Genomic DNA, 59,574 nt, shown 5'->3' on the forward strand with positions numbered 1-59,574 from the left:
GTGCCACCCGCCTCCTCCAATGGCCTGCAAGGGGAGGGTGGGTCCCGCCGGCGTTCTCAGCAAATCAGAGCTAGAGGGCGGGGCCTCCCGCGCCCAATGGGAAACTGAGGCCGGGAATTCAAACTGACAGGTGGGAGCGTGGCCGTTGCTGCCGGACGGGACCGGACCGGGATCTGGCCCGGCCCCGCGGGCTGCCGCCCGCCATGTCGGTCAGCAGCTGCACCTTCGAGGACCGCTGCGTGGCCGTGCTGTGCTGCCGCTTCTGCCAGCAGGTGCTGAGCACGCGGGGGATGCAGGCCGTGCTGCTGGCGGACACCGACATCGACCTCTACTCCACCGACATCCCGCCCTCGGGGTAAGCGCCGGGCCGCGGGGGCAGCGCCGGGGGCAGCCGATCCCCGCGGGGTCCCTCTGGCGGGCGGGGCACGGCCCTGAGGCCCCGCAGGGCCGGCCCGGGCGCCGCAGCCCCTCAGCCTTGCGGTGACCCGGCCGGCGCTGACACAGCCCCCCCCCCCCCCCCCCCCGGGAAGAGCCCCCTCAAAATCAGCCCCCCCCCCCCCCCCCCGGAACGCGGCCCCGGAGAGCGCCAGCCAGCCCCGTGCCTCCGGTGCCAGATCCCGCCGGCTGTCCCTCGGCCCGGGGCAAGCCAGGCCGGCAGCCGGGCTGCCCCTCGGGTTTTAAATCCCAGCCCTGCTCCGGTCCCTCGGCGGGGGAGCCGCGGGGAGCTCCTCCAGCTCCTTCCTTCAGCAGAGATTAGAGCTCGAAATTAAGATCAGAACCTGGAATAAACACCCGTAAACAGCCCGAACCTGATCTTGGCGGCTCCCGGCGCGGCTCCCCCGCGAGCCGGCTGCTTTCCCATACCCGCATTTGACTACCCAGGGGATCGGGTTGCAAAACAAGATGTTAATGAGAAAGCAGGGCTTGGAAAGGAGATAAGGAATCAAAGGTTTGGTTTGAAATGCCCCGGCCTCTAAGCTGTTGTTCCACGGGCTCAGCTGAGGTTTGCCGGGAACCAGGGCAGCGTCTCCATGCTTCTGGCTGATGGTGCCACAGCCGGCAGTGGGGTCCGACATGAAAGTGTTGGATGGCAGCAGTGCTGACCCCCCCGGCTAATTTCAGGGGACTCATCAGACGCCCTCACAACGTCTCATGGGCCTCTTCTTGTTTCTATATGAGTGGGGCCGGTGGCTGATTGGAAAAAGTCGTTGCATGCTCTTGGGAAAGTTAAAAAAGCCCCACGTGAGACCATAATGGTGATATGGCTTTTCTGTGACATTAAGCCTGTGTTATAAAAACATTATAGTTGTGGCTATGATTGCATGTAAACTTCTCTATCTTTGCTTTCTCCCCATCTAGTACCGTTGACTTCATCGGAAGCTGCTATTTCACTGAAATCTGCAAGTGCAAGCTGAAGAACATCGCCTGTTTAAAGTGGTAAGAACACTGTTCAGCGACAACAGCCCCTCCCCAAGCACACCCGCCCTGCCACCACACCCTTCAACCTTCCCCCCCCTTAGACCACCGCCGTCAGCTCAAGAGTTAAGGCATGAATGAACAGATTGCCTGCTCGGTATCAGCTTTAACGCTGCTCGGCAGAAACTCAGCCCACTACTTCTGGGCACGGCTGCCAGTCTATTTCTGTGCAAGTCCCCAGTGGAAGTGTGACAACCTTGTCAGTAGTCAGAGGATATGGGGAAGCTTGCGTGCCACCTGCCTGATTAAATGTCTGCTTCAACACCGAGATAACTGTGTGAATAAGGCCGAGGCAAGAAGTAGTTACTCATATTCTAATTAATAGAACATCCTCTTGGCAGATCGAGTTGTTGCTAGCAGATGGAACATGCTGTCACTAAAGTTCTTGGAGTTCTTTTATCCTCTTTATTAATGCCTGGTATTTAAGAGTAAAAACAACAGCTCTCAAATAGCTCAGTTACTTGAGACGAGCCTTCCAGCTTCGTCATCAAGCCTTTTACCTCCTTCAGATTGAAACGGTGGGTGTTGGGAGAGGATCACGTCGCTTTACTGCTTAGACAGAAGTGGAGAAACAGAACTCTCAGCAGAACCTGCGGCCTGGAAAGTAGAAAATGCTTGTTCTAGGTTTCATCCTAGGGCAGCAGATGCCGCTTCTCAGTGCTCAGTCTCATTGCTCCTGCTGCTGATACCCTCCTGTGCTTCCGTACAGATGGATTTTGTGTGCTTGATGAACTTCCACATTGATTCCAAGGGAATCATTGGCCTAGCAAGAAAAAACCCCTCCACCAAGGGGAAAAAAAAACCACCAAGGGGAAAAAAAACCCACCCCATCTTTTGCTGGTATGTAAACTGCTCTGGATTACACAACTGGGGTTACTAAATAGTTCCCTATGCCAAAGATCTAAAAATTAGATCTGTAACTCCTGACAGATGTTCCCTAAATATTTAAGATGCTTGTTTCAGTACGTTCCCGTTATCAAAGTAGGAGCTTTATGTAAATGCTCTGTGACTGGGGCTCTTGAATGTCAGTTCAAGCTGGAAGAACCAACAGCATCTATCTTCTCATCAGGCATTTTGTGTTGCTCATCACTTTGCTTGTCTTCCCAGTGGTAACATCGTTGGCTATCATGTGATTTCTCCCTGCAAACCGTGCCTGCTGTCCTGCAATAACGGCCACTTCTGGATGTTCCACAGCCAAGCAGTCTTTGGCATCAACAGGCTCGACCCCTCCGGTAAGGAACACGTACATTTCCTTCTCTTCCCTGAAATCCTGAGTTCTGAGTCCCCCCTTTCTAAGTGGGCATCTCAGTGGAGATGGAGGTCCCACAGTGGATGGAGGCATAAGGGATATTGCTAAACGTGCAAACTGCTTCAGGGGAGGTGGTTGTAACTATGTTGGAAATGAAAAATTAAGTGGAAATTTACCTTCATCAGAAAACTTAACCGATCCCTTTTGTGGGGAGAAGTCAGAATATTGCTTCAGTAAATCCTGAGTAGTGTAAACAGAGCCACCAGCTGCTGTCTATAGAGGTATGTATGGCTTTACTGCGCTATCAGGCAGCTGTCCAACGGGCACTCTTGTTGGGTGAGTCATGTTGTCACTCTGACCCTATATAACTGAGTCCTCATTAGCTCAAGCTGAAGTTACAGCTCGTGCTGGCTCACTTCTTCAGCTGGGTGGTGTTTGGATGCCAAGTGTCTCACATAATTTGCCTTGAGTCCTCAGGAGCGCAGAGAATTCTGACAAATCATTTCTCCTCCTTGCACATGGGAGTAACTTACTGTCCAACCCTTTCAGCATCACCTGTCTTTCAGATCAATGCATTTAAAAATAAATCAGCCATGAGGGCGTTCTCAATAGCTCTGGGAATTAGCTATGCAAATACACATGTTAAGCAGGGACCTAGTCTTTGAACTGCACCGTAAACAACAAGTTGACTTTGGAAGAAAACCAGGAAATAGTCGAGATGTATTTAACATGAATGTGACTTACCAGGTTTTGCAACAATTAGACAGTTGTACAACTTAAAAATAAGGTCACAATCCAAAAATAAGTTGTTCCCCCTCCCATCTTCTTGCCTCCTTCCCACCAGGTGTGAACGTATTGCTCTGGGGCAACTTGCCAGATCTGGAGGAAAGCACAGATGAAGATACGTCCTGCATCTCTGAGGAGGAGTATATCAGATAGCCATTATCTACAGCACTGCAGTATCTTCCCCAGATTCATTACATTCCTATTTGGTTTGGATTTGTTGTATTTTTCCTGCTGCCCCATCGGAGCTTAAACAACACAGGAAGCCTGGAGAAACCGATCCTGGAAAAGGAAGGTATCACCTCCCTCTTTCACTGCAGCCTTCCTTAGACTCCTGGACCTGCCTGATGTGTATCTTCTGAGGAGAGCCACGCCTTGGTTAGAGCTGTCTCTCATATCTGGAAATGCAGATGGAAGATGCATTTACTGAAGTCTTCTTGGTCTGGTTTGGTTTTACATTTAAGTCTCAGAAGTTGATAATCCTTAAGAGGATTTTTTTCTTCTTTCCTGAAACATGTTTCACAGAGCAAAGTCATTCAGTTGCTGTCAGTGTGGCTTAAAAACATCTTAAAAAATAGCCACTCTGGTTGACAAAGCTCTTTGAGAGCTCTGCTTTTGTGGGCACACAGACCATCGCTCACAGCTCCTATTCTGACTACACAGAGTTTCAGGACAAGTGGCCTAAGCTACTGGAGCTTTGTCTCTCTGGTCTGGCTCTCCTGCTTTTAGCAGGTTGTTCTCTGGGCACCTGTGGCACTCTATGATGCTCCTGAAGGCATCCTGGGGAGCTGACTTAGAGCATTTTCCCACCTTCACCTCTCAGTACTTCTAGAATCGTGTTTCTGTAGATATCAAGTCTTCTTTTTTTCCCCCAATAAAACCTATATTCTGAAGTTAATTAATGGCTAATATAATACAACATATTCTAAAACTACACAATCAATTCCACCCATCCTATGTGTTATTTTTTCCCCTGATAGGATGGGCATCCCTCCAAACCAGAACTCAGGCATCTGCCCAGGTCTTTTTAGAGAATAAAAAGATAAGAGATCAGGTTGAATATTTGGTGTTTTTACCTAACCTGAAATCCTGAAAAGCACAGACATTCCAAGTCCTGTAAGAAATAATGGATTCAAAGTTCATTATCAGAGTTGTTAAGCCATAGCTTTTAACTTACAAATGAAATACTGTCCCCTTCAGCTCGTTACCTGGAGGATTACCTTTAAAAAACTCAAGGTACAATCACATAAGAGAACAGGGTACACTTTTATGCTGTATAAATCATTCTAGAGCTTTTCCTGCTATCTGGAAGGCAGATCTGAATTGTCTTCATATTTTTACTGCATATTATATATTCCTTAATTAATGGTACTACCTCTTGTGCACTGTTTAAATGTATATTGGATTGTGTGTATATACATGTGTGTGTGTGTCTTGTTTTGACCTCCTGTGTTGTCTCTGCTCATTAAATACATTTTGGACTACCTGGTCTTCTGGGCTGTAATAATTATGGATGTGTAATGGCATCAGATAAAGCAACGAAAGAGCATCCTGTGTTAAACTGGTTGAAGGATTAGGCTCTTACTACTAGGAGTTTGGTTTAGAGACAAAAAATACCACATCCCTTCCAGGGTGGTGTTTAGCCAGTTAACTCTCTCATAACACAACGTGATCATGGTGCAACTACAGCATTAAGCTCATAAGGTGCCACCTTGCACAAAGGTTTTTCCAAGAGAATGACACCCGATTGGTTTTGTCTAAGTAGCTCAGCAGTTCAAATAAAATTCCCAGAATATAATTCTGCTTTGCTACAAGCTCAAGGCTTGCTATTTATAACCTTCCCCATTCCAAGTCGCCTCTGAACTGGTGAGCTATTCTCCCACAGGAGGAGAGGACTGTAATTTCTTCACCTCAAGTCAGTAACTCTGGTTTTGCTCCCTATCTGTGTGCACACATAGAACTGGAAGGTCTACTATGAACTCCTTTAATTACACAGACCTGTTTGAGCTGGTTCATCCCAACCAGGCATCAGCTTGAAATAAAGAATGAGCCAAGTTTTAAGTAAGTTCTGTCTGTTTGGGTGGGTTTTTCCCTGAGATGTTGTAGGTATTCTATACAAAGTAAACAAACACCAGCTATTGCTCCAGCTGTCAGGAACATTACCAAACTAACCATGTTCTCTGTTCTTTCCATCTGAAACAGAGCAAGTTCCGAAGCAGATGGTGGTAAAGCCACTGTTCATGGGGGCCTGATGTTTTGGGATAAGTTTCCAAGGATCAGCCTGGGTAGGGAAGCACCTTCCTGGCTGATAGATCTGCCTAAGCAGCTGGCACAAACCCAGATTGTTATTTCTAGAAGCCTTCCCAAGTACTTCACCCTACCCAAAGCTTCATTTGAAATGAAACAAACACAGGTTTCTACTTTATGAGTTTTTTTCCTCTGTACCTTTCAAGATGAGAGTGTTGTAGCACACTGAGATGTGTTGTGAAGGGGTTGGAAGGCTGATGGTTGCAAGGCTGATGTGCAGTAACACTGAGCACTGAGACAGCTTCCAGAATGAACACATCAGTGGGTTCAGCTTCCCCACAGAGACATGGTCAGTCTGACAGTGCTTTCAGCACCTTTGGTGAGGATCTGGCAGTGAAACTTTCTGTGATCTTCACTGTGCAGCCACGGCAGCCAAAAGCAAAGCTGAAAAACAAGAACTGAGTCCTGAGGCCTCTCTCTTCTGCTCATTCAGGTACACAAGGCGAGTGGTTAAAGAACTTTGGTGTCTCTCATCAGATCTGGTAGTACTCAGCAGGGATCAAACACCAAAGGGGCTTACATTTTAAGCTCCAAGTCAGTGCTTCCACAGGGCTCCCAAAGGCTCCTGGTGCTAAGAGCACAGCTGAGAGGGATGCAGCCAGCCATCATCACATCAGCCACAGCAGGCTCCTCGGCTACACAGTGTGCCCAGCTCCTTCCCAGGCAGCTCTGCAGCTCTAGGATATTGTGAAACACAGACTTGTAGGTTCAGGGTCATGGACTTGTTTGAAACCAGGATTCCAAAAGCCACTGAGGATAAATCTTTGGTTGATTTTTTAAATCACAGGGACCTGCATAACCACGGCATCATCTTTCCTGCAATGCACAATACCAGCTGGAGGGGTGGGAGAAAGTCAGAGCAAGACAGTGATGAGTTGATTCCCCTTCATATTAAGTAAGACTTACTAGAAAAGACACATTTAAATATTCTTCATTACTCCAGTACAGATTGATGCCTAATCATAACCTCCCATTCACGTAGCACCATTCATCCCAGGCTGCTTCACCATGACAAACACTTAGAAATTCTTTTGCCATTGAGCTGCAGCCAACTGCAGGATGCAAAGCAGCTGCCAAGCAGACAGCGTGCTGCAAGGACCATGGCAAGCATCATTCTGTACTGATATTCAGCGTGCAATCTCTATCAGTACAAACCAGTATGTTGATTATTGAGGGAAGTTCAACTTGAAAGACTCTCTTCTTCCACAGGCCGGAATGCAGCTCATCCACCTCAAAGCCAGATGGGCCACCTCTCCTAGGACAGGACCTGGAATCTGAGGGAGAGCCCTATGATAAGAGACAGAAATTACTGAGCCATCTTTTATTTTTTACTCCTCTCTGGCATGCAAGAGCTGGCATGCTTTCTGAAGTCAAGTAAAACAGTCATTTATTATAAATCACCCAATTACTTTGTCGTGAGAGATCACTGCTACATATTTTATTGTGTTTGCAGTCCGTGTGGTTTCTGAAAGCATACCCCAAGGAGCAGCCCATAGCCTTTGTGCACTGTTTGGATTAAGGGAGTGTCTACAGGCTGGTGTAGCACAACAGCCACGGGTGCCTCTTGCGCAAGAGGTGGTGCGAGTGGAGCTGTGTGTAGACATGGAGAACTCGCCCTGCAAACAAAGCGCCCAGGGGATGGTGAGGGATCGGCACCACTGGCTCAGTCAGAGATCAGAGTACAGCCCAAGCTGTGTACACCTGCTGAGGAGACTCCAAGACTAGGGCAGAGAACCGAGCTGTGCCTGTTCCTGCAGCTGGGCATCACTTCTTCCCACTCCAACAGGTATTTGCATGTCTGTGAGCATATTCTGCTCTTCCTGTGCACATCCTCAGTCATCTCATAGTGCTTTGGGCTGGAAGGGACCTCAAAGATCACCTAGTTCTAACCCCCAGCCGTGGGGGGGACACACACACTCACTAGGTCAAGCTGCCCAAAGCCCCATCCAACCCAGACTTGAACCCTGCCAGGGATGGGGCTTCCACAGCCTCTTTGGGCACCCTGTGCCAGCACCTCCCCACCCTCAGAGCAAAGAATTCCTTCCTAACCCTGCCCTCTTTGGGTTTGAAGCCATCACCCCTTGGCCTGTCCCTGCACTCCCTGGTGTTCCCTCTCCCCCTTTCCTGTACGCTGTAACTAGGCCACCCTGGAGCCTTCTCCAGGCTGAACAAGCCCAACTCCCCCAGCCTGTCTTCACCGGAGAGGTGCTCCAGCCCCTTGATCACCTTCATGACCTCCACTGGAGTTGCTCCAACAGCTCCACACCTTTCCTGTCCCAGAGACCCCAAAGCTAGACTCAGTGCTCCAGGTGGGGGTCTCACACTTGCAGGAAGGACTCTTCTTGATGCCAGCATTTCTGGATTTCTACAGCATTATTAGGATTTTCTCTTCCTCTGGCATACAAAGTGGATATAGCCTCTGGCCAAGTACCCATAAAAAGCCTACAAAGAAAACAGGTTATTCCAAAGCTCTCCGGATGCAGCACTCAGACACCCACGAGATCAATTTATGCAGCACACAGGAACGATGAGACACACGAGCAGGATCTGCCGTGGACACCCCCTGTGAAAACTGACTCCAAGTTGTTGATGCGCCACCCAAAACTCCCTCTTCTCATCAGGAAAGCTCCACTCTGCTACGCTCTGGAAAAGCATCAGCATTTCCAAGCAGCTATTAGCTGGAGGGAGGAATTTTAGCTGCTTTGCTGTCTGCGGTGGCTCTTGTCTTGCAGGCGTGACACGGGCTCAACACAGTCACTCTGCACCCTATTGATTTCTCATTAGAAACCCTCGTGTTTTGGACAGCCACGAGGGGAGAAAAAAACCACCCAACACACCAAACCAACAACGGGGATGAAATCTGGTCAGATAGAAGCCAAAGCTTCACTTCTTGTGTCATCTGAATCCTGACAGCTTGATGTCTCCGGGTAATGCCACACAAGGGAAATTAGCACCATAGCACTCTTAGGCACTGCCATCTGCATGTCAACGTATGTAGGGAGTCGTGCAGGCAGTTATACAGCACGACTGATGAAAAAGGCTCCATCTCTTTGCATTTCTCTGACTACACTTATTTCCTGGAGGAAAGTGCTAATTAAAAATAACCCAGTACCGCTCCAACGTAACTGCAGCCGTGCGAGGCTCCTTCCCTGCTGTGCTATGGCAGAAGCTTATTAGTTCATCCCACTCCAGCATATGGCCTGTTTTGGAAAAGGAAATTTCCACTAACAGAGGAGACAATGCTGGAAATGCAGGTGCCTGGGGATGCTCACCCTAATTTAGGTGGGAACACCAAGCAGAGGAGAAACCGGTCCCACATCTACCGAGCGCACCAGAGCTCCGTACACAAAAGCAAGTTAAGAAGAATTACACCTTTTTCAAAAAATATTCAGCAGATTTTGCCTTTTCCTGTCATCTGCCTGCCTCTCCGAGCCAATGCCACACTCCAGCAACAGACTACCCAGATAAGCAAAGCCATTTGGGGACCAAAGGGCACAGGGAAAGCCAGGAACACAAAGCTCACACCCCCTTGGCCTACATCTTTGGGAGGTTTTGCCAGTAGCTGTTCTTTTATTGCAAATTTATTTGTTTTCACTTTAAAAAGTATAAGTGTAAGTGTATATATATTTAGTTCTGAGCCTAGCAAAGCTCCACTGGGAATGAATCGGGTCTGTTATTCCCGCTATGCCTGCGGAACACAACCAGAGAGCTTTTCCAGCAGATACTGGCAATGGAAGAGCTAGAAGGCAGCGTGCAGCAAGCTGCTCTGGGTGAAGAGTGCCAGCCTTCGCTGGCGCCTTGCGACCAGACTTTGGCCCAAGTCAAAAGCAGCGTGTGAAACTAGAGACCCAAACCCATTCGAAGGCAGCACAGGTAGGATCTGTGCCCAGGACAGGGCTGAGAATGCACCTACAAAAAACACACAGTCAAGCAAAACTGTGGTTTGCGTCAGGTTACTGTGCTGGATGCTCAATCAAAGCCCTTTTAATTACAGAATCATAGAATCACAGGCTGGTCTGGGTTGGAAGGGACCCCAAGGATCACAGAGCTCCAACCCCCTGCCACAGGCAGGGACACCAACCTCCAACCTGGATCTACACAAAGTTGCCCAGGGCCCCATCCAAATTGGCCTTGAACACCCCCAGGGATGGGGCACCCACCCCCTCTCTGGGCAGCCTGTTCCAGCCCCTCACAGAAGTTTTTAAATGCTTTAGAGCAACTTATCAATTCACTTATGCTCCTGGTTCATCACTGTGTGAGTGGACAGCAAGAGGAAAGTAGGTGGTTTTACCCCATGAGAACACCAAAGCTGCTGTGGTCTCCTCACAGGGTGGTTAGTGAGGCTGGAATGATTTGGTTAAATAAGGGAATAGGGCAGGGTCCCATTTCAGGGAAGATTGTGAAAGCTCCTGCCCCAGCATCCACTCCAATGGTAACAAGAGCCTAAAAGGTTTGGAAAAAATTAAGCAATCTGCTCTTGTGCAAAAGCCCAGCACAAGACTTTCCTCAATGCCACTCAGCTTTTTAATCAGACCCCACGCTGGAAGTGGATTTTGCTCTGCTTCAAATTTTACCCCAAGTCCAAATTACTTTCTTTGTAGTTCAGGATTTAAAATTCAGAGAAATACATATTTTTTCCCCCATCTCACCTGCTACCAGAAGGCAGCACTCCTCAGTGTCAGGAAGTACATATTCAGCAGAATATGTCAATTTATTTCTTTTCATTCCAGTCCTTATGGTACATCCAAATTTAAAAACTGCTTAAAAGCACCTGGCACCAGGCACTGCTCAGAAACCTTTTATCTCATTAGCTGGATCCCAGCTCTGACTCGACACAAGCATGCCACTGATGCATGAACTCGAATTGCTCCCTTACCTGCGTGTCACTCTGATGGCACAAAGTGATTCTCAGCAAATGGAGCAGCACTTGCTGTAAGTCAACCACAAAAATCATAGGAGTTATTAACAAGCAGCTTTGGGGCGGCAGCAGCCGCTTTGATAACAACCTGCCACTCTTTCTGCATCGCTTGAGCCTCTTCTTGCTCCTGCCAAGGGCTTCAAAACGTGGGCACTGATGGCTCTGGCATTAATTGTGGTGTGTGTTGCCTGACCTGACAATGAAGCAGCATTACTTGCCCCTCCCAAAGCCTTCCTAGGTTATTTAAAGCAGCCAGACCTCATCGCATAGGATGATGGCTAGCAAGAGATGCCAGGCAGATCCCAGCCTGCCATTGCCTAACACCCAGGGGAACGCAGCACAGTTATCCCCACGCTCTGTCCCTAACGACACTGGATTTCAGAGGCTCCATGCTCTCCCCAGCCTCCCAGCAGGGATCAAAGGCAGCAGTGCCTGGGTGTGTGCGTGCACATACACGCATGGAGAACATACATTAATTACGGTCTGAAAATTTCTCTGCTAGAGAAAGAACAGGTTCCCTCTTTGTCACTTACCTCTCCCCCACAAAAAAACTCGCCCTGGCCCAATTCACTCTTTCAAAACAAGTTTGGACTGCAAATGACCTAGGGAGAAGAGACATCACAGAATCACAGAGCTGTAGGGGTTGGGAGGGACCTTCAGAGACCATCCAGTCCAAGCCCCTGCCAAAGCAGCTCCCTAGGACAGGTCACACAGATGGGTCTGGAATCTCTCCAGAGAAGGAGACTCCACACCCCCTGGGCAGCCTGTCCCAGGGCTCCCTCACCCTCATCGGGAAGAAGTTCTTCCCCAGATTGGTGTGGAACCCCCTGTGCTCCAACTTGAGGCCATCACCCCTCGTCCTGTCCCCACAGACACTGAGAAGAGGCTGAGCCATTTCCCATCATCAGCCCGCATGTGAGGCGCTCCAGAATCTCACGTTAAGAGCGATAACAGAAAATCCATTGAATTTCTAACTCCAGCCAATTGTAGAGACAGAAAGGTTCCTCAACACAACACCACGTGTTTAATTCTCTGATAGCAGAGTGAAATAAAGATAGCAGGGGAAAAGCAAGAGCTCGTTATCAATGGAAGGAGAGAAAGGGACACTGATATTTTAAGGCATTCACCTTTAGGTTATAAGCTGCTTATCTCAGACCACTACATATGTGGTCTCCTTGGGAACCGAGTCAGACAATAAATCAGCTGTGCCAACGTTTATCAGAAGCTCCAACTAGCCAAAAACATCAGCTCTCCTCAGAATGCCAAATCAGGTCTGCAAGATGCGGGACCAAGCCTGGAGTCACTCTGGAGGCATGAGGCAGGGGTTAAGAAATGCCACTGTTACACGCAGAAGAAAGGGAGTTTATATTCCTGTTCCTCATCACTGAGTCCTCCTGGAGCCACAGGCTGTGTCAGAAGCTTTGGGGAAAGGCAAAGAGAGAGAAATCAGGTTGACATAGTGTGGGCATGGCTAATGCACACAAGGACAGTGGCTGCATCTCACATCCCCAGCCAGCCACGGAAATAACCATACCCATTCTCCTCACGGTCCAAAGCACCTAAGAGATGATCCTTGTCCACAATAGATGGCTAAGAACAAAACCAGCTTGAGGAAAGCCAGCAAGATCAGCGTAGGAATATTCCCTGACTGCAACTCTCCTGCCAGACACAAGGAAAAAAGAAACAATCCAGACATTTCACATGTGTGAAAGCAAACAAAGCAACCTCAACCAAATCACCCTGTTAAACTGGTGAAAATTTCCCAACCGGCTCCAAAATGTTTAACTGCTGATGTGTAACCAAAGGAATGTCATGGCAGGCGGTCTCAGGGCAAAGCCCTGGGTCTCATTTACAAGGGCTTTGGCCAAGGAATTACCTAGTGGGAAAGCAATGGCAGCAACACTGCCTGACGAGTCTTAATTACCCAGAAATCCTGACCCAGCGGCATCAGACATACTTTGTCTGTGGTAACGGACCCACGGACTGGGAGCAAACAGCAGCAGCAGCATCGGGGGAGCTGGGTGCACACAACGTCATCTGTGCCCGGAGCAGCTTTCATGGCTGAAGTCACCCGTCCCTTGGATGTTGTGAAGGGACTCAAGCAGTAGGAGGCCTTTAGAAAAATAATGGGCACAAATAAATGATAATAGGCTTTAAAAAATAAAAAAAATAGGCTGGCAACTGTGTGTGTCAGGGGCAACAGTCCTGCCCTCTGCCCAAGCACAGGCATGGCACCGACCCCATGTGCCAGCACGGTTTGGAGGACACCTGGGTGCAGCCCCAGCCAGAGAGATGGGACAGGACGGGACAGGACAGCGGGGTCAGCTGAACCGCAGCCCCTGCATGCTCCGAACGCTGCGCTGCCCGGCAGGGAGAAGGACACCCCGCAGCCCCCTCCCGCTGCCCAGCGCCCTCCCACCGCCAAACACCATTTCCCAGCACCCGCCTGCAGCCACGTCTGGAAGGGGAGCAGCAGACCGAGGGGTAATTCCCTGTCACTCGTGGGGAAGGCAGAGAAGCCCCGGGGGCTGCAGAGCAGCCGGACGGACTTTCCCCGGCCCGGGAGCAGCGGCTGCAGCCTGGGCTAACATCGCACCCAGCATCGCGGCCAAGCCCTCCAGCAGAACCGGCCTTTCCGACCCCCCCCTCCCCATCCCTTCCTCTTCCCCCCGTCCCCTCCACCCACTCCCCGTATCCCCCAACTGCCCGTGTGTCCTCTCCCCGCCTCCCCCGAACCCCTGTCCCCCCCAATTCCCCTGTCACCCCCCACTGCCCAGCACTCCCCGTGCCCCCCGACTCTCCTGTCCCACCCCAATCCCCGTATGCCCCTCCCCGGTCCGTGTCCCCCCCCCCACTCTCCCGCTCCCCGACACCCCCCTGCCCGCCCCCCCCCGCCGCGCCGCACTCAGCTCCACGGCGCCACCTGCCGGAGCGCGGGGGGAGCGCGCCCGCCGGGCAGCAAGATGCCTTAATGACCTTGCTTTAATTAACCGCTTTCAAACCCACCAGAACACGATCGCGGGGTAGAGCTGCGGCCGGGCCGGGCCGGGGCAGCTCGGCGGCACCGGGCTCTGCTCTCCGGGCCGGTGCCGGGCAGGCGACTCACCACTGCCATCATCTCCTCTCTGCACCGGCCGCAGCTGATCCCCTCCCAGGTCCTTCCTGGGAGCGTGGAGAAAAACAGAGGCTCTGGGGGCTCAGAGACGCTTCGGTTAGAGCCTTTGCCGGAGATTTCTCCTGGTTAGTCTCTTAATGTGACTTTGCAAACCCTTCTGCAGCTGTGTTTTGACTTTGTGGCTGTGGAAAGTCTGCCCTTCACCGAAATAGCTTCAAAATACTGGAACTGCCATTACCCCCCCTTCCCTGGCCAAGCCAGAGTAATCCCTGGAGAATATGATGACTGGGACTTGGCTTCCCGTTGCAAACATCTTCACTTGGAACAAGCACTGGAGTTCAGCACATACTTACTGGCCTGTTTTCTCTCAGAAAGAGCCATCAACTGAATAATAGGTAGGGGAGAGCCATTTACACCCAATTAAGGAACTCCTCACCCATTCCCGACTATCAAAAAGAAAACGGTTATTGAGAGGTCACCCAGAGAAGGCCTTTATAGCAGGATAATCATGCACAGCAGGATTTCAGAACATCCAAAAACTCACTGACAGTTTCACAAGCTTTGATTTAAGTTTGCATCCAGCCTGAACTGCCCAGCTCTCCGGGAAACAAACCATCCTCAGGCACCGTGTGGGAGCAACTGCAATTAAAAGTCTTTCCCCATCACTATTTCACCCCTTCACTGTCCCTTTCTCCCCCCTCAATCCTACTGCGAGATTGGAAGGAGAAAAAGGCAATTACCTCGGATGTCCGAGAGTTTGTGCTGTTTCACCACGTGTCAGGGCGGGTGCTTGAGCTTATCCTGCGTTTCCCAGACTGGAGCGGCCACTGGTGCTGCTCGGCAGTGAGGTTACAAACAGCTCCCCTGGCCTGGCACACGCTCAGTGACTGTTCAGGACCTGCTGTCCCCTTGCTCTTCAGAAGAGCTCGTTAGTGCCTCAGCCCTTCACCAGCACGGAGCATCCAGAGACCCCGACTGTTCAGGTTGGGAAGAACCGCGTGTGATGAAATCAGGGACCACCCACGCCTCTGCCCTTGGAAGGACCGGGGCAGGACCAGCCCAGACCTCTCAATGCACCCCTGGCCACCAGCACCCTCAGCCAAAACTGGCTCAGGTCAAACCATCTCACCCTTCACCCCAGCCAACCCCACAGAAGCACGACTGTTGAGCTGATTAGCTTTGATTTCCTCCATTAACAACCAGCCTGCCTGAAGTGAAGCAAAACCAAGCAAATGAGGTGAAGGATGAGGTTTTCAGGGGATGCAGAGCCAGGTCCTGGTCGTTAGTTGCTTATGTAGTTCTGAAACGTTTCCCAGTGCTGTCATTGCATTTCTCTTTGGTGACAGACTCTGCTCCTTCCCTTGTCTCTAAGCTGAGGTTCAAGACAAAACAACAATAAAACTCTACATTTAATCTACCACGACCTCCCAGCAGCACACACATCGCCGGAACTTATTAACCAGCTCCCAGCTTGTTCCCTGCATAATCAGTTTGTACTTCAAAGTCCCCACCAGCAGACAGAGCTAAATGATGGTGTTAAATTCACTCATGTATAAAATTAATTAGTTTTGGGGCAGGACAGTGGATATTGGCTGTCAGAAGTTGGGATATTAGTTGAATGGGGTTGCCCAGGGCTCTGGGGACCTTTGTAACTTCCCAAGCAATACCTCCTGCTCCTCTACCCTGAGCGTGGTCTTTCAAGCAGGGCGGATGAGAAGAGCACTGCTGGCCCCCCACAGTGAAACACTGGGGAAGTGGAGAATTATCCCTGAGCAGAGCAAAAGGCTGCACTTGCTCCTGCTAAAGGCAGAGCGACTGTTCCCACGCTCAGCACAAACCCACGCTCGCAAGGTCAAGGCACGTGAAGCCAGATACCAACTGCTGCTGCAGGAGTCACCCAGCCTTCTAATTCCCCTCAAAAACTCCTGCACTGCCAGAGCTGCTCTGCTCCCCCCCTGGCATCCAACGAGACACCTCACGAGATGCCAGGTTTCCCAAGAGGTTGTAAGTCGAGTTTAGGGGTTGTTGAGACCCCAGCCTGGCTGCTGGGACTTGCAGGAGATTCTGTTACAAGCAGATCACCAGGAGGGAAAACAGCATCTGGTTCATCACCCGCTGAAGCACAGAGCACAGGTCACCTCAGGGAGCTGTCCCTTCCCTCCTCATCTCTGGTTTCCTCCTGGGATAATCCCTTCCCAATTAGCTTGTGAGGGCTTTGACATTAATTTAATTATTTTCACGTCTCACCCTTGAAGCTGACGATCAGCGCTGGACCTGGGGCACCAGGCACAGGTTCAAGTCTCCTTGCTTGGCCTAAACCCCAGGGGTTTAGCAGCGATTTTCACATCTCATCTTAACCCCCACAGTTAGCTGTAAATCCCCCCGTGCTGGGGCTGTGCCTGCTCTCACCTCGGTGTGACAGGCACGATGCTCCGCTAAGCCTCAGCGTGGGATTCGATGCCCTGAATTGATAGGAATGATCTGCAAGGAGAACAAACCAGGTCTCCTCAGTCTGGGGCATGGTCCCAGACTCCATGGAGATGTCCCTTAGGGGCTCCATAGGAAGGGAGAAGCCCCTTGGATACAGCCAGGCACAGCTTAGCTGCTACACACAAGAAATCCAGGGCTGGGAAAGGCCCAAGGCAGAACCACACACATGAATCCTCATCTAATTTGGGAGCAACAGGATGAGCATCAGCACACGGTCTCTCTTAGGTTTTTGGGCTGGGTTTTGGTTTTGGTTTTTTTTTTTCCCTTTGCCAAGCAGAACCCTGTAATACCTCAGCCAACCAACACATGAAACAACAAACATCTGTCCCTTCTACCCTTAAACACAGCCTGTGATTCCCCACGCTCACCCACTTCTGCAGCTCCACGGCGTGCGAGCCCCCCTGAAGACAGGATGCTCAGCAGCTGGAATCCTTGTGCTGCTGTTAGAGCAATACCTGCATTCCCCTCCTGCCCATGCAGGAACCCTAGAGAAAAATCTCCCATTGATGCTTGACCTGCATGTTAATTTGATTCATTTTCTAGACGACAGCAGCTCGGTGAGACAGGGGGATAATGGAAAGGCAATGAAGAAATCATTGATCTCAGGCTGTAGTTTCCCTACCAGCAGGCTCTGGCTACAGGCTGTGATTTGCTTCCGTGATGAAGTGATAATCCATTACAGCCAAAAACACTGATCCACAGATCATCTGCATTGGAAGTGATAAAACGATGCAGTTGGCAGGTTCCAAAATGTCATTATTCCCAAACACGGGGGCACCATTCCCCCCTGGCAGCAGCACTAAGCACATCCCCACAGCCTCACCGGTCTGCTGGGCAAGTGCATGGGGAAACAGCCTGAAGAGATGCCTTGGCAATTAGTGCTGTGTGTGCAGGGGAGAGTCGGGGACAAAGTGATTGTCTGGTAACGTTAAACACTCTGCCACAGACTAATCCAACCCCTTCAATCTATGATCTGTGAGGAAAACGAGAGTTATACCCCTGCCATGGCTCTTACCTTTGTTTCCCTTTATCAGGCACTTCGAGGCACCAGCTCAGCCACTCCTTCAAATCAGTTTCTGAGGAGGGGGCAACGTAATTTCAGTGCCCTGCTGCTCATCAGGCAATCAGCAGGAAGCAAAATGAGCAGCTTTTGTAAGAGTTCTAAATCATTGGCTTTGCCACCAAAGCAACCAACTGTTCTCAAGCACAACCACTGTCTCCCCAGGGTCTGCAAGGAGCTCTTCAGATACAGATGGACAACCTTCCTGCTTCGTAAACCAAAGACACCAGTCTCTGCCAGCTCTTCACCAGGGCCTGAAAGGAATCTGAGGTCAAACTTCAGGTTAAAAAGTAAAAATTGATATTCAGATGTTTACTTGTGGATCCCTGGGAGGTTTAAACCTGATTTCCCATCGAGAGGAATAATCCCCTGAACACTGGAGCAGGGACCCACGCTGGATGGCCAACTATAACACTGGCATTGGTGGGCACGGTCCTAAATCCTCACCACAACCAGCCATCCCACATCCCAGGGGCTGGGGAACGGTGTCCGTGGGATCCCTGCAGAACAGGGACAACCCAGCTCAGCGCAGGACACAGCCCACAGATCCCATCCTGGCTGGCAACACGCGCTCCCACACCGGCCTTGGCGCTGAGGCTGCTGCTGGTAACAGGTCCAGGCTGCCTGATGTGACCCCAGCCCCCCACCTCCCAGGCAGGCAGCACAGGACATGCAGCCACTGTACTTCATCACCCCACGTTGGGAGAGGATTAAACAGCATTAACTCCCTTCCCCAGGGCTCCCATCCTGCTGCTCTGCCTGCCCCACAGCCCAGACAAGAGCACTTGGAGGATTAACTATACTCTTGTCCTAACTGAAGGATGCAGAGGCCGTGGGTGGGTGGGTGTTAACGAAGCTGCAGGGCTCACCGTGCTTGTGCCAGCCCTCAAAGCTGGTGCCCGTTTCCAAACAAGCACCACAGCCTTGGGCAGGGTGGGTTGGTGGGCAGGGGAAGGACCCCTGTGGGCTGTCACCTCTCATTAAACCCACTGCTGGTATCTAAAGGGCTGAAGCTGCATCTTCACAGTGTGCCCACATCTGGGGCAGCATCTTCTTCGGCACACAGAGCTCTGGTTCTCCCCACCCTCCACACCTGGGACCACCACCCCTGTCATCCCTGCAGCAGCGAGGATCATCATCAGAGCACGGTGACAAGCCAGAGATGCCTGGATATAAAGAGATACAGCAAGAAACCACCAAACAAAGCCAGCATCCCCGTGTTACAACTCCATCAACACTCCAAGGATCCTCTGCCCACAGCTATTTAATTAGGAGAAGCAGGCAGTGTATTCAGAGCACAGCTTTCTGCTTGGCTTGCAGGAGCTGCGGCGCAGGGAGGAGGCAGACCATTAGGGCTACGTTTCCTAGGAGATTTTCACACACTAAGATGGGGAAAAAAAAACCCCAACCAAACCCAACAAACCCACATTTCACGCCAGCTGAAGGAAGTAATTCCACCAGCACCTTTTCTCTGTTGAACCTGTCGAGCTGAGCTATTAGTGAAACTGCCCATCACACGCTTTGATTTGGCTTATTTTGTGCATGGGTGGGGGAACAGGACCAAAAGGGAACAGGAAAAGGGGGGAGGTTGCTCAAGCAGCTTAAGAGGAGCAGCATGTCCAACAGCAGTACTCCCAGCAGCCAAGTCCTGATGCCATGAACTCGCCCCCCAGCATCTTCCAGCCCCCTGACTTCAGAGTCCAACAGTTTTTCAGATAAAAACATCAAGGTAAATAAGAAATACTCAGTGTTTTAATGGCATGGGACAGCTGACCCTGGTGCAGAGTCACAGAGAAGTTCCCCTGTATCTGGGCAGGGCCCAGCTATCAAACAGGCAAGAACCACCTTTAATCACGAAGCCTTGAACTTTGCTTCAGCAGGGAGAGCACAGATCGCTGCAGACACCTTCCCTCTGATTCATCCTTTCCTAATATACAGCCCTGAAGCAGCTGCTCCTCTCGTTTCATAATCCTGATGGATGCTCCTCTCACCTGGAAGGCGATGGGCTCTGAGCGGCTGCAGCATTCCCATCAGGCAGGAAGGGGGGCAGCATGCAAAGCAGACCTGAGGTCATGGAAAGGTTGTTCTTTGCTCCCCCCCAGCCCCCCCATACTGAGATTTTCAATTAAACATGTCTTGAATCCCATGCTCATCTCTGTCTTCAGCAGAAGGGGGTAGGAGCAGCAGCTCCCCCCTCTTCCACCCCTGGACCAGATCATCCCCAGCATCCCTGTGCCCAGGGATGCTACTGCAGCCCCAATTTCAGCTGCAGATGCTGGGAGGTGACATGGGCTGAAGCAGTTGTAGGTGCTGACCCCTGAAGCAGCCCAAGCACCCATCCTGCCAGCTCAGCACCACACAAGCCTGTCCCCTCCCCACACAGCCTGGGCTGGACCCTGGGAGCTATCCATGCCACCAACGCAAATTCCCTGGCAAGGCGTTTGTCAGAAACAACACAAAACGTCTCTTTAGAGGCTGCAGGGCTTGAAAATCCCACCCCCAGAGCAGACCCCGGCTTTACAAAGCCAAGTACCATCCCCAGGGCGTCACTGCTGCCTTGGGGGGAGGCGGATTCCGACCCAGGGCGAGTTCTCCCACCCCTGCCAGCCTGTCTGTCTGTCTGTCCAGAGCTTCCAGAGAGATTTTCCTCACAGCAGCCAGTCAGGAGAGGGCAAGGAAAAGCCATTTCTCTCCAGCCTCGGAATGTAATTTGGGGCTTCTGGTTATTATTGATTTTAAGGCTGTGAACACGCTGGCTGCGTGGTTTTTAAATGCTGCTGATGGTACCAGCAGAAGGAGGTGAGGGAGGGAAGGAAATGGCAGCTACTCGAGCCTTTAAACATCCCTGGCTGTACAAGGAAACCAACGGGGAGAACCCAAGGATGATAAACAAGTAATTTGCTATCTCGAAGATGCCTGTAGCTTCAACCCTTCCTCTGCTTAAGCAGGCTGCTCCCATGGTGTGGGTCAAATGAGAATACTCAGCAAAGCAGCAAGAAGCAAGTAAACTGTAATAAGAGTTATCAGCTGCAATAACCCCCCTGGACTGGGTTTATTTTATCCTTTGGAAATCCCTTGCTGCTCCTCACCAGCCTGCAAGGCTCTTCAGGATCACCTTGCTGGGGAGCAGCCCACCAGTGCTGGCTGGCTTGCCTCCTTTGGGGGGGCCCCACACATGTTTCTGGGCATGGTCTGGGGAGACTCGGGGTGTTTGGCTGGGCAGGGCTGTCCCCAAACAGCAGAGGTGCCAGGAGCAGCATGGACCAGGCTGCCCAGGGAGGGGGCTGAGTCACCATCCCTGGAAGGGTTTAAAAGATGAGTAGATGAGGTGCTTAGAGAGATGGTTTAGTAGGGGACAGGAACAGTTGGATTCAATGATCTTAAAGGTCTTTTCCAACCTGGTGACTCTGTGAAGATGAAGGCAGAGATGCTCCAAGGCAAGCTGGGCTGAGTCAAAGTCATGGCACCTCCAGAGGCAGCAGCTCAGCCCCCAGTCTGTGCTCTATAAGCACTGGTACTGTAACATTCAGCTCTTCAGTGCAACCCTGTCAGCTTTTGTTATGCTGCTGGCCAATATTTACAGCTGCACGTGGGTTTTCCCATGAAAATCAAGGCAGCTGTTCTGCCTGGCAGTGCCCCTCACAGCCAGTGCCCCTCACAGCCAGTGCCCCTCACAGCCAGTGCCCCTCACAGCCAGTGCCTTGGGGCGTTTGCCATGTGTTTAACATGTTTATTAATGTGCCCAGACACACTCTCTAATATTAAGCAGGATCAGAGGTTTTAATTAAATGGAAAAAAAACACAAATCTGAGTGAGGGAAAGGGGGGAGGTAAAGGAGGGACACTGACACATCTGGCTTAGAATTACCTTAAAGCCATAGGAGCTTCCACCTTCAGTTCCCAGAGCTGTATGACAGATAATGCTGCCCAAAAAACACAGCAGTTTCCTCCCTCTGGAGGGTAACCTGTGTGACCTGTCCTGGGCACCCTGCTTTGGCAGGGGGTTGGATTCAATCTCTGGAGGTCCCCTCCAACCCCTACAAACCTGTGAATCTGGGAATTCTGAGACCCAAGTCTCAGTGCAGGGGCTAAACCAGGTGCCCATTTACAGACAGTTTAATAATTTGGGGCATTTCACAGGGTCACCAGGTTGGAAAAGACCTTTAAGATCATTGAGTCCAACTGTTCCTGTTCTGTGCTGACCCACTCTGCTGAGAACTCTTCACAAACACCACAAGAGCCAAGTTACATCGAGTTTTCAGCTTCCAAACTCCCCAAGCTTGAAGAAAAACAGACAGTCCCACATGGAAGCACAGCAGTGACAAGAGTGAGGTAGGAGTTTAGAGGTCTGGGATAACCAGGACCTCCCAGCAGTTTGTATTTTCAGGAGGTGGAGGGGGAAAGCATTCAAGGCTCATTGAATTGAGTTGGCATCAGAAGTGGCTTTGGATACCAGGAACAACCAGCCCTCATTCCTGCCCTCAGGACTGAGATGAGCCCAAGCTCCTATGAAGCAGTTGCAACACCATTCATTTCATAGCCTTCAAGCCAGCACAAAATGACCCAATCTTGGTTTTTTCCTACCCTGAACCACAAAAGGCAGTTCCATGATGAAATGCTACACCAAGAATACAGACTGGGAACGCTCTGTGCTGTCAGCAGGAGGATTCCCAGCCTTGGCTCTTGCCCAGCAGTCACATATGGTCAAAGCCCCCAGTGATTCCAGCCCCCAAGAGTGCTGCAGGGGGGGAACCAGGTCTCACCTGCCCACTGCAGCATCCACCCAGCGCTGGCAGAGCGGGGAGCCTGGGGCCAGGCAGGGAGGGAAGCTGCTGGGCTATAAAACCAGACCCAGGCAGACACAGACACAGCAACCAAGAGCTGCTGCTGACAGACAGACAGACACTCTGCTTCCTGCAGAGGCACGGACACCACTCACCTGACTCTTACTGTTCTTGGGATGAAACAGCCAGCACGATGCAGCCTCTGTAGCTTTTTGCCACTGAAAAGAGGGTTCCTCTTCTCCCCTCAGTCTGCCAGCACAGGGTGGAGAGGGGATGCACAAGATGAGCAGCCCAGGGAGAAATGAAGCTTTGGGAACATTTTGTGCAGGTGAGAGAAGGATCAAGTGCTGAGCCAGGAGCTCTTCCACCTCTTTGCTTATTGGGAATATTTGCAGGGAGCAGCCTGTCCTGAGAGGAGATTTGCAGCCACCAAGCATGGGATTAGCACCATGTTGAGGAGCACAAGGCAGAGGAGGTGACAAGCTGCGCTGGTGCTGGGGGACGCAGGACAAGACACATCCAGCCCTGACAGCCAGGGACAGAGGAGCTGGTGCAACAGAGCTCAGAGACAGCGCTGACCCCAAGAGCTCAGCCCTGAGGAGGTGGAAGAGGGTTTGAGAGCCCAGCATCACAGCTGCCTGTGCTCCTGCAGCGCTTCCCGAAGGGATGGAGCCAGGCTGGGACGGGAACAACACTCACCACACGCAGCCTGGGCACGACCAGCAGCTGCTGAGCCTTCAGACCCTGGCAGGGGCTCCCAACCTGACCCTCTTGCACACCCGGGATGAGGAGCTGGCCAAGGCAGAGATTGGGGTGCTGGCCACCATCCTGGCTATAGCGACTGTGGGCAACGTGGGGGTGCTGCTGGCAATGTACCGCCTGAGGAAGAAGATGAGCCGGATGCATCTCTTCATCCTGCACCTCGGGCTGGCCGACCTGGGCGTTGTGCTCTTCCAGGTGCTGCCGCAGATGATCTGGGAGGTGACATACCGCTTCTTGGGACCAGACCCACTCTGCAGGGCGGTCAAGTACCTGCAGGTGCTGAGCATGTTTGCCTCCACCTACATGCTCATCGTGATGACGCTGGACCGCTACATGGCCGTGTGCCACCCGCTGCGCACCCTGCAGCAGCCCAGCCGCCAGGCCTACGTGATGATCGGGGCTACCTGGCTGCTCAGCTGCCTGCTCAGCCTGCCCCAGATCTTCATCTTCTCCCTACAGGAGGTACGCCAGGGCTCGGGGGTGTTGGACTGCTGGGCAGACTTCAGGTACCCATGGGGAGCTCGAGCCTACATCACCTGGACCACACTGTGCATCTTCATCCTGCCCGTCAGCATCCTCACCGTCTGCTACAGCCTCATCTGCTACGAGATCTGCAAGAACCTCAAGGGCAAGACCCAGAGCAGTGCCCCCAGCACCAGTGTACCCACAGCAGCTTCCCCTCCAGCTCCCTGCCCCTCTGAGAGGAGCGGGCAGCCCTCCCGGGTGAGCAGCGTGCGGACCATCTCCCGTGCCAAGATCCGCACGGTGAAGATGACCTTTGTCATCGTGGTGGCCTACATCGCCTGCTGGGCACCGTTTTTCAGCATGCAGATGTGGTCAGTGTGGGATGAGGATGCTCCTGATGATGGTGAGTAATGGGGGGAGTGGGGGGGGATGGGGATGCTGGGCTGCAGCCCAGAGCAGGCACAGAAAACCCACAGCTTCTGACCATCACCTGCAGGGACATGTGCAGGTGGGGTGTGAACATCTTTGCCATGGGTGTTTCTTCCCTCACATGGGAATTTGGAGGGTTTTAACTGTGCCTCCTGCTCCCAACCTCTGCCTGGCAGAGCGGCTGTGCTGCTGGAGCAGGTCCTTGGCATGCAGCACAGAGTGTCCCCAAGGCTGCTGTGAGCAGCTGCAGAGGGCTCAGCAATGGATTTCTGATTCCATAGGTTGACTTTTCCTAGCAGCTTTCAGCAGCTCTCCTAGCCTGTTTGTGAGTACAAGGATCTTAATCTAAGATTGAGAGGTGTCTGGGAGATGCTGTGGCTAGAAAACAGGCTGAAGGAAAGTCCCAAAGCTGCTGGGTCTCATCTCCCAGCACCCTCCCCACAGAGATGCTTCAGCACATCCCTGTTACTGTACATCACCCATCTGCAGCTCTCAGCCAAGCCAGAGCCCAGCTCTGCCTGCCACGCTGCAAACTCCTGCCTAAAGAAACCCCAGTTAGGGCAGGAATGGGATGAAGGACACGTGCCTGGGCCAAAACCAGCCCCTGGGGTCCTGCCCGTTGCACACTGGCACCCTGCCCCAGCCCAGTGGATGGTTCAGCTCTCCCCTTTGCCTTCCCAGAGTCCAGCAACGTGGCATTCACCATCACCATGCTGCTGGCCAGCCTCAGCAGCTGCTGCAACCCCTGGATTTACATGTTCTTCAGCGGGCACCTCCTCCAGGACGCAGCACGCTGCCTGTCCTGCTGGGGCAGCCCCCGGCCCGGGCTGAGGAGGCAGGTGTCCACCGGCAGCCTCTGCAGCAGGAAAACCACCATCCTCAGCCACAGCCACCACGCTGGCCCCTCCAGCCTCCCCCTGCACGGGGGCAGCACCAAGGACTTCTGCCCCCCCTGCGAGGTGACAGAGTCAGGCACGCTTTAGGCTGCGGCAGGGGCCGGTCCCCGGGCACATCCCCCCCCCCGAGGGCAGCTGTCACCGGCTGTGACACCACCGATGCTGTCACCGCAGAGGTTTCTCCCTCCCTGCCTGGAGAAAGCCGGGTGCTTGTCCCAGGAAGCATCACTGCCCGTCCTGCCCCTGAGTTGTCGCTGCTGGGCACAGTGTGTCAGGGAGAGGGACGGGGCTCCATCAGCCGGGTCCTGAGCACAGCATCCACCTCCCTCCCGCTGCTCTCCCCCAGGAACCCCTCCTGCAGCCCGGCTCTCCCCTGGGGGGTGCTGCTCCCGTGGGTCTCCCTGGAGGGACTGAGCTGTGGGGGTTGATGCCACCAGCAAAGCTGGCAGAGCACAGCAGGAGGCAACGTGGCTACACCTCATAGAGAGCTCCTTGCAAGCAAGATACTCACACCCCATCCTCAGGGCTTTGCCGGCAGAGCAGCAAACCAGACACAGCTTTCCCAGGCCCGGGGGCACCCCACATGCTTCCCTCCCCACCCCCCAACACTGCCCAGCACTGCCTGCTGCTGACAGGCAGCTCTGGAGCCAGACCCCCTGCCAGCCCCCCTGGGCACAGGGCTGGGACACAAAACACAGGGCAGAAGCATCTTCTGCTGGGAGGAGCCCTGGCCCAGCTCCCCCTTGCCCAGGCAGATCCAGCCTCCCTCCCTGCCCAGGTACTTCCCACCAGGCTTACCCCCAGCCCCCAGTCGCTGTGCAGTGCCACTCCACACTGGTTAACAGCTGCCCCATCCCATTAAAGAGCTACTCCCAAATTGCTGCTGCTTTTGTCTTATTTAGCAGGGATCAGGGTGGCAAAACCACCCGGGGCTCAGAGATGGTTTTGGGGGTACCCAGGAGCACAGAGGAGGGGCCACCAATAGCCCCCAAGAAGCCATGGCCCTGCAGTCCCAGCCCCTGCCTGTCTCCCTGAGTGCTGGGGGCATCCCAGGGGCTGGTTTGTTCAAGGGGGAAGCACAGGTGAGGTGGGTTAGAGCATCCCTTTGCTCTGGGGGCTGAGCCTAAAAGCCACTGATGGGGAATCTACAAGCATCCCAGAGAGCAGAGTGCTGAGCAAGGCACATTATTCCCTCTGTACAAAAAGGTATTAAGATTAAGGATGCTTTTGAAATCCAAGTATTGTCACTTTTTCATCACAAGACACTTGAACCCATTCGTGCAGAAACTCCCCCTCTCTGGGTTTGACCCCACCCCCGATGCCACAAGCCCTCCCCTCCCTGCACCCACAGCAACACCTCTTCCCACAGATCCTTTGGGTGTTTGGACTGTTTCCTTCACACACACCCAGATCTGCCACGACAAGGTCCCAAAGCCAGGAGTGCCAGACCCCAGAGCCCTCCCCAGGATCGATAGCAGATCATCACCTCCCAGCCTCTCATCAGAGCACGTGGCTGCTGAGCAGACCCACAATCTCCATCCCTGGAAAGGGGGCTGTGCTGGGGGGCAGCAGCTCCATCAGCCTGCCAGAGCTGCAGCTATTGCACAGTGCCCCTTCCCAGCACTTCCAGAGTTTATTGCTTGAGAAAAATATCCTAAGTGACAAAATGCAGAGTGACAGGAAGGAGCTGACTCTGCAGCAGTGATTTGCTGCAGCAGAGAGAGGACAGTGAGTCCCAGCCACAGCCAGGGCTGGCCAGGCACTGCAGGGCATGAAGGTGACCTGACACAGGCAATCACTAATGAACAGGACATGCAGCACCCCTGAGAAGGTTACAGCCATCCCAGCAAGGTTACAGCCATCCCAGCATATCCAGGTCACAATCCCAAGTTTAGCTCTGCAAGCTGGAGAGTCCCCAGCTCTGTTTTGTTAGGGGAAATTGAGGTGCTGTGCTCCAAGTCCCCTGGGAATTAAGCTGATGGTGAAGGGAAACATGAAGGGCACCTGGTGCAGGGACAAAGCAGGAAAAGCAAAAGGTGGGAAACAGGGAATATCCTCCCTCCCCACACAGTATGGAAGGATTTGACTTGCCTGTGCTCACCTGAGGTCCAGCCCTCTGCCCCTTGCAGTCCTGAAGGGCCAGCAGAGGAGGGGGATATAAATCCCCTGGGAAGCCCTCAGTCACTCCCCAGCTGGGCTGATGACTATGGCTTTCAGCTGGGGGAGGCAGCTCCCCAGCAAGGCATCCTCCCTCCCTCCCTCCTCAGCTCTGGCATCCCTCTGATGTGTGGATGGGGGTCAAGCCACCTGTGCAGCCACCCCAGCCCCAACAACAGCTCTGAGGGCGATAGGGACTTGGAAAGGTGTTGAGCATCAGAGAAAAAGGGGGTGCAGGGGAGGGAGGGCAGTGAATGGGGGCTTTTTGGGCAGCGAGGGGGGAGCCAGAGGAGGAATTTCAAAGGATTTCATGGGAGCAATCAGCAAAGAATCAGGGGAGATGCCAGCCCGTTTGGATGGGGACTTTGAAGACCCCATCCCTCAGGCTTCCCTGCCTGAGCTGCACCCCGTTCTGCGGGGCAGGGGGGGATGTTTCACCTGCTTTGATGCAGTGAGGAAAAAGGGCCATCACACAACAGTGGGGAGCACATTCCAGCTGGGGTGGGAGGAACGCTGCCCTGGCTCAGCAGCCTTCAGTAACAGGGACATGTTTAAGTACAATACGAAGCAGATAAGGACAAGAGCTGGCTGGCAGCAGCACCCGGTGCCAGGCGCTGGCGGCGGCGGCAGGGGAGAGGGAAGCCCTGGTCCTGCAGCTGCTTGGGTGGGAGGGGGTGGGGGGTTCAGGCATCTCCTGAGCCACAACCCCTGCCAGCAGCATCCCTGGGGTCACAGCTTCACCTCAGTGTACTCGATGGACTTGGACTCCACGGGGCTGGAGCAGGGCCAAAAATCCGCTTTCCTCTTTTTGGGGTCCACGTTGACATAGTCTGCCCCAGCCTTCATGTTCTCATAGTCCCCCCTGGAGCCCGGCCCGTGGCTTTTCCCTGGGAAGAGCAGGGCTGTGTAGTTGAGGGTCTCTCCTGAGTGAGGGCCCTGCAGAAGCAGACACGAACCCGGGGTCAGGCACCAGCATCCACCCCCGCAGCGTTGCCCTCAGACCCACACATAGGTGTCCATCCCATCAAGAAGCCGGGGTTGTGCCCAGGGATCTCCCTGAGCCCTGGGGGATGCTTTCCCCTAAACAAGGGACAGCATCACCCCAGCCACCAGTATCGCTGCCAGCATTTCACTATGGTTCAAGGTATTTGCCACCCCCCTCCCTCCACCCTCCTTGCTGCTCCGTGGGGCTTGAGACTGATTTTGGCAAGGGCCCTCTGCCCATGGCCGTACCTGTGGGCAGGAAGGGCTGTTGTCCGACTCATCTGAGGTCTCTGAAGATGTGTCACTGTTCCCTTAAAAAGAGGAAACGTTACCACACCCACCACGGACTTGAGGGGGGGTTAAAGTAAAAAAAGTAAAATAATTATCAGGGAGAACACCCAAACCCACTCAAGTCTGAACACTGGAGAGTGATCCATCCCCCCCCCTTCATCCCCCTCATTCCCATGGGGAATCAGGCAAGGAAAGCCAGGGGAGGCAGGAGGCCACTGGAACTGCCACCAGCCCCATCACCTGCCCTTCACCCAGCTCACTCCCCCTCCCAGCCCAAGGCAGCGGGTCAGGGTCTTCATGGCTGCTGCTGCCCAAATGTGACACCACAGGCCAAGCCCCCGCTGCTGCAGGCCCCCATTACCTGTGAAGGGGAGCCTCTGCGCCCCTTCCCCTCCTGCTGCCGAGCTGGGAGGCTGTTGGGGCTGCGCCGTGGGGCCGCCGCTCGTCTCCTTGCCGCAGGAATGGCCGGCTGCAACCAAGAGGAGAGTCAGCTCCTCACCCCAGCCCCCAGCTGCGGCTCACACCCCCCAAAACACCGTGTTGCACAGACCCCTGCCCGCTCCTGGAGCCCCCACACTGCCCCACGGCAAGGCCAGGTCAGGCACGATGATCATTGCCATTGTGTATTGGCCAGGCAAATCATCCATCAGCCCAATTACCGAGGTGATTAAGTGCCCCCGCTCTCCTGTGCTGATGGATTCCAGTGTTGAATCGTGCCATCGGGGCCTCTCCCCGTGCAGGCTCAGAATTAGATTGACCCACAGGGCCAAGCAGGGCTTATTTATGTACCAGGGTGGGTGGCAGCTTCTCCTGGAAGCTTCTCCTGCTGGAAATTGCCGCTTCACCTGAATGAATGTTTCGCAAATTGATTCCCAGGGTCTTTTCCCACCCCTTCACTAACAAGAGTGATGGGATAAAATGCTTTTGGGGCAAGAACAAAAGGCTGTAGGACCCTGCCCGGTGCTGCCCCCACCCTGCTCACAGCTGCTCACACAGCGGCCGTGGGGACAGTCTCCACCCCCCCCGGCTGCAGCACCCAGCACCGCACAGTGATGCTGGTGGTCAGTACTGGACCTGTTCCCTTCCCACAACAGTGGAAGGTCCTGAGGGGGGGTCCAGCAGATCTCCAAAGGGGGCTCCCAGCTCCCATGCTTGCCCCACATGGGCTCCAAAGTGGCACCAGTTGCTCCACAAGAACCAGACCCAGAACAAGGCCTTGGTTGTGCTGGATGACCCCAGGGGATGCTGAAGTGTTGGGCAAATGGCTTTTGCTCTCTGAACTGGTTGGTTGTGAGCCAGAGCAAGGAACACAACAGGGAAAGCCGACAAGACACTAAATTGCCCATTTTCCTGCAGTAAATTACCTATTTTCCTGCTGAGCATGATGTAAAGTGTCAGTAAGAGGAGGGCGTATAGGAACAAGGTGACAGCTGAGATGGCAACGAGCACCCACCTGGACAAGAGAAAAGTGGTTTGTCTAGGTGAAGGAAATAACCAAGCGAAGTCTTGCGGGCACCACGTGGCAGCCGCTGCTTACGACACACGTCTCAGCCCAAGGTTTGCTCAGAGTTTTCAGTTTTGCTTTTCGTCTTTAAGGCGATGTGCCCAAAGACCTGGGGCGGCTTTTGCACGAGCCACTGGTGCTCCTTGCACTCCCTTCTTAAGCAGGGTTTTGGAGACCCCCCCCCGGTAGCACTGCAGCGCCTGCTGCTTGCTGGAGGGGAGCAGTTACAAACATGGCTCCCAGGGAAATCACAAGCCCCTTCTGTGGCTATGTGTCTGCCAAATAAGGTGCTGGAATGGCCCCCAGTGCTGCAAAAGGCAAGCACAGTCTCACCAGTGACAGGGGGTCACCAGCATCCCCACGCTGCACTCCTGCTCCCCAACTCACAGCGCAGCATCCCCACAGCCGGGCAAGGACCAAGGAACCCACTAGAAGGGCGTCCAGTAGCAGCCATTATCCCTCCCCCTCAGAGCATCTCCCTCGCTGCAGGAGGGCTGCAAAGGGCTCTGTAACCCTGGGGTGTTGCACTCACCACTCACAGTTGCTCATCCTCCCCGCGAGGCGTCTCGGCGGCCGCTGTGGAGGTCTCCGAGTGGGGACAGAGAGGGGCAGCCAGTCCTGGTGGCAGTCAAACACAACGGTCCCATGGGGCTTCACGCTGCTCCACGTCAAGCGAAGAGCAGGGTTCCCACTTGAAAGCAGCAGCCCGACATTGCAGACGTAAAAGAAAGGCAGCCAGCCTCCCCCTCTGCACGAGGCTCTGGAAAGATGTGTGATTCTCCCTCCTACCCCCCTTCGCTCAGCCACAGACACCCCTTGCCCTTATCACTGGGATTAATGGCTTGATACGCTGCTGCCTCGGTCATATCTGATCCTTGGCTGGAGCTTCTGGGCTCCACCGTGATGCTGACACTAACAAGAGCTGAAATGTATTCCTCTTGCTTTAAGCCTTTTCTTTTTTCTTTCTTCCTTCCTTTCTTTTCTTTTAAATCCACAAAAATATATTTGATAACTGTAACGTGGAAAAAGAAAAGACCCACTGAAGGAAGCAAGCCAAGGGTTTGGTCAGCAGCTCTCACATCAGCCAAGATCCATCCAGAAAGGTTGGGGAACCTTCACTCCCGTTGAAGTTGAGGTGCCTTCAGGCACAGGATTAGAAAACACGATGCCTGAACAGGACCCCTTGGCTCAGGGTGTTTGGCCCCAATATTAAAGAGATTTATGATAAAGGATGGCAATCAGGGGCATTAATTTTGTCACCTTCCACATGCAAAACGCGCTGTGTACTTACTGTTTCTCCATGGCTAATGCAGGGAGCTTATCTCCAACCAAAGCTTTGAGGAGGTGATGAAAGGAGTCCTAATAATACAGTTGATAGACTGGTAGATAGATTGATAGCTAGAGCAAAGGCATTATCCATCTTATGGGCCAGATTCTAGAATTTCTGACCTATTTCTGAGAGCAATCAATGGGAAGCTTTGCCAAAAGCCTCACTGACCTCCTGCAAAATTCCACTTACCCAACCAAATTGGTAACAGCCAAGCTAAAAGTCCAGTTTCCTGCGGGGACTTTTCCCCCCTCCCCCCTGTATTGAGCTGCCCCCAGATATCGTCCTCAAATGGCTGCCATTCTGAGTGGCTGGTTTCCTTCTGGGGCAGGAGATGCTGCTGCAGCAGATAACAATCTGAACAAACCCCGAGCTGTTGGAAAGGAAATTGCAAAACAAGACCCAAATCCAAATATCAGTCGCAGGCAGCTTCTTTGCTGACATGGGGTCTGGTGAGATTGAAGGGGTGATATGCATATGCATCTTGAAATAATCTGTTTTGAAGATAACAGCTAGTAAGATGCTGGCAGCACATGTACTTTTTTGGTGTAGCTAAGTTCTGTGAGCCTCCCTCCAGCCAGCCAGCCCCCCCAGGATATTAACCCTTCCTCAAGCAAGGCTGAAATCAAGGCTTGTAAAGAAAGAGCTCCCACCCAGCCACGTAGGGAGTAGTGAATTCAAGATGTCTACGCTAAACCTACACGTAAGTAAAATCACACGAATGCCTCAAATCATTTGGATCCCATTCCAATAGGTAAAACCATGTGAACACCTCAGATTACTTGGATCCCAATTGAATCAGGCATCGCTGCCCCAGGTTAAGGCTAAAGCTGGAGCTGGCAGTGATGCACAGCATCACCCAGGCAGGGATGCCAAACCCAGCCCTCATCCCAGTGCACCACCCCTCTGCTTCCCCAGGCACGGCGTAGGCCGGCAGCTGGAGAGCGGTACCCGGCGGTGTTTTACCTGGGCGGTCAGAGCTGTCCCTTTCCCACGGGACCTGGGCAGCTGAGGCCTGGGAGGGAGCAGGAATTAAGGGTGTTTCAGCAGCATTCTGGATGGCTGCGGGTCCGAGAGCGCAGGAGCGCTGGCTGGGTGCCGGAAGCGGTCTGGCTCTGCCCTCCCCATGGTGATGGCAGGAACGAGCCCACGTGAGGTTCCGTGACGCTTCTCCTCTGTCGACTGCCTCGTTTATACACACTGGGGTGTTTCTCTGCTGCTCTGCAACCAGGGATGGGAATACTGCATCCAGTTCTCCATCTCTCAGTATCTTGGTGCCAAAATGGAGCTGAGCTTCGCAGGAGCAAAGTGGTCCCCGAGGATGGAGAGTTCTGCTGGAGTTGGCTCAGCCCTCAGCAATTCAGCTGTCACCCAAAAAAGTCCTCTGGGTGCTTCCAAGTAAAAGTCGAGAGGGATAAAACAGTTTAAATTCTCAGGATGAGGGCCCAGAGCCTGGCACAGCTCGGTGTCTGCTGGGAGGAGGGTGAGTGGGCTCCCAGCCGCCCCTTTTCTGGCAAAACTTCGTGGTCAATGGTGACCAGCTGTGCCACTTGGCCATGGCAGGGTGCAAACAGCACACAGACCGACCCGCTGTGCTCGGGATGCTGCTGGGCTGCTGCTCCATAGGAACCGATCCTGCATCTCTCACCCTGAACCTGCGTTGTGGAGATGGGGACGTGCTGCAGCAGCCTGGCCTCCTGTGTGCCTCTTCCCTGGCAGGAGGCGAGCAGGGAGCACGGGACCCCCCTTCCCATGAGGACCTCGACTCATAGGGCCAGTGCCAGATGTGCTGCCACCATATAAACATCCCCATCACCCCCATGGAAACAGCATCCAGGCACCTCAGTGAACCCCTCCTCAAGGCAAAGAGAAGACTACATACCCCTGAGCTGCCAGCCGATGTTGGGGTTCACCCCCAGGAGCTGCATTGCCAGCTGGGGGGTCCCCTGCCAGGTCCCTGCTCACATTTCCCCCCCATCTCCTGGGACCATGGGGACCGTCGGCTCCATCACGGGGGGGATTTTAATCCTGCTTTACCCCCAGCTCCTGAGCCCCAGCTGAACATTTAACTGCTTGGCTTTGCCTGGCTCCTTTTAAAGCGAGTGGCTGCTGTTGCAGGGGCTTCACTCTTTTGATGTATAACCCGATTAACAGGTGGAAGAGCTATTTGATAAACAGAAGAAAAAATTACAAAAAGGCTGTTCAGAAAATGCTGATTTGAATCGGACCTGATCGTGGAAGTGGCTGAAGTAAAGGAAATCCAAAAAAAGAACACAGATAACACACTTTTACCCTGCAAGCAGGTTTCTTAAAATGAGTAGAGCACCCTACACTGAGCTGGCTGGAGGCGTGTTTTCCTTACAAGGTGTGTGTAACCCATTTCTAACGTACCTCAGGGTTATGTGGAGCTGGATGGGGCAAGATATGCCTGATGACAGCTACTGCCTGCGACTACCACAGGGCTATATCTGGGCTGTATGTTACTCACAAGGCCTGGGATGCTCCAGGAGCTGGCAGTCACGTTTCATTGTGTTTCTGCTGAATGTAAGCGCTTTTCCTGCTGTTTTATTAAGGAGATCGATTCAGGGGCCCTCAGTCTCAGCAATAACTCTGCACACTTTGCTCTGTCACTCTGGGGTCTCACTGCCACGTCAGGAGGTGCCGTCGCAGCACCGATCCCCTGGGCACAGGCAGATGGGCAGGGATGGGCAAGGATGGGGAAGGATGGGCAGGGATGGGAAGGGATAGCCCAGGGATGGTCAGGGACCGCCAGGGACAGGCAGGGATGGGCAGGGACACCCAGGAACAGGCAAGGACAGGCAGGGATGGGCAGCACCGTGGCTGAGCCCTCTTAAGGTGGAAAGTGCTGGAAGTGCATATGAAAAAAAGTCTCCTTTCCCCCAATTTTCTGGACAAACATATCCGAGTCTTGCACTGGCTCCCAGAACAAAGAGAAACCCAGCATTTCACTTGACTTGAAACAAAATTTGTATTTACCCTTAAGAGTTTGGGGTTTAAAATTACTTTTGGAATAGCTGAATAAAACTAGAAGCAGACAGGCTTCAAGATTTCCCAAACAAAAGCTTTGTCCTCTTTATTTCTTTAATCCTCATATTTTAACACTGAATCTGCCCTGACGAGGCTGCAGATTATTATGATCCAATTTGGGGACCTTTCCCAGAGAATAAACTATTTTGCTTGAGGTGTTCGACTTCCCTGAGTGACAGGGAGTTTATCTCAGGAGCCCAATGACCCTTCAGGCTGGGTTTCCTTACAGGATTTTCGTGTTCTAAACCATGTCTGTGACAATCGACTTGGTGCTTTGAGCTGATCTGGCACTTGCTGCAATTGGGTTTGGTTTAGGAAGGGTTTTTTTTTGGGGGGGAGGGGTTTAATCCCTTCTATGAATGTATAATCAGGAGGGGAAGGGAGGCTGGTACATGAAACTGTGTCTTAAAAAGGAAATAGATAATCACTTAGTATAAAAGCTGCTCAGTAAAAGGGAAAGGCACAGAGAAGGGCAGCCTGGCAGCATCTCCCAGGGATGGAGACACAAGATCCCCATCACAGGAGGCACAAGGTGGCTCTTTCTTGGGGTTTCTGGTAGGTGTGTTGGGCTCACGGCCCCGTGGGTGCCTGTGCCCCCCAGGCAAGGACTTCAGTGTGCTGGGGAGAGGACTTTAATTAGCTAAAATGGGCTAACCACGATAAGCAGGAAATCGATTAGGGTAGAAACCCCGTTAATCACAGGGATGGTGCTTGCTGGGTGAAACACCTCCCTCTGTGCCACCCATCGCCAGGTATCACCGTGCCACAGGCATGGGAACAGCCACAGGCACGACACAGCAGCATCACAAGCTGCCAGCCGCCCGGCAGAGACCCTCACTTTCCCTCCACCTGCCCCCCCTCCATATCTGAAGGCTTTATTTGTTCCTTAGCACTTGTTATTTGCACTCACTGAGGCTTGATGAGGTGTCTGTCCTGTGTTAACCAAAACTCAGCCCATCAGCAGCTGTGAGGCAGCAGGTAACATCTGGGGGCGAAGCTCTTCTTCCTCACTGGCTCTGACAGCACTGGCTGCTATCTGAAAGAGAAAGTTGCAGATTCCTGAGCTGTTCATCACTGCTAATCAGCCTTTGCCTTGTAAAATTGGCTCAGCAGCTTCCCCATGCTACAAATGCATCCCTTTCCTGCAGCCCCCTGCAGCTGTCGGGGTGTGGGGCACCCCACGGTCACAAGGAGGTCCCCAGGGGGGTGCTGCAGGGCAAAGGAAAGGGGAAACACTCCCCTTGAGAGCTGGGTTGGGCAGCGAGGGGCTGGCACAGGGATGGAGACCCCATTCTGCTCCGGCCCTCAACAGCAGCTGACACATCCCCCTGCCCAGCACCCATCGCATCCCCCACACCATCCTGGCTCAGCCACCGCCGGCCCCTCGCCCACAAAAACAAACTTGACCCCGGTGCCCCCGCTCTGCCTCGCCTGGGACGTGGCCAGTGATTCATTGCCACTGCCAAAGCCCCGTGTTGACATTGAACGGGGCGTTATCGCGGGCGCCGGGGCGAGGGTGTACCTGTTGGTATAAGAACGCCGCCGCCGTGCTGCCCGCGCCCGCAGAGCCCGACTGAGGCCAGCACGGTCGCCGAGCCACCGAGATGAAGCAGCTCCTCCTCCTCCTCCTCGCCATGCTCTGCCTCTCCCTCTCCCTGGCCAGCGGCTTGAAAAGGTAAGGATGTCCCCAGGAGGGTCCTCGCTGCCTGGGGTCTCGGAGGGGCTTCGCTCCCAGGGTCCTGCCAGGGCTGAGCATGGCAGTGATGAACGGGCAGAGCTGAGCTCCCCTGGCACGGACACCCTGCGGATGCACTGGGAACACTTTGCTGGCTTGATCCCACCAGGCCATCGGCTCTGTGGCCATCTCCAGCTCTCCAGGCAGACCCCAGCAGCAGCAGTGGGCTGCGGTGGGGTCCACAGGGAGATCTGCCAGCTGTGGCCCTAGGGCTGTGCAAACAAACAGGGCAGAAATCCCCAGCATGAAGTTCCCCCTCCCAGTACCAGGCTCCTCTTCCATCAGTCACATTGAGCTCCTGCGCAGGGGCGTGTGGGGTCTCCTCACACCCTTCTCCTTGATTTCCTGCATCCCAAAACAGATCGAGCCCTCCCCCCTACCCCTTCCCCCCCCACACTTTGCTGTGCCTGGGGCTCAAAGCATTGCGGTGGGAGATGTGGGGAAGCAGGCTCTGAACCTGCATCCCGGTGGCACTGGGACCCTTAGGGCATCAGGGCATGGGCAGCACCCACAGCCCCAGGCCAGTGAGCAGGCCCTTTCCCCCCCACAGAGTGAAGCTGACACGGCACCGCTCCCTGCGGAAGATGCTGCGGGACCGTGGGCAGCTCTCCCACTTCTGGAAAGCCCACCGGCTCGACATGGTCCAGTACAGCGAGGACTGTGCTGCCTTCACAGAGTCCAACGAGCCCCTCATCAACTACCTGGATGTAAGTTCAGCAGCGCTGAGGGCTGCGGGGTGTGCAGCACCCCCAACACACGTTATGCTTGCATGAGCAGTCCCCAGTGCCCGAATTCTTCCCAGAAAGCCCACGCCTGCTAGCGAAGCAGGCTGGTGCCCCAGCGTGCCAGGGCTTGCTGCCTGCCCGTTCCTGCCTGGCTCTTTGTTCCAGGGAATATAATGATGAGAGGGGACAAGGGAGTGCATTCATAGCGGGTGCTGCATCCCCCTCCCTGCCTGCTGCTCTCCCCGAGCCCGCAGTGCTCCCAGGCACACGGCGGGGACACAGATTGCCTCCAGATCTAGCACGTATCACATGTATCTGAGAAAACCCCACCACAAAGAACCCAGGGCCAGGGGTGGAGGGTCTTCCCCAGGCTCTTCCCATGCCCCAGCAGCATGAGGGTCCCATTCCCAGAGCCCTCATGCTGTCTGCATCCCGCTGATGGGGGTTCCCTGGGGCCTGGCCCTGCAGCTGAATCCAGCAGGAAGTGGACAGCACCCACGCTCCCCATCCTGTCTTTTGTTCTCTCCCTGCCTCCTTGTTCCATAAATATTTGTCTCCGTTATTTCACCTGGCACGATGCAGCCGTGACAGGCCAAACACTGCCCCAGGGCCAGCCATCCCTGCACCGAGCCCCATCGGTTCTCTGCAGATGCCCCAGCACAGGTTCCCCTTTGCCAGGGTTTCTTGGTGTGCCAACAGCTCACGGCTCTGCTCTTTGCCAGATCGAGTATTTCGGGCAGATTGCCATCGGAACCCCCCCCCAGAACTTCACTGTGATATTTGACACAGGCTCCTCCAACCTCTGGGTGCCATCCATCTACTGCGTCAGCAAAGCCTGTGGTGAGTAGCGGGGCCCCAACCAGCTGCCTCCCCCCCAGCCAGCTGTGGTGGGACCCCAGGTGACCCCCCCACCAGCGATGCCATGGGGACTCACACAGTGCAGGGACCTTGGGGGCACCTCCCCACCCTGCTGAGCCCTCCAAGGCACACAGAGATAACTGGGATCCGTGGGGAGGGTGAGCAGGGGCAGCCTCAGAGGGTTTGTTTGCTCAGGCGCAGGCGGCAGTCACACCACCAGCACCCAGCACCATCAGCCCACAGCAGATATCGGGCTCGGTTTTTCGGCTGTTCTCCTGGGAGAGCCTTTAAACAAACAAGCCACAGCGATAGCCCATAATACCACTGGTCAGCACGGGGCTGGGTGCAGGAACAAGGCGGGTGCAGAGACCATGGTCTGGCTCCAGGCTGAACCCCGAGGGGGCTCAGTGGGTGACAAGCACCCATCATGTTCTGGCTCTGGTGCCTCAGGACACTGAAGCATCTTGGAGCATCTCAGAGCAGCCTCTGGGCTCCTCGTCTGCTCCCAGCAGAGCCCAAGGTGGGCTGGGGAAAGCAGCAGGATACTGCAGTGCCCATGGGGCTGGACTGGGGGAAGAGTCAATGCTGCTTCCGTCTGTAAAACAGGGATGGCAGAGCTTGTCTCCAGGCCACATGAAAACATTCCCTGAGTTAATCCTGCTCCCTTAAAGCTCATGCCTCTCAGGCAGATTGAAAGGGGGTAAGTTTGGTCCCTCCTCAAAATGCCAGCGTGCCTGGGTGTTGTGTGAGCAGCTCTGTCCCTCGGCAGCGTGCCCCTGACACGGGAACTCCAGTGATGCCACGCTGGCTCCGAGGCCGGTGACTGCCCCTGGCCATGGCAGGGGCTCCCAGCATCCATGGCCACGAGGTGTGAAGCGTTTCTGCTGACAGATCCCATCTCCTTCCCCAGACCAGCACGCCAAGTTTCAGCCGTCGCAGTCCAGCACGTACCAGGCCATAGGGACCCCCTTCTCCATCCAGTACGGGACTGGCAGTTTGACGGGGGTCATTGGATCTGACCAAGTAGTCGTGAGTCACCTTTGGTTTCTCCTGCTCTCAACAACATGCCTGGGACTTGCCTACAGAGACAACTGAACCTCCTCCTCCTCTTCCTCCCCGCAGGTCGAGGGCCTTGCTGTGAGCAACCAGCAGTTTGCAGAGAGCGTCAGTGAGCCGGGAAAAGCCTTCCTGGATGCCGAGTTCGATGGGATCCTGGGGCTGGCTTACCCCTCCCTGGCTGTGGATGGGGTCACCCCTGTCTTCGACAACATGATGGCACAAAATCTGGTGGAGCTGCCCATGTTCTCCGTCTACATGAGCACGTACGGACCACGTGGCTTTGCTAAGGGACGTTGCTCAGAGCTGGGCATCGCTTTCAGGGGTCAGGAGGGTCTGCTAAAATAAGGATGTTTTACTAAGATAGTAAAGGGGTGTCTGGGTACCGGGCTGAGCAGCACAGACCTCAGGACTTGCAGGAATAAAGCAAATGACCCTGAGCATTACTGGGAAGCAAGGTGGGGTCTAAACCCACCTGTTCAAAATGCAAAGTGCAGAGTAAAAGGGAGAAAATCTCTCACATCTCCTTCTCCTCCTTCTCCTCCTTCTAGGAACCCTGAATCCTCCCTGGGAGGAGAGCTGCTTTTTGGTGGCTTTGACCCCTCTCGCTTCACGGGGAACCTGAACTGGGTGCCAGTCACCCTGCAAGGGTACTGGCAGATCCAGCTGGACAAGTGAGTGGCGCTGAGTTGGGAGGGAAGGGCTGGGCTGGGGCAGAGGAACAGCATGAGTTCCTCCTGCTCTTTATCCCTTTCCTCCTCCTCCAGCATCCAGCTGGGTGGGACGGTGGCTTTCTGTGCGAACGGCTGCCAGGCCATCGTGGACACCGGCACGTCGCTCATCACAGGCCCCACCAAGGATATCAAAGAACTGCAGAGCTATATTGGTGCCACGCCTGTGGATGGAGAGGTGAGCGAGAGAGTGGGGAGAGGAGGGGGACCAAGCCCTGGGACCCCCACCCCAGCCATCCCACCGAGGAGCGCCGCTGAGCCGTCTGGCTGTCTTGCAGTACGCCGTGGAGTGTGACAACCTCAGCGTGATGCCCGATGTGACCTTCACCATCAACGGGCTCCCCTACACGCTCAGCGCTCAAGCCTACACCCTCATGGTACGGCTGCGGCTCCATCGGCACCGCCACCCCCAATTCCCAGCAGCTCTGGAGACGAAGGTGGCCCGGAGCCATCCCGGGAGCTGAGTCGCGTGTCCCGGCGGCGGGTGACAAGCCCCATGTGCACGGGACCCACAGGCACCAGTCCTGCACGTTTCCACGTGCACGAGGCTCCTGGGCTCATCCCCAGCTTTGCACTTCTTCCCCAGGAGAACAGCGACGGGATGACCTTCTGCACCAGCGGCTTCCAGGGCATGGACATCCCCCCTCCTGCCGGACCCCTCTGGATTCTGGGTGACGTTTTCATCCGTCAGTTTTACTCCGTCTTTGACCGTGGAAATAACAGGGTGGGGTTGGCCCCTGCTGTCCCTTAGGGCTGCAGCATCCCGTGAGGCAGGAGGGGAACGGAGCCACCGGGCTGCTGCCCTCGGGCAGGGCAGGGGATGTCACCACTGCATCAGTGTCCCCGGAGGTGATGAAGGCACCCGGGGACTGCGGCTGAGGAGCCCACCAGAAGTTTGGTCCACGCCAGGAAGTTGTTTCATAATGAATATAAAAATGCCTTGAGCAGCTCTGTGACCTGCTTTGCAGATTGTCTTTTGTCAAGCACAGGTCAGTGTAAGCTTTAATAAAGCAAAACCTGCCAGGATTGTGTTGGTTGGGCAACCAGTGATGTTCTCTTCAGCCAGGGGAGAGGAGATGGGACAAGGGGCAATGGGCTCAAGCTGCCCCAGGGCAGGGTCAGCTCAGATGGGAGGGAAAAGTTCTTCCCTGGCAGAGTTGTGGGGCTGTGGCACAGGCTGCCCAGGGAGGGGGCCGAGTCCCCACCCCTGGGTGTGTTTAACAGAGGGGAGATGAGGTGCTCAGGGATGTGGTTTAGCACAGGACAGGGACGGTTGGACTCGATGATCTCAAAGGGCTTTTCCAACCTGGTGATTCTGTGGTTCTGTGCTGTGATTAGCACAGCAGCAGCCCTGCAGAACTTGGTGGGATGCCCTGGAGGATTAAATCCTCCTTCCCTGATCCCTGCCCTCCTACCTGGTGAGCTTAAAGCCTCAGGGGACCCATGGCACTGCCAGTGCTGCTTGCTCGGTGTTACTGGAGTCTCCCAGCTCTGGAAGGAGCCATGGTGGTGCAGGAGATGCTGCTGCTGCTCCGGGCCAGCACTGGACCTGAAAGGTTGTCGTCCATGGTCCTTGGCTGTGGCAGGAGAGGACACTTTGCTCACGTAAAGCAGAAAGTCCCTGGAGGGCTGTGGGCATCCCCAAGCTCCCCGCTGAGCCCGAGGCGATGGCTGCGGGCAGGGGCAGGGCAGGGGCTGCGGCACCGGTGGGGTTACCAGGAAAACGTGTCCCTTCAGCAGAGCCAGCTGGTGCTGATGAACAAGAAGGTAACCAGGAACCTGGGGAGGCCCTGGGGCTCTTTCTGTGCCACAGAACTTCCAGAAAAACCAGTGATTTCCAGGGAATTTTGCTTTGGCCTCCTCCCTGGGCGTTCGCAAAGACACAGGTGGTTAGTGGGGGCTGGAAGCAGCAGAGGGCAAACCAGCTGTGTGTTGCCAAGATCCAGAGACACCAGCTGGGCTGGCTCAAAGGGTGGGGGGGTCTGTGAGGTTGTGGGGGGTTGTGGGGGGGTTGCAAGGCTCCCCCTGAGTCACTGCAGAACATGTGACTTGCTGACAGCACAAGGGATGTGGGGCAAAGAATGAGCAATCATGGCTTGTGCGTGATGCATCCGAGACAGACATGGACGGGGGTGAGAAAGGGAAGCCCAGAGAGGGGTTATTTTTATCTGTGCCTGTGCTCAGCTTGGCTGGCTGACACAGCACCAAGGCCCTGCAGCAGCCTGGCGTCGAGGGTCCCCGTGGCCAGTCCTTCCCAGCTGCTGCATCCCTCCCAGACCGGCCCTTGGGGTTGGATCTGGGAGCACCAGGAAATCCAGATCTGGTTGTAAACTCTGTGGCTTGGTCTCTGTTTGTAACAAAAGAACATATCTGCTTTGCTCAGAAACATCGATTGTGTGGTGACCAACATATGGCTCCTGCACCCATTCCTGTATTGACTGCACCTCAGTTCTCCAGATAAGGTGCTGGGGAAGGGGGAGCTGAACAAAGGTCTCCTCTCCCTCTTCCAGCTTAACTCTTGGCACGCCAAGGTGCTGCTGGGCACCAGCCCATCACGGCAGCCACAGGCACTGGGGGAGCATCCAGCTTCCCCAGCATGAGGGACCACCTGGTGACCCCAAACACTGGCTGGTAGTGAGAGCACTGCTCTGGTGCTGGGTCCTCTCTGGATCCCAGAGCATCCCATGTCTTCTCAGGGGGCCCTGTCCAGCCCCCCTCCCCACATTCAGGGGACTTCGCTCCAACATATGCTGAGCATCCCTACAGGGACCATCCAGGCTCCCTCTGTCCCCAGGGAGCAGAGGTGGCCAAAGAGCCATAAGGAACCATTGAATCCCTTGTACACCATTTGCTTTCTGTCCCTTCCCAACTTCTCACTGCCCTGTGAGCCTTGGCACAGGGAACAGCCCATCCTGTCCTTGTTCACACGCGTCTTTCCTCTGGACGTGGCAGCCTGTTTCACCATCTCTGAGCTGCAAGATCTTCCTCATAGTCACAGGGCACAAAAAAAAGGACACTTTTTGTGCTCAGAATCGCTGACGTGGTGAAGCAATCAGGACAGGATTGTAGCTGTGGTTGCAGAAGCTGCTGAGCAATACGCTGGCCATTGCCTCCTCGACATCATCTCTTTCACTGCCTTCATCCAGGGTGAAGCTCACATGGCTGCACCAGGAGCAGAAAGGTGAGTGTGAGCTTCAGGAAAAATCCCTTTTCTTGTGAAATCAGACAAAAGCTGGAGCCAGGCAGGGCGCCCTGATGGGTACAGCCCCTCCTGCCCAAAAGCAGAAGTGAGCACAGGCTGCAGCAACGCAACCACAAGCTTCATCTCCACTGGAGTGGAGAGGCATCGATCATCTGACCGGGTGAGCAACTTCATCCCACCAGGCTCGGAGGGACACGCGGAGAGGAACGAGGGCAGAAGTAGTTGAGGCGGGGGAGAGACTGGACAAAGGACACAGAGTCTCCCTGCAAGGGCAAAGGTGAAGCAGCGTGACGAAAATAGGCTGAAGACAGGGATTAGGAGAGACCTGCTGCAAGGAAACCTCAGCCTTTGACCCACCGCCGGTGAGAACTGGCTCAGGTTCCTCTTCTGTTTCATCCCAGCTCCTCCCTTCACTTGCCCCATGGGGGGAAAAACCAGATTTTTCTGGCCAGACAGGTCCCAAAATTACACCTGGGAAGGAGGGGGAGGAGGAGGGCTTGTGCTGCTGAGTGCAGTGATCTTCCCTGAGATCCCACGAGAGATGTCTGCAGGAAAGAATAATCTGCAGCAATGAGGGCAGCCAGTGGAAAAGCAAAAGGCAGGGACCTCAGAGGGACCCTGCATCCCCGGGCCTGGGGTGGCTCCGAGGCCACCAGCAGTTGTTGGTCAGGGTGAGGGGGCTGGGAGGGCTCACGGATGAGGGGGACACCCCAATCCCAATGTAAACCCCAAATATTGAATGCTTGGCAAAGGCTGAGGACCTGCCCTTGCATGCACAGCTCTGCCTGTGCAGCCACGACTGAGTGGGTGCTCCTGTGCCAAAGAGCCATGGCTGATGGGCTGGAGCTCAGAGGGATGGCCAGAGGCTTCCTCAGTTGCTCCATGGTGGCAACTGAGACCCCTAAAATCCCCCCTGCCAGCTTAACACATCTTCCTTTAGGAGATGCCACGGGCTCCGGTTACTGGGGCTCCCATCCTGATGTGGTCCCCTCCTTTTATGGTGCCCGTGGGGTGCTGGCGGTGGCCATGGGTGCTGGGTGGGAGTCCCTATGGATGTAGGGATGTGACACAGTGTACTGGGGTGCTGATCCTGCTTCCCACCCTCGCCTCTCCTGCCTGCAAAAGGGGATGAAACCACACAGAGCCCCCCAGCCCCCACAAAGGGACTGAGCCCCCAGCCCCACCTTAACTGCCACTGTCCCCCCACTGTCCCCAGCTCCCACAGCCGCTTTTCCAGTCCCACATTATGGGAGCTGCCTGAGCCAAGTCCGGGGTGGCTCCCGCCGGTACCAGGGATGCTGCCGATAGCCCTGACAGGGTTTTGTTCCCAGCCCAGCAGGGAGGCAGGTGAGGGGTCCCCAGGGGTGGGTAAAGGGCACCGGGGGAGGAGAGGAGCGGCCAGCAGTCAACCCCAAACCCCAGCGGATGGGGAGAACCTTGTTCTCTTTTCCCTCTCAGCCCCAAGGCGGGGAGTGCCCGGCAGAGGACAGGGAACCGCTGTGACATCCCAGCACCCGCCCGTGGCTCCTCCACCGGCTCCGTCAGGATCTCAGCCCCTTTCTGCTGATGTCACGGCGCGGGGCCCCACAGCCGCCTTCCCCAGGCGCGGGCTGGCAGGAATCAGCGCCGGGGCTGGCCGCCCTTCCCCGGATCCTCCTCTCTCTCGTCTCTTCCCTCCCCTGAAACGGAGCTGAGAGCCTTGGCCACCCGGCAGCCGGATGCCTCGGCAGGTGAGTGCACTGCCCCACAGCCCCTCCGGCCCCTGAGACTGTGGCTGAGCCCACGGCTGAGCAGGGGACCCCCAGAGCAACAGCCGGCAGGCAAAAAAGCTTGCGAACCCCCCTTTTCTGTTTAAAACTCCCTGGCCTTGGAGAAAACTGTCCAGTGCTGGCAAAAGAACTGGGACGTTTGTGCCTGCGGGGACATGAGGCTTTGGCTGTGCTGAGGATGCTGCCGGGCTGGGGTGGCAGAGGGGGTGTGGGAGAGCCTAGACCCCCCCTGCCCCCTCAGAACTGAGAGCAGCCCAGGCAGGGGCGATGTGCCAAGGGGGAACGGCGCAGGCCTGGCCAACGCATCGGGAAAAAATGCTGAGATGAGGCTGTCAGTGTTTCCGTCTGCGGCTTGGCCGGTGCCGTGCCTGACGCTGCCGCATGGACGGGGCTGCCGGGACCCGCGGAGGATGCTTGTCCCTGCTTGGGGAGGGGGTTTGCTGGAGATGCTCGGGGCTCTGCCTCGGGGTGGCCGGCATGGAGCACGTGGGGACAGCAGGACGTGTTGGGGGTTCAGCCTGTGGGGAGCTTTTCGGGGTGCTCCTGGGCTGGGCGCATCCCTGGGCTGTACTCAGGGGACTCAGACTTAAGTTTCATTAATAAATGTAATTCTCCCCGGGACCCCGGTGTGTGCCAGAGTCAGGGGGAGGGAACGTGCTTTGGAGGAAGAGGGAGGGGCAGGGGAGCAGCTCAGAGCAGCTTCCAAGGGTGATGAATCGGTGCGGCGCAGTGGCGTGTCGGGACCTGCACCAGCACCCTGGGAGCTGGTCCTGGGCGGTGACGTGGGCTGGGATGGGCAGGGGAATCTCTGCCGACACCACCCCCGGGACGTGAACCCAGCGGGGTGCTGGCACAGCACGGACACGGTGCGGGCTTGGTGCACACACGGGGGTGTCCGGGGCCCTGGGTAGCCAGGGTGGGAATGCAGAGAGGTTGCAGGGAGCAGCGGCTGCTCCCACACCTCTGCCAGTGTCACAGGGTTCACTGGCAGCCGGTCCCACCCCCACAGCCAGGTGCCCCCTCTTGTCCCGCAGGGCCCGTCCATGGATGCCAGCAAGAAGGTGGATCTGAAGATAATTATCATAGGAGCTCTGGGGTAAGGAGCGGTGCCAGCGATGGGAGGGAAGCTCCACACGTGTCCTTCCCGTGACCAACCCCGGGAGCAAACCCTCACCCGTGTCCCTTCCCTCCTGCCAGCGTGGGCAAAACCTCCCTCCTGCACCAGTACGTGCACAAGACGTTTTACGAAGACTACCGCACCACGCTGGGCGCCAGCATCCTGACCAAAGTCGTCGTTGTGGACAACACATCCCTGAAAATGCAGGTGAGCCAGGCTGGGACCACCTGGGATACCCACCTGAAGCCCTGCGTGTGCATCCCTCCATGCCCCGCTGTCCCCAGGCGCATGCGGGGGTCAGGAGGTGTGGGGGGGGGGTGGGGGGTGGGGGGCTGCATTTGCAGGGCCTGATTTTCAGCTGAACAGAGCGCAGGGCTGTGAACACCCACACTGCTCATGTCAGTGTCTGGACTGTGCCCTTCTCTGCCCTAGATCTGGGACACAGGGGGACAGGAGCGATTCCGGTCCATGGTGTCAACCTTCTACAAAGGCTCGGACGGCTGCATGCTGGCCTTTGACGTGACGGACAGGGAGTCCTTCGAGTCCCTGGACAACTGGAGAGATGACTTCCTGGAGAAGGTCATTCCAAGGGAGCAAGGATTCCCCATGGTCGTGCTGGGGAACAAAATAGACATCTGTGATCGGCAGGTAAGGGTGGAGGAGAGCGAGCGGGGTGTGTGGGATGGGATGTTTTAGTGCCCAATGGCTTAGGAGCCTGTTGAACCAGCCTTGCTCTGATGCTCACATGAAAACTAGGGCTTCCAGGCATGGAGCTGCCAGGACCCCAGTGCTGCCACCTTCCCTGTGCCTCTTGGGGGGCATAAGCAGCATCCCACCACTGCCCATCACAGCAGGGACCGTCCCCACTGAAGACAGCAGGGACGAAGCATCTCAGCTGCCTGCAGCACCAGCATCCTGCCCTCACCCAGCAGCACCAGTCCCCTCCGGCCAGCTCCCAGTGCAGGGCTGTGTGTGGCTCCATCCTCCTTTCCCACAGGTACCCAAGGAAATTGCCTCTGCCTGGTGCAAGGAGAAAGACATCCCGTACTTTGAAGTCAGCGCCAAGAACAACATCAACGTCGCAGAGGCTTTCGAGACCCTGGCAAAGCAGGCGTTAACAACGGTGAGCATCCCTCCGGCACCCCGCCCGGCCAGGCAGCAGGGATGCAGGTGGGAGCCGGGCTCAGATGCTCCCTGGAGGTGATCCGACCGACCCTCTCAGCCCACCCTCTGGTGCAGGATCCACCTTCCATTGATATTTCTAATATATCTTGTGTTTGTGGCACGTCGGAGAAGCCCGGGGAGGGAAACACGTCGGGGGTTGGTTTCCTGAGGGAGATGTAAGGCGAGTGAGGGATGAATGAGAGCTGACAGGGCGGGAGGCGCGGCAGCGCGCCGGCAGTGTCCTCTAGCGGCCACCCCACGGGGACCTTCGTGTCCCCACGCCACGCAAACGGGGTGACCTCACTGCGCGGTGACAGCGGGCGGCTTGTCCCTGGCTTTGGTCTTTAATCACGAACCAGGACTCAGCCCGCGCAGGCTGACCCGGAGCTGACCACGCTCACCCCGGGCTCTTCTCTCTTTTTCTCCAGTACAAGGGGATTTTTGAGAGTTATTTAACCGACTCCATCAAGCTCACCCCCAACGACAAGCCCAAGAGGAGCTGCTGCTGACCCCGGGCTGTCCTGTGCAAGCACCACCCAGCCCAGCACCCTGCGATGCCCAGGGCTGGAGCCCTGCCCGGGGGGTCCATGCCCCCCAGCCACCCCAGCCCGGCTCCAGAGGTTTGCCAAGCCAGGACACAGGGCTGACCCTGCTCAACACACCAGGCTGAGCATCCCACGGTGCTTGCTGCATCCCACAGCTCTGGAGCAGCTCTTCAATCCAGCAGCTTCCCAATTGCCACTGTGTCACAGTGGGTCTGTTCCCCTGGATCTGCTGCCGTGTGGCACCTGAGTGGGTGACACCCCCCACCCCCCCGCAGTGACGGTGCCAGGGAGCCGGGCAGAGCTTCTCCAGAGGCCTCAGCTGCACAGGAGACCCTTCCCAGCACGTGAACTGGTGTCCCCACACACTCAGGATGCTCACGGTGTGTAGGGGCTGTCCTGGGGGGGAAGGAGTGGGGCTGGTGACCACGGCACAGGTCTGAGAGCAGCTGGGTCCCCTCGCAGGGTCAGCTGCTGTAGGTGTAACTGTTTGTGCCTCAGTTTCCCCCTCACTGGTGAGGCTCTTCACTAAAGCACTTTTTTTTTTTTAAAAAAAAAAAAAGGAAATTAAATATTTCAGTTTTATTTATATATACGTGTCACAAAGTGCTCCTGTGGTCTGGCAGCAGGAAAAATGGGGTGGGGGCTCCAGGCTCTTGCTTTGTCCCATGGGCCATGCTCCAGGCTTTCCTCTGGTGAAGCCAGGAGCACTGAGCCTGCGCCAGCTCCTCAGGGCTGGGGGAGGCATTTTGGGGCTGGATTATTTCCCCCCCCCCCCCCGTGCAGATTTCGGGTCAGAGGTGAAAAGAGGCGTCTGGGGCATCGTGCGCAGTGGGGGTGTGGGGATCAGCCGGGGCGGCTGTCGGCAGAGGGAGCCCGCTGGGAGCAGAGCCCAGCACCGGCTTCTCTTCTTGCATCCATCCCGCTCCGGCTCGGTGACCTTGGAGAAGCGGTGTGGAGGTGTAGGCTGGCTCTGGCCGGCGAGGTGGCCACGGCCACCCCGTGCCACGTTCCCTGCAGCCTTGGGAGCCATATCCCTGGCGCTGGATGCAGGGCTGGATGGACCTGGGGAGACCCCCCCAGCCAGGCACCATGCCGATGGGTCTCCATGGGACCTCCTGCCCTCTCACCAGCCTCCTCCAGACCCATCCACACCGACCACAGAGCTTCCCAGGTTTACAGGGACTCTGTCCCGGCATTCCCGGACCTTTCAGGGAGCAGCAGCCCCATCGTGGCCGTTCCACACCCAGCACCACCGAGCTGGGACACCAGCTGGGACCAGCACCCGTCTGTGGCAGGGCGCGGGGGCAGTGGGTGTGTGTGGGCAGGGTGAAACCCGAGCGAGGGCTCGCTGGGGGCTGCTGCACTCAGACTGCCGGTATCGGGAGAGGCACGTAGAGACGTTCCCACCCCCCTCCTTACGCAACACAGCCTGTTTATTTGGGCACCAAGCCGGGAGAGGATTTGTCCCTTAATATTAGGAGGAGAGGGTCATTAACTCTTCCCTCCCCGAGCTCCACATGCCCATTCCCCCTGTACCCCGAGGCACACCCCCAGCCAGGCTCCACAGCCTGCCTGAAACCCCCCCCCCCCATGCACTGGCATCACCAGTGAGATGCAACCCCCATCCCTGCACGGCGCTGAGCATCACCCAGGTCTGTGTGGACGGTGGGTGTTAAACACCATCCCCATTGATAACTTTACTGTTTCTAATGACACCCTTTGCCCAGCAGCTCACAGCGCTGGAGGCAGATGCAAACTTGATCCATTTTCTCCCAGCAAGCAGCAGTTTGGACACCCAGAGCAGAGCAGGGCAAACAAACATGCTCAGCAGAGCAGATGCTCCTTCGGCCAGGGCTGACCAGCCACTGGTGTGTGCTCAGGGCTGCTGGGGATGCTGTAGCCTGGGAGCAGCAGAAGCCAGAGCCAGGTGGGAGCTGCAGACCAGGCTGCCTGGCAAGGGGTGGCCAGAAGCGTGTTGCAGCACCCAGTCAAGCCACGGTCAGACCATGGGCAGCAGGTGCCCATACTCCCCTCACCAGGGGCTGAGACTCTGGGCTTGGACTGAGCAGATGGAGAACAGTGGGACCCAAGCACTTCGTGTGGCCACAGAGCATTGTTCCAGGCACAGTAATTAAGGCTGTGTAAGGGACTGCAACCTTGGGTTGGCATCCCCTCCTACAGAGACCCCAGCTAGAGCTCCTCACAGATGTGCAGCACCATGGTGGAGCTGACCACGGCCATGAAGCTTCCCTTCTCCCACCATTCATCACAGGTAGGAGCGCTGGCTCCTACATCCCTGGCAGCCCCGGGATGGTGGGGGTCGCCTTGGGAATCCCCCCTCCAGGAAGACCAGGAGACCGCAGGAGGTGGCACGGGGCCAGGCAGGATGCTGGCAGGAGCCACCAGAGGTGCTGAGCTGGTAACACCAACCCTGGGCCGAAACATGATAAAGGATGGGGGCGGGGGGAGGTTTGCACCACGTCGGATTAACAAGGTCAGCTCAAGACTTTCTCAGGGTGAAAATCAAAGGGGAAAAATATTTGCCTTGTGTGACTCAGTGAGTTCCCGTGCAGCCAGCGGTACCAGCTCACCCCGGCGGGGGCCTGGCCCACGGTGATAGTCAAGAAACCAAATCAACCCCTTGCCCTCCTGCTGTCCTACCCCATGCTGCTGTATTTAATGAGTCAAAGATGCTTCCGAGCTGTGATGCCGTGTTTAATGAGTCAAAGATGCTCCTGAGCTGCGATGCCCGGCTCTGCTCGCGTGCTCGGCCAGCACAGCCCAGCCAGGCTGCACCTCAGCCTTCCCAGGTTTTAATTCACCCATCAAAACTACATAAAAAAAGCAGTAAAACCCCAGCATGAGGATGCTGATCACCACATGGAAACCAATCCTGCCCTGGCAGCACATGTGGAAGAGCTGCCCTCAGTATTTGCAGGATCACCCTGAATCCTTCACTCCCAGCTGTGGTTTGCTGCGGTGCCTCTGATGTTTAATTACTCCTCCCAACAGCTCTTCCACCTTCCACCATCCCCATGTGCTCTAAAAAGGCAGCAAGGGCTCCACGTTATGTGCTGTAATCAGGCTGGTCGAGCTCTGGCCGGTTCTGGGTGCAGGAGGCTGGTTAGAGCCCGTGGCTTTGCTTTGCAAGGTGCCTCTCTCAGGGCTGCGGGGCAGCAGCTCCTCCGTGGCTCCTCCGTGGCTCCTCCATGGCTCCTCCATGGCTCCCTGCCTGCAAACACACCCCAGCAGCCCAGGGACAGGCAGTGTGTCCATCCCCCCCCCAGCCCAGGGGGCACAGTGCTGGGTGGGATTCAATTCCTGTGAATAAAGTAGCTTGAAATGCGCAGAGCAGGTTTTAAGGGGAGAAATAATAATGAGTTTTTCCTGTCCTCAAGGAGAAGATCCGTTAGCCCAGAGCTGGGATTGAGGGCAGGGCAGCGGCTTCAGCCACTTCACGATGTTAAAAGCAAACAACACGATAAAGCCCGGAGGTTCAAAGCTCCAGGGAAGCCTTTCAAGGGCTTCAGATCCGAAGAACAAGATCACGGCGCGGAGCAAAGCCCTACCTCTGCCCTCCTCCGCTGCCGGCAGCAGGGTGGAAGGGTGTCAGCTCAAGGCTCTGCAGGCTCCCTGTGCCGTGCTCGGACGCGCCCGGTGCCTCACGCGTGCAGCAGCGCCGGCCCCGTGCTGGGCACCGCTCACTCATTAACCAAGGCTCCGGTGGCGCGGCGTGGCGTGGCACATGGCTGGGCACGGAGCGAGGCCAGAGCATCCTGCTTGGGCTGGCACCTCTCGCTCTGCCCAACGCGAGCGCTGCCCGTCCTGGTAACTATTTGAATGAGTATTCGTGGTTCCCTCCATCGCTGCCCCGTTATCCCACCTCGGGTGAGCGGCAGTGAGCTGGCTGTGGGTGACACTGGTGGGGTTTGTGTCACTGTGTGTCCCCCGTGACTGCCAGGGTTGTCTGTGTGTGTGAAACCCCCTCACCCCCTGCTTCATCACCCACCCATCCACAGCAAATATTGATGCTTCCCCTTCAAACCCACCCCAGGGCAGCTCTGGCTACCACGTCCCTGCTGCGTCAAGCATCCTTGTGTGGGGTTGTGTGGGGCCACGGGGCTCTGCCCAGCCCCGGGGGCTGCAAGTGGTGGGGGACACGGCAGGTCTGCGAGCCGGCACGTAGAGAGGATTAGGGGCTGTGGCCAGTCCCCCTGTCAGCTGAAGTACATGCTGAAGTCAGCAGCGAGCCTGAGCCTTCAGCGTCCTTCCCACCGGCTGCAGGACAGCAGCGAAGTGCAATCAGCATGGACAGGTTTTGCACCCACCAGCCCAGCACTGGGCTGCAGGGTGGTCCCATGGAGCACTTGGTAGGACCCCCGTCACAGCCATCCTCACATTAAACACCTGAGTGCTTCTGAAGATATTGCCCTCAGAGCCCTCAGCAATTGAGGCTTATCTCCCATCACCGGGGCTGGAGCATCTTGGCCTTAATGAGTGGCCCAAGGCCATACACAGGCATCCACCTTCCAACAGCCATCGCTCCTGCCCCAGAGGGACCAGCTCCCTCCTCCCCCAGCTCCAGAGGCTTCCCAGGCTTTGCAGCCCTGCACGAACGCTGGTGTAAAGGAGGGAGAGAAGCTGCATGTCACTGGGTTTCTCCCAAACTCCCCCACAAACCTTCCCACGTTTTTTTGGGGGGGTTGGGGAGAAAGGTTCCTCTTTTTTTTTTTTTTTAATTGGAAAATCTCCCTTTACTGGAATCCAACTGTTTGTGGGGGAAAAAAAAACCCACAAGCCTCATTTGGGTTGCCTCTCCCCATTCAGAGTGGGCAGAAAGCATTCCGAGGGGGGAAGCGATGGGCGGTGGGTGGAGGCAGAGCCATCCCCAAGCCCAAATTCCAGGCGAATGGGACCCTCTCTGCGCTGCAGCCCGCGGGCCGGGGGCCATCCTGACGCCGGTGAGGGCCCAGCGCCCTGCATTTTTGTCTGAAGGTGTGGGCTGGGGCTGCTCCCCACCCAGCCCCTGGAGCAGCTCACCCAGCTGCTGTTCATGCCTTGGGCAGAGGGTGCTGAGCGCTTGTGTGTTCCCCAGGAGAAGGCGGCTATCTGCACCTATTTTACAAATAAGATAACAGCCCTGGCTCAAGGTCACCAGAGGCAGAGCTGGGAAGAGTGCCATCCAGCCTCAGCACTCTGCCCAGGACAGACAGACACACAGGGCCCACGCCTGCTCTGCGATGCTCCCTGGGGGCTGCCCCTGTGCTGGGCAGGACCTGCCTGGGAGGAGGGGGGATACTTGCTCTGGGGGTCCTTGCTGTGCTCCAGAGGGACAGCAGAGTTGGTGGGGTTGGCTCTACCCAACAAAAAGTGCTGGGCTCCCTGAGCCAGGAGCTGTCAATTTGGGGATGTGCTTACATGGTGTGCCCGTGCCAGCCCTGTGTCGTGGCCCAGGGCTCTCCCGTGAGGAGGGATGAGGGGTAGAACCGCAAGTGCCAGGGCTCTCCTGATGGACCTGTGCAGGGAACGGTGCCATCAGGAGGCTCCCCTGGCCTCTGGAGATGTTCCTGAGGAGCTAAGGCAGGTTGTAGGGGCAGAGGAGACACGGCAGTTCCCTCTGGTAGACAGCTGAGCTCACACCACGAAACAAACTGCATGAAACACCCTCATGGTGCTGAGCCACGGAGGCAGCTTTGAACCTCCCAATGCCCTTCTGCATTCTACCCTTTACTTTGGAGCTGTAAATCCTCCTGCCACCTCCCTGTGGGACACGGTGTTCCTCATTCCTCCCTGGATAAAGCCGCTGACCCCGGTGCTCGCTGGTGAGACCAGCCCTGTGTCCCCACAGCGCTGGGGGCAGCTCGGGGAGCCTGAAAAGTGACCGGTTCCCTTTCAAGTGAGGCCCGTGTCTCCGCGGCCTTGGCACCGTGGAGCCGGCGGCTCGGCCACGTCTGGCAGCGAGGCCGCAGCGTCCGGGCCAGGTCCAGGCGCCGCATTCCTGGGCGAGAAGGAAACGGTGATAACCAGCCCTGGGAATCTCGCTGCTCCAGCCAGGCTCGGCGGGGACACACGGCCCACGCAGGTGACACTGCCCGCTGTGCTGTGGGCACCCAGTACCAACCCCTGCTCCCCCCCCTGCTCGCAGGCCAGAGTGTCTGACAGCACAGGGCAGGGCCCGCGCTCTGCTCCAGGAACAGCCACCTCATTCCTGGAGGAATCTGGAAGCCCAAATCTCCTCTTCCCCTCCCCCCCCCGGCTGAGGTATGACACTGAGTTGCAAAGCAAAGGGTTGCACAAAGCCTCATCCCCTCAGCAAAGCTGCCTGTAAGCCAGAAGCAGCTCTGGCTGCGGGTCCCAGGGAGGAGGAGGAGGCAGGGAGGGAGGACAGCTGCCTGCGTGTCCTGGTGCCAGTAGAGCTCCCAGGAACCATCCCCCTCCGCCCCACACTGTCTTTCCCCACCGACTCCGTAAGCTCAGGGCTCCAAGGAAGCTTTGTCATGATTTCCAGCAGTAAATTGCCTCTGAATTATGACCTTCTATAAGTGCAATATATCTGCTAATATTAATCATCCACAAATAAATCCACACATTCCAGCCCTCGGCATGCTGCTATCAGGCCAGAAGATAAACAGCTCAGCAGTTCGTGCACCCAGGGCGACGTGTTTGACTCGGGGAAGTCCCCGTCATGTCTTTCCATCCCCCCCCCCCCAGTGCCTCCCAGCTTGCTGGGAAGCTCCAGTCCTCCCCAGACATTTGTCTGTTCCCTGTATATCATCCTGGCTGGTCCGTTGGTGGGCACATCCCACCAGAGCAGCTTGGGTCACACATGAGGAGCTTGGTCAAAGCAGAAAGGGGCAGAATCGGTGTTTTATTTATAGTTACTGAAACTGGAATTTGACCAGGACTGCACCTTCAAGGAATGCCAGAGGACCATTGGCAGCTCTGTGGGGCTGGTTTCTGCACAGGACAAGACTTTGCAGCTCCTCGATCACACCCACCAGAACTTTGTAATAGTGACTCTAGGAACGGGGAGCTGCCAGCACCCCCTGTATGAGTCCGTGTGGGAGGGACATCTGGGTTCGAAGAGGTCAGACCAAGCCTGAAGGTCTTGTGTAAGTCATCCCTCATGGACAGCACTGAGATCTTCCCTGGGTTTTGCCAGTGCTGAGTAAGCAAAACCCCCACTGGTTGGTGTCACTCGTCGGAATTCTGCTGTGCTGGTGTCCCAGTCCAAGCCCCAGGCAACTGCTCCACTGGGTCCCTTTGGCTGGTTTGGTTTTGGATCCCTGTGTGACTTCATTTTGCTGTCTGTCTGCCAGGGAGGTGTCCCCACTGGCATCCCCACTGCTGACCTGGCTGGGTCCTACGCGCTGAGCCCATCTGGGGCCTGGTGCAACGAGCAGACACCTCAGAGGATGAGGAGCATCATCATCCTCCTCACTTGGAGCTGTTCCTGTTCCACTCAGGCAGCAAGCCTGGGTTTGGGATTTCATGCTTCACACTGGCTGGATTGAAACGAAGCTGATGTTGCTCCTAAAGCTCGGAGCTAGGCTGGTCCCCACTGTGAGACCTGTCCCCCCTGCACCCACCTTGCTCAGGGCACAGATGTGCTGGAGCCATGGACACCCAGACTGGCTGCACAAGCCTCTCTGCTTGGCAGCTTCCCTTTACCCAAGGCAGATGGCTGTGATCAGAGCAGAACCTTAAATTCAGGCTTCTGTGGTCCTATTTCAAGCTCAGGTGCTGATCTCAGGCAGATCCTTTACCCCCTGTGCCCATGGGCACTTCCCCAGCTCGCAGCTCTGCCCACGCTGGGATGTCCATTTGGGAAAATGAGGGAGAAAAGGGGAAGAATCCTTCTTTGGGGGTGCTCTGCTGGGAAAAGGGCCAGTTCAGGGATGGCAAAAAGAAGTCCCTTTTAGTGTTAGTTTGTTTCCTGGGCAGTTTAGCAGTGCTAGCAATGCCTCTGCAGCTTGGATGCTGCTTCCTTTCTCTTCCTGTGGTGCCTTGAGAGCAGGACCCCTGTGTCAAGACCCTTTGGGTGCTCCAGGCTCCCTGGATCTGCCTCGTGGCAGGGACCACTGCACACGCTTGTGGGCTGGTCCTGCTGCCATGTCACGCGCTTCCGTCTCAAAGGGCTCCGTGCATATCAGGCTGCCCTTTAAAAAAAACAGCCACCCAACACTTGATATGGGTTATTAATGATATTTACAGGATAACTGCTTGGCAATTATTACCTCTGTCAGATGGTGATGAATCAGCCCCCTTTTCTCTGGCACCCTCCGGCAGGGTGTTCCTTTGGCATGCTCCAGACACAGCGATTGATTCCCATATGATGAGGGTTTTTGGCAGTAAACACTGATGCCTTGTGCATGCACAAGGTACCAGAGGATTTTAGTCTGACAGCCTCTGGGAGTGAGGAAAGGCCACACCAGTGCCTTCCCCCTTCCTCCCACCCCAACTGTATCTCCCTGTCTCCTCTCTCCTCTCTCCCTTTTCCCATCATTTTCCCACCCCCTGCCCAGCGAACGCTCAGAGGTGGCAGCACATCCCACCAGCACATCCCACCAGCACATCCCCCTGTCCCGTGTCTGTGCTCACAGCTGGAGCAGGGAGGGCAGTGGAGCTGTCCCCCTGTAAGCAGTTTATGCCAAGCTGTCCTTGGGGTGTCGGGAACACGACAGATCATCTCTTCCCATGGCAAATAACTCCCTACAGCACCCTTCCAGTGGCCTATTCCTGCAGTGATGTCCCCTGATGATGTCCCCACCCATGTCATCACCCTGACCAGTACGTGGCTCACTGCACTCTGGGATCCATCTCGGGGGAGGAGAGACCATGAGCATGGACACAGCTCAGCACTGCAGGGACGCAGTGGCCAGAGGGGACAAATCCCATCCCCTTGTCCCAGCTGGCTGCTCCCCACCAGTCACAAAACCGCACTTCCTGACCCATCAACAAACTCCCAGGCCAGGAGGTTGGCTGATACCTTCACAGGGTGGTCCCCAAGTCTGCAGCTCCCAGACAGCCCATCCCAGCACCTCCCTGCTCCATCCCTGACCACTGCCAGGGGCGTCTGAAGAACTTGTCAAACTCTGCTCCCCAGGAGCACGTGGCACAGGTGTGGCTGCTGCTCAGGGACAGTGCCTGGGAGGCTGATGACAGATAGCCCAGCATCAGCACATCACTGAGGGCTTCCACCTCTTCCCCAGGCAGGGCGGACGGAGCCGTCAATCCTGGGCAGGCAGCGGGGGGCTTCGCCTCTCTTCCCCGCTCCTCTCATCCCTTTGAACCTGGAAATAAGAAAGAAACTGCTTTCCTCTGCCAATCCCATCTTCAAAGCCCTGAGCAGCCAGGCCCAGCGCTGGCACAAAGCTCACCATTGTCCCTTCCAGAGGCGGAGAGTCGGCCGGAGCACAAAGGCCGGGGAGACGCTTCCCACCGCGCCAGGAAGTTCTCCCGGGCCAACAAAAGCATCTTCTCCCTCCCCGAGTCCGAAGCGGGCGAGGGAGGGGGCCCTGGGGGTGACAGTGAATATGAGCTATTGTCACCGAGAGCCCAGAGCGTGGAGGGACCTGCAAAGGTGATCAAACGGCCCAAGCCTCAGCGGGAAGGGGTGGGGTGAGGGGGGCACATCCAAAAAAGCCCTTGTCCCTCTTCAGATCTCTCCTTATCTCCCCTGGCTATCTCCTGGGCTTAGCCTGGGTGTACTTGCTTGCAATTACCTCCTACAAGCCAATCAGGCGCCGAGCACAGCCCTCGGTCCCCTTGACTGAGGTGATTTATAAATGACTCACTGGCTTATTTGAGCACAGACCTCTGCACACCTCCTTGGGAGCACCTCTCTGCCTGGGCTTTCCTGCCACATCTGCAGCTCCCCTCGCAGAATCAGCCCTTTCTCCGCCCGGCGAGGTGCAGGTAACCCAGCTCCAACAATCGTGCTCTTTGTCTGGGTGGGCGTGGGGGATTTACACTCTGGTTGCACAGCCACTGGGTGTGAGTTTCAGTATTTGGAGAACTGGTACTTCTTTTTCTTTTTCTTCCCCCCCCCCCCTTCTCTTTTTCTCCCTCCTTTGCAAAGGGGATTTACAGCAGCAGATTTACTCAGGAATTAGCAACACCAACGATCTGGGGAGCTTGATTTATGAAGAGAGGCTGGAAGAGCCAAATATGTGAATTAATTATTGCTAGAATAAATCCTGGCATCTCATCCTGGTGGGCGGCTGTTGAGGTCTTGGAGGGGGTGGATTTGCCTGGTGTAGGAGAAGCAATTCGGATGAGACACCCTCTGTTTCTGGATCCTTGTTATGATCAGGACTCTCTGTACATGGGACTGCGTAAAGTGGTCCCTGCCCCAAGGATGTTGCAGATTAGACTCTGCATACGCAGGCACAGAGAGAGAGGATGTGGAGCCCAGTGTCTGCAGGTGATGGGTGAGGAGCACTGGTTCTGCTGCATGGGAGATCCTGGTGGAAGGAGGCACAGCTTTGGGCACGTAATCGGATTAGGAGGGAATTTTAAAGCTGGGAATAAGAAGTACTCCCAGACTGAGACCTGTCAGACTGGGTGCGGGATCTCCAGCTCCTCCCAGTGCTATTTCATGGGATGCTGAGATCCAGTTTGGGCAGGCTCCCTCATATATAGACAAGAGAAAACATCCCCACAAGCCTGCTCCATTGTGCTAGTCTGCTGTTCACGCAGCTAGGATGCTTTCTGCTCTGCCCTGATAAAATTTGTCCACACCTTATTTGTAAGCAAGCTGAAAACTTAAGCTGGGGACCCGTCCTTTCCCTTGAAGAGAAGTCCTTGGAGTGACATTTGCTGCTGGCCATTTCTGCCCCAGGTCAGAGATTTCCAGTTGAGAATTGCTCTCCCATCCTCTTACCTCTTGGGATGATGGACTGGGTGATCCCAGAGGTGTTTTTCCTTCTCTGAGAGCAAATCCACAGAGGCAGGGAGCATGTGCAGGAGCAAGCTCTCAGCAGGCATCCCAGATAAGTGTTCACAGGCAATGCAAGACTGCTGCAGTCTGCAAACTTCTTAATTCCTCAGGATTTGCTTCGCCCACCTGCTCTTCAAAGGCAGAGGGCAAGGTCTGTGTCAGAGGTGTGCGGAGAGCAGCGAGGGATGCTGAAGCTGCACTTCTCCTTCCTTCTAAGCTGCACTTCCAACCTTCCTTCCTCCCCATCCCAATGGCTCTGTACGCTGAGGGAGCAGCAAAGGGATGGGAAGGATGGATACACCACTCACCAGGGGACGGACGCGGGTGCCGTTAGGGTCAGGCACTGCTCTCCGCCTGCCAAGGAGCTGGTCCCAGCAGCTAAGCAAGGTGACACCTCTGTGGGATGCAAGGCAGGGAGGGCAGTGGCTTTCAGAGGACCATGCCAGGGCCGTATCTGCATCCCCGACCGCAGCACCCCAGCCGATGCGCCTGGTGCCTCACCCCAGCCCAGCCCTCCCTTGCAAGGGTCGGTGCTGGGTGCAACTGCACAAGTAATGGAGAGCAAGGGTGGGGTGGGGAACAAGTGGGTTAATCAAACAAATCCCAGGAAGAGTGGGCCAAACATGGGCTCGTGTATCCCAGTGCTGGTGCAGACCGGCTCCCCTGTGCCCACAGCACTTGTTACATTCATGGCAGCGTTAAGAAAGGGCAGGAGCCAAGCTGCTGAACACAAGCATTTCACTTCATAAACACCCTTTGAGCCGAACACTTTGGCTCAGCGTTGCCTTCAGTAGCTGGCAGATGTCTGAAGATCTTATTATTCTGGTTACCAGGCGCAGAGCTAGTTTGGTTAGAAACTCCTGTGAAGTGGTACATCAAACATTGGCACCGGCCCAGAGCCGGCAGAACAAGAGTAGAAGGGCAGCGCTCCTGCCCGGTGCCTGTGCTGGGCTGGGTGGCTTCAAACAAGAAAAGTGCCATCTGCCTTATGGAAATCACCTATTGAGCACTCCAAATATTTAATCTAAACAAAAAACATTGACTTCATTTTGCCCTGTTGCTCCGTGGCACAAGTGCAGAGTGGAGGAACGGGGTGGCTGCTCCCGAGGTGGGGATGTTAAAAGCTGAGGCTGCAGCAGGGTGCAAGGAGATGGGAAGGTGGGAGCTGGAGGGAAGCGGAGATGTCTCCTCCCTGCCTTGCACCCAGGGTGTATGGACCCCTCAGTTTCTCAGGAAGGCCTGTGAGCACCTCCTAGCACCCTTCTCCCTCCCTCTCTGCCTTTATTCCACCAGACATCGTGATGTTTCCTGCGTGTGGAGAATTGGATTGAAACAGCTCAGGTTTTACTCTGGCATTTTACCTTTTCTGAGGCTAAAAGCCATTTTGGGGATAGGATATTTTTCATAACTGACCTCTGTGCTCTCCCAGCATCAGTCTCTCCTGTTTCCCAAAGGCAGAGGTTAAGAAAAAGTTAAGTCCCACAGCCAAATGTTGTGTGTGTTCAGTGCCTATCCAGCCCCTGAAGCACAACCACCGCTCGCTTCCCTCCGCTTCGCCTTCCCTGGATCACCAGGGAAGATGGTTTTACCAACATACTTGTGCCAGAAATGCAGGACTACAGGTCTGGATACAGCTTCGTGAGGCGTTTTCTTCCTGGATCAGCCCAGGTGTAGACGAACCCTGTG

The 59,574-nt window shown here is 55.5% G+C and overlaps 5 protein-coding genes across 5 annotated transcripts; 4 read left to right on the top strand and 1 right to left on the bottom strand.

Moving 5' to 3' along the window:
- Nucleotides 1-203: 203 nt before the first annotated feature.
- On the top strand, nucleotides 204-3,664 carry FAM72A (family with sequence similarity 72 member A; the record flags this gene model as incomplete). The annotated part of the gene is made up of 4 exons (XM_084275792.1): nucleotides 204-355; nucleotides 1,360-1,437; nucleotides 2,584-2,708; nucleotides 3,570-3,664. The coding sequence occupies 4 exons, from the start codon at nucleotides 204-206 to the stop codon at nucleotides 3,662-3,664; spliced, it is 450 nt and encodes a 149-aa protein (XP_084131918.1).
- Nucleotides 3,665-22,847: 19,183 nt separating this feature from the next.
- Nucleotides 22,848-24,820, top strand: AVPR1B (arginine vasopressin receptor 1B; the record flags this gene model as incomplete). The annotated part of the gene is made up of 2 exons (XM_084275835.1): nucleotides 22,848-23,811; nucleotides 24,519-24,820. 2 exons carry the CDS (start codon nucleotides 22,848-22,850, stop codon nucleotides 24,818-24,820), a joined length of 1,266 nt encoding a protein of 421 aa, XP_084131961.1.
- Nucleotides 24,821-27,619: 2,799 nt separating this feature from the next.
- RHEX (regulator of hemoglobinization and erythroid cell expansion) lies at nucleotides 27,620-32,924 on the bottom strand (the record flags this gene model as incomplete). The annotated part of the gene is made up of 6 exons (XM_084275836.1): nucleotides 27,620-27,826; nucleotides 28,124-28,185; nucleotides 28,527-28,634; nucleotides 29,530-29,618; nucleotides 30,209-30,287; nucleotides 32,879-32,924. 6 exons carry the CDS (start codon nucleotides 32,922-32,924, stop codon nucleotides 27,620-27,622), a joined length of 591 nt encoding a protein of 196 aa, XP_084131962.1.
- Nucleotides 32,925-35,648: 2,724 nt separating this feature from the next.
- Nucleotides 35,649-39,900, top strand: CTSE (cathepsin E; the record flags this gene model as incomplete). Its single annotated transcript, XM_084275781.1, has 9 exons — nucleotides 35,649-35,719; nucleotides 36,330-36,486; nucleotides 37,227-37,344; nucleotides 38,273-38,391; nucleotides 38,485-38,684; nucleotides 38,970-39,092; nucleotides 39,186-39,327; nucleotides 39,428-39,526; nucleotides 39,736-39,900. 9 exons carry the CDS (start codon nucleotides 35,649-35,651, stop codon nucleotides 39,898-39,900), a joined length of 1,194 nt encoding a protein of 397 aa, XP_084131907.1.
- Nucleotides 39,901-43,917: 4,017 nt separating this feature from the next.
- On the top strand, nucleotides 43,918-47,508 carry RAB7B (RAB7B, member RAS oncogene family; the record flags this gene model as incomplete). Its single annotated transcript, XM_084275903.1, is given in 8 exon segments — nucleotides 43,918-43,960; nucleotides 43,963-44,042; nucleotides 44,046-44,081; nucleotides 45,155-45,216; nucleotides 45,318-45,444; nucleotides 45,670-45,885; nucleotides 46,235-46,360; nucleotides 46,830-47,508. Coding segments are annotated over 8 exon segments (771 nt in total). The 3' UTR covers nucleotides 46,911-47,508.
- Between the last annotated feature and the right edge of the window lie 12,066 nt (nucleotides 47,509-59,574).

The sequence above is a fragment of the Gallinula chloropus genome (assembly GCF_964237585.1).
Source record: "Gallinula chloropus genome assembly, chromosome: 27".
NCBI lineage: Eukaryota > Metazoa > Chordata > Aves > Gruiformes > Rallidae > Gallinula > Gallinula chloropus.